The following is a 72,089-nucleotide window of genomic DNA, read 5'->3' as shown; positions in this document are numbered from 1 at the left end:
AGTCCGGTAAAATCACATTTATTTGAATTGAATGAAAAATAGCATTTTCTTCAGTAGATTATCGATCGACCAAGAGAGAGAGTGAAGGCAAGAGAGATGACAGTTGCGTGTGTGTGTGCGTGTGCGTGTGCGTGTGTGTGTGTGTGTGTGTGTGCGTAACTGCATGCTGTGCGTCTCTATACAAACAACAATTCATTCAAAAACAGCAGTTTTACCACCGCGTTGCTGAGGAATATAATGTAGCGATGTAGTATCTAGGATATTTTAATAAGGATCGCAGGATAAAGGTTGACAAGAAGTTTATGTATGTGCGCAGCACAATGCGATCCCCGACCTCTCTCTCTCTCTCCCTCTCTCTCTCTCTCTCTCTGTGTGCTTTTGCGTGCATCAATTAAAGCAGCGCATTAATATAGAACGGTGATTAAACTGACTTGGAACTACCTGTGCATTAAACGGTTTTACTGCACACCTGCCAGCCAATCAGAATCCAGTATACAGACATTCCATGGAATAATATCCTTTACTTATTTTAATCTTAATTCACTGTGTAGTAAATACTCCAGGGTCTCTTGAGCTGTATATTTCCTTGTCATTGTGGAGAATGAACTGTGGGCTGGGCTCAAATTGGCAATATTTATACCCAAGTTTTTGTTTTCATAAACAAATGCTGTGATTGGCTTTTTGTTTTCATAAACAGGTGCTGCAATATGCCTGGAGCTAGGTTACTAGGGAAGAATTATATCCTTTGATCTTACCCTCTGTGTGTGTGTGTGTGTGTGTGTGTGTGTGTGTGTGTGTGTGTGTGTGTGTGTGTGTGTGTGTGTGTGTGTGTGTGTGTGTGTGTGTGTGTGTGTGTGTGTGTGTAGCCCTCTTACATTTTATGTAGGCACTTTTGTCCTGGGGAGTGACTGGCTCTGATGAACACCCTGCAGGAATTCCCTCAGCCACAGGCCTTCCAGTGTTCAGACTCAGGGCCATCTCCTCAGCATTTGTGAGTGGTGGTGGTGCAGGGCCTCGCCCTGTCTGCGAGCCTCTGCCTTCTTTCTGTTGGCTGAAGAGACGTCAAATGAAAAAAATGTATGAAAACAGCATTAGACATTTATTGCCATTTACATAATAAATGTCATTTGTAAAAAAAAAAAAAAAAAAAAAAAAAAAAAACTACATGAATGACATGCTCAAACCTTACTTGATTGAATTATGTTTTTATATTTCATTTTCAGCTGCTGACATGTTCTTTTAATAACTGCAGGATTGCATCTACATGAACATTACAATTAGATTCAATGAGTTTTTACCTTTGATATTACTGCAAAAAAAAAAAATATCTTAAATTAACTGACCTTCAACAGGGACATATACTGTAACTAGATTATCTGGATTATTACTCATCCTAAAAACTATTTTTTTTAGTACTGCTTACATTCTAAATGTCATATCAACCTCCACCACTTGATCAATAAAAAAGCAGACACAAGTGCATTTTTAAATCTTTTAAAAACTAAATTTAAAAAAATTTATCTTAAACTCATCAACGTGGGTAAAAGTCGGAACCTTAAATCAAACATTTCCACTGAACATTAAGTCAAGGTTATATGCATTCTTGTTTTGTCAAATTTGTTTTAGAAACTGTGTAGTAGCCTATTTTATGTATTTTAATGCAATCACATCTGAAAAAAATTCAAAATTCAAAATTACAGCCAATTCCCCACATCACACATTACATTACTTTTGGTATATTTAAATATTTTAAATGTAATCTTACGCACTAACTTGAGCAGCTATGTTTTCCCACGCTTACTGTCCCTGTTTGGCGATACAGTGGTGTTGCTTTTTATATATATATATATATATATATATATATATATATATATTAGGGCTGTCAAAAATAACGCGTTAACGGCGTTAATTATTTTGTTGTTGTTAATTACGTCAAATTTTTTAACGCATTTCATGCAAGCGCAGAGTGACGAATTATTTGTCAGGAAAATGGTTGGGGAGCTAGAGGCGAGATGGAGCAAGGTGAGCCTATGGACGGATTCAAATATAAAAAGAATGATGATGGTACAGTTAACAAGTACAAGCCTGGCCGACAGCCCCTCTGCAACTGGAGTGGTTATAGCCAAGCTTAGGCCCGGTTCTTCTGGGGTAGACGGTGCTATATAACCTCAAACGAAAGCAAACCAATTGAAGATCTGGCAAACAATCCAGTGTTGTTCATCTCCTGACTAAGTGTAGACGCGATGTAAATAAAAGATTCATTGTGTAGTTTAGAAAGCTTTATTGATTATAACGGAACGTTGTGAGATCTCTATGAACTAAGATTTGTGACACTTTTAGTGATAATAAAGGGAGCGCGCTTTGCACTTTCCATGCCATAATCCATTCAGAATTTGTATGAAACTTTCGTTTTTCTTATGTTTTGGGAATTAAATCTGCATAATTATGCTGGGTTCATTCTTGAAAGAGCGGTGACTGACACAGTGACAGAGTGTAGAGTGGAAGATACATAAAGCCGCTTTGCAGGTCATCGAGGCACCAGCTCAATCATTTGCATTTTTTCAGTGGAAGCAATTTAAAATTATCCATCATTTTTGCTCACAAAGGAAAAAGTAATACACCAAAAAACGTTGCAGTGTTTTTATAAAATAAAGAAAACAAAAATGATGCGCTTTCTGTCGTCTCGTTCTTGAACAGGAGTGCTTAACAAAAATAAAGCTAAATGCATGCCTCACAGACATGATAAACATATCTATAGAAAGTTTTAAATTATTACTTAACGAAATAAAACAAATCGAAAACAAAAACTTGTTTAATACGTAATCCTTAACGATAAATTTCTCTCTCAAGGCGCGTCCAAAAATGAGATTGCAGGATCTTTGCGACATTGACTCACATTGACTCACATTGAATACACTTTATTAATAAATAATTCAGATATGTCCTTACTCTTTCCCCGACACATTTATTATTTATTTTTGCCGGTATTTTGTGGCAAGTTTCAGCCTACTGCGTGCGATTGAACGCGGATCTCTTCCAGTTGCGCCATCCGAGCCGTTGTCGAAAGTAAAAGCGAAAGTCTCGTGTTGTTTCCACCAGCGCCACATAATTGATGGATGTCTAAAATATAAAAAATAAGGAGTAGCCTAAAACAGGCCCGATGCGGGCCCTGGCATAATATGAAAATGTAAAAATTATGTATCTGTGTCCTGTTATTTATATTTTGGTATGCATTTCAGGAAAAAAAATGGTTAGGATTCAGGTGTGGTTGCAAATAGTGATTAATCATGATTAATCCACTGAAAAGTCTGATTAATCTGATTAAAAATTTTAATCAGTTGACAGCCCTAATATATATATATATATATATATATATGTGTGTGTGTGTGTATGCTCATATTTGCTAGCCTGGCTAACACCAAACCACGTCATGACAAACAGTAGTAGAATTAACAACAAACTGGCAAAGACAAGAGGGAAGGGGCATGCTTATAAAGGGGACAGGTTACATGAGAACCAGATGAGAGCACCCAGACAAACTAGGTGAGAACGAGCAGGACAGGTGATGACACTCAGCACAACCAGGACTAAACAAGGGGGCGTGGCAACAGTTAACAAGGAGGCAGGACGAGGGGAGCACATGGCAAACACAAAGACAAAGCCATGTGCTTAAACACAACACAGACAGTGAAACACTAAACAAAGACAGGACAGACAAGACTGTCAGGGATGATCCCTTTCATTTGTCAGGTCAATGCACTTTGCGGGGTTCCTTTTTTGTTTGCTTTTATGTGGTGTAGGTGTTAGGACCTGAAAAAAAATGACGTTAGTAACGTAGGAGCACGGATAGTAAACAACAAACTTTTAATTAATGTCTTTACTATTATCTATATACCTTTTCAGGAACAACTTCTGGAGCATCAGTGATATAATAGATGGTCGGTGCTGTTCTATGGCTCTTCGGTGTGGGCATTTCAAATGGTGCTCTGTAAAAGTGTGATTTTCCAGTGCCTTTTTTATGGGTTTTTTTATGCCCGTCTTCCCCACCTCTCCTCAGTGAAAGACACATTACTCAATGGCCTGTGGGGTCTCAAGAGGATATCATCGGGAAGATTGTTCTGCATAAAGTAATCTTTGTACCGACCCTTCAAGGATCTGTACATGACTTGAATGAAGTGCGCTGTCCTGAGGTGTTTTTTCTTGCGTAGAATTGTTCAACATGACAGTTTGTGTCTGTTGTGCAATGCTCTTGAAGAAGTGACTCTGTCATGTCAGGCATATCTTTGGAGGTCTCCAAGAAGAACCCCACACCAGAGTTGATGGATGCCCATATGGACTACTTCTGGACAATAATAGGGATTTTCTTCATGTTGTTGATTTTCATCTTCCACAGTGGCTTTGACATCATCATAAATGTTCAGAAAAAGTCTGGAGTACGGTGAACCGCCAAAAATTGTAGTAGATGCATTCTCCCCCACATCCAACTTTTCAGGCAGCTCTTCTGTGGTATCCTGAAGAATGGCATCTTCTATGGGAATTAGGCCCTCCAAAAAGGCAAGACTGTCTCTCACAGTTTTGCTGAAATTCCTTGCAATTAAAACTGTGCAAAATGGTTTGAAAATTGCAAGGGCATCATTGAGGCTAACTGTGTTTTGCAGTTTCGTAAACACATAAGTGGCAAAAATCTTCAGGCCCTTGTCAGCTGTCTTTTTTTGGAAGGTTGAAGCAACAGCTTTGATGATATGGGCAGAACACAGATGTAAAATATTGTGGATTTAATGTCTGCCCATGATTTTTGCCTCTGACAGATGGCAAATGTCCTCTCAAGGTAAGCTGGCATGCTTTCCTTGTTGAAGGCTAAGAGGACAGCCTGCATCATCGCCCAGCTATAGTCAGTTTCCACCAGGTGAATGTGCTGACAAGTGTATTTAGACAGTTTAAGGAGAAACTGCATCAGCCAAAAAGATATCGGGGGAAATCATTTCGGATACTGGAAGCGGAGGAGCATCTTTTCCTTTGCCTGTCAAGGTAAGAGAGTAGTACAGGATGCTTCTGTTTTGATCTGGAAATCTTGAAATGACACCCCCAGTTGTGTCCAGGTAAAGACTGACAGGGGATTTATCTCTGAGAATACTAACTGAAATGCTTAAACCTCTTTCTGAATACAGGTGAGCTCCAAAAGGATTGACCTGGAAGTGTTGGACATATCCAGGTGCAAAGTATGAGGTGGTATCACACTGTTTGATGATCGACTGGGTGAGCTGAGTTTCAAGCAGGATATCATCATGTGTTTGCAGAGTTTCATGTTCATTTCATGTGAAATGACCTTAAGAATATTTTTACTTAGGCTGTAGCTGATGTTACCTGCCAGAAGTTCTTGGACAGGTGCGTTTTGCAGCCTTTTGTAATATTCATTACAATGAGTTTTGGCTATTGATCCCCTTTTAATATTACTGGCATGTCTGAAACTTTGTTCCTTTTTCAAATGCAAGATTTTACCAGCACGGCTAACAGTTATGGGAATAACTTAGATGTTTGGATGGTTTTGCCTTGATGGAAAAGGAATACCTTGCACAGCAGGTGGAAAATGCACATTTTGCACGTGCATTTAAATAAGCACTCCTCCGCTCTTGGCTCCTGATTGCCCTGATGTGCTGATAAATGAACTGGAGAGGACAGTAAGGATTTTTTTTTTCCTGAACTGGTCATAAGAGTAATAATAAAAAAAATAATATCCTACATCTATTCAATAAAAATGTTGACATAATTTCAAGTTTCTTTTTGGGGTACACGTTGTTACATTGTTTAAAATAACCCCCCTTTTTTACACATACACAAAAAATAAAATATATATATATTAATTTTCAAAAACATTGAACCACCGTAGAAACTTTACACTTTAATCTTCTAAAACTGTAGATTTAAACAACTGGACTTAAACTTAACTTAAAGCCCTGGGAACACCTTCAAGGCCAGTAAGACCCCCTACTCAACTTGATTCTAGTGTCCAATGAACAGTCACTTGTAGAAGCTGTTTTTTTTTTTTTTTGCGTTACAATCCCCATGACAGAGTGAACATTACTACTCTTTATCAACGTGTTACTCGTGTTTTCCCATGGGATGAAAACAGTTCAAGTTTGCAGAACAACTTTTTTTTAGCATTTCTCTCTTTCAAGGCACAAAATGTTGAAATATGTGAAGTCATTGTTTGGCAACATGGAACCATAGAACAGATCCCACCTTGTTTTAAGACAGCAGTTTAGACCTGAGTGACTGGACCCTGTTTGACAGAGTTGAAGCATCCAGCTCCAAGAAAAGTTTCTGTAGTACCTCAAAAGTATACTGGAATCAGTAAGATTTCCAGAATCATTACTCCAGTCTTCAGTGATCCTTCAGAAATCACTCTAATATTCTGATTTATTATCAGTGTTGGAAACAGTTGTGCTGCTTAATACTTTTTTGGAACCTGTGATACTTTTCTCAGGATTCTTTAAACAATAAAAAGTTAAAAAGAACAGCATTTATTTAAAATAGAAAGGTTTTCAAACAATATATACTACTGTTTCAAAGTTTGGGGTCAGTAAATTTGTATTCTTTTAAAAAAAAGAAAAACGTTTATGAAAAAGTAATAGCATAAATTCACATTGTTCGAAAAGATTTACATTTCACACTTCTGATATATTGAAATAGAAACTGCATACTTTGAATTCTTTGATGAGGTCTCCTGCATGTTCCCCAAGGAATTCAATAATGCAGCGGATGACCACCTCTCTTGTCATGTCAACCGAACACTGCTCATCCTAAAAAAAATAAAATAAAAAAAAATTAATTAATGATGCATCCTCCCTAGAGCCTCTTCCAAGGTTCCTCCACAATACTTTGTTCCTTGCTACTTCCACCATTTGGCTTGATCATATGGGCAAAAAAAAAAAAAAAAAAAATAGAATTTTTAGCACATTTTATCAATTAATTTTATCAACACAGGATGTAGAATAACAACTTAAGGACAGTGTATTATTCTCTGTAAAGCTGATTTACATTTAAAACAGAAGTTGTTACTATAATTAAAATTGAACTTGTATATAAATAAATATGACTTACAAAATATTTTCTGTGAAAGTTCAAGAAATTAATTTAAGGAAACAAAACCTGTTTTCACACAATGTATTTGTCAGCTTTTGTGTTTGAGTACCTAATAATCATCACATTTAACATTTAATTTACTGTGTGTGTGTGGGGGGGGGGGTACTACCTGCTGATCATAAAGAAAAATAGAGGAATAAACGTTTCCTCTCACCCTTACACAAAACAACTGTCATAGTCTGGTGGGTTGAGGAGAAGAACCGGAGTAAATGCAAAAGAACAGTTTATTAAATAAAACACTGAATATAATACAAAACAAACAAAAACCAGGAGCAAAACGGAGAACATGTAACATAGTCAACATTAACGACGGACAAAGGGTAGTAAGCAGACACAGACTTAAATACACAAAAGACAAGGCGTGGTCACAAACGAGATAACAGGATGACGAGGGGGAAATACAAATATGGGCAAGAACAAACCAAAAGGACTAAACCAAAAGGGGGAGAACAAGGACTAAACCAAATGAACTAGAAACATAGGGGGAAAAACACTAGGAGAACAGAACAAGACAGGACAAAATACTGACAACAAGTAACCAACTGACTTCTATGAATCATTAAACTGTACCTTCAGTAGTTCCATCTCAGTTTTAAGTCTTTCTCCAAGTGCTCCTCCTTTGCCACGAGACAGTGTCATTAGATTTGGAGTGCACCTATTAAAAAGACACTGATATCTGATGTTTTTTACTTTTTAATTTTAATTTTTTTTTTATTTGCATTTAAGGTTTAAATAATTTAATCATATTTAAGCCAATACTTAAAGGTTGTATCAGCGATTTCAAGCCTGAAATATAAAGTGTCAATTTCAGCTGACCTTTCTTCACGATCCGTTCGCTGCCTGCCCCATAAATTGTCTGTGAAAAAAACGCGTCTCTCTGGTCAGCCTAGGGTCCGAGATATGCCAAAAAAACAATCGGTGCTACCAACGATTCCACAGATAAACAAACAGTGTTCCAACCAATCACCGTCAGGGGGTTGGTTTTGTGGACTTTCGCTCTGCCTCCCTCACATCCCTGCACCAGGATGAAAGTCCACAACACCCACCCCCACCAAAGAATATAGTGCCGATTAAAACTGAGGTATGATTTTTGTCAGGAGTGTTTTTTGTGATGTAAATTAATCAAGCTTTGAAACGCATATATTTTTTTCACGTAAAAACGCACAGTTTTGAGGCCCCGGAAACTAACCGTGACTACTTTCTTGAAAAACTTCCAGCGGCCAGAACTCTGACCAGGGAGGTGAACGCAGTGTGGGTCAGTGTGTATACACTATAGTGCTGATAAGGATTGCATACAACTTCATGTCTTAAATGCTCGAACTATCCCTTTAAAAAAACAAAAACTTGAATTGAACAAACAAAAAGTGTTCCAAATATTAAATTAACTTTATAAACTAAAGAAACGAAAATAAATGTAATCACTTTGTATTTGTATTTGCTATTAAAAACAGCAGCTGTGTGTAATTGGGAAGAGAAAGAGAAAAAAGACGGACTCGGGCCAGTGGTTCTGATGAGCTGTTAGACATTTTTGTAACTAATTTTTGTTCAATAGCCTATTTAACATTCTTATTTAGGCTACTTTCTTATTTAAATATATTATTAATTCGATTTATTTGAGTGTTTTTTAGGCTGCTTGTTCACTGACTAAAGTCCCTTGACAAAAAATCCTATAGGATTCCAATAGGATTTCTCTAGAGGATTCCAGTTAGAATTTCTATCATATTTTGGAACCTTTCCTAAAGGATTCCATTAGGAATTGTCTTATAGGATTTTATTATAGGACAAGACAAACATATCCTGTAGGATAATTTCTACAGGATTTTAATGGAGAGTTATTTTAAAGCATTTTTCAAGAATTTTGAAGAATCCTAACGGTACGCTTTTTTATTGTTTATATTAGTTTAGTGTCTTGCAGTTTACTTTAACTCACCTTAAAATACATTCAAATAGGAATCCTCTAACACTTCTGCTAAAATCTCAGAAAAAGTTGTCTGAGGTTTCGTAAACCTTAAGAAAAGGACATTTGAGTCTTGTGTTTTGAACTTAAATATATTTAACATAAAAATACACATAGCAGTGTCACATTAATTCATTAATTTCCCTATAGAACTCTACTTTTGTCAATTATTTTATTATTATGGAAATTATTAATGTGGTATATTCATTTCATTTGAAAATCTTATATTCATGCGTTCATAGGGGTTATGCCCAACAGGCTTCCGTTTTCTGCTAAACAGGTCTCGTTGCTTCCGGTTCACGCGTTCTGCATATCCCTCTTTAAATATGAACATGATTTACTCACGATTCATTCAAAGTAGACACTAAAAATGATCATAACCAATGTCCATCACATATGTGGATTGATATATAAAAGTTTTAAATTTTTATTCTTTTCACTAACATTTATATATAAATATCGAATGAAACGTCCACAATAAACAGCTGGCTTGTTTAACTGATTACCTTAAAAGTCCGTCGATTATTTATTACGGCTATTAACACGTTCTCCGACAAGCGGAAGCAATGAGACCTGTTTTCCAGGGTTGGGCATGTGACGTTCGGCATAAAGCCTATTTAGCGTTGGTTTTGGGTAGGTTATCAAATCTGGGGTGCGGCCATTTGCGCCCAATGAGAGCGTCATTTTGGGGTTTGTCTCGTCTTCTTCAGTTCGTGTGAAGCGTGGTTGAGGAAAGACGAGCTGTGCAAATGCTCCGGTTAAAGCATATGTTGCTTATCCAATAACATGTTTTTTGTGCAGAAAATGATATTTAAGGTTAAGCTGAACATGAGCAGAGGTAGAGTGAATGTTTTCATCGTGTGTGTACAAGCTTCGTGGCTACTACAATCCGTTTGGTTGTTTTTTGTTTAGTTTTTTGAGGGGGAAGGCCAGATTTTCTCTGCTTATGCTCGTTGGTTCTTTTATTCACGTTTTTTAATGTTGTTTTGAGCCTATGATTTTTTTTTAATACGTCGTTATTTGATTATAAAAGAATATGACATTTTTGAAGTGTTTGAGTTCGTGTCAAGCCTGGCTGTGCTATCACTCCGATTGAAACTTTCGTTCATTGTAAGTTAACAAGCAAAGTTTTGGCTAAAATAATCCCGTTCCACGTTTTTCTTTTATTTCGAGAAACAAGGCCACAGATTAATTTTTGTCATGCATTTATTTTATTGTGCTTAACGTTTTTGTTAATATTGTTTTGAATTTATAACAAATGTTTTATTTGGGAAAAAAGTTAACGGTTTGTTGATAATGTGAAAAATATGAAAATGTGTTTTGAGTTAAAGAGATTTGTATTTAAGAGAAGGCCACATATTTTCTTTGATGCATTTTCTTTTTTTTTTTAATTGTCACAATACAGAGCAGAAGGCAAAGAGGATCATGCGTTCAATAAAATGCATGGTCATTTAAATTTTCATTTAAAGAATTTTCTAGTATTTATAGGGCAGTATTTTACCTAGAGAAAAAGGTTGGGTTATGCAACAGACATAACATAATTTTGTGTATTTATGTAGTTAATAAACCAAACCCCCTTGGGCAATGAAATAAAAAAACAAAGGTAACGACAAGGCCTATATGTATCTAAAGCTTTAATCTGTAAGACCTTTGTTCAAGTTTGGAACACAAATTAAGATATTTTTGATAAAATCCAAAAGATTTCTGAGCCTATACAGATATCAAGGGTACTACCACATTCAAGGTCCGAAAAGGTATCAAGAACAAGGTCAAAATAGTGATATCAGTGGTTCAAAAGAAGTTAATCATAAATTAATATTACATAAAGTAGGCTACATCAAATAAAATCGGCCTACAAGAAACATTTTTATGCAGTTATAAGTCCGTTGACTGATCCTTTTTTCCTGTAATATTTATATTAGGCTTATTGTTTATATTCATTTTCCCTTTGATTTAGATTTCTTAATGTTCTGAATGTAAATGATAATGTAACGTGCCAATAAAGCTGTGTTTACAGTATTAAGACTTTATATAGATATACTGTATCTCTTGTGACTGTGTGCAGAGTGTTGGTTAATTTTAGTGACTCAGTGTGTAACCAAAAAGCTTTTTAGTGTCTTTCGCACTGATCTTTAAAAAAATTTAGCTTGTCGCACCGGTGTGGTGAGAAATTGAGTCAGTCCAGGAATCGGGTCCCCGACTGCAGTGACCACCTGATCTGGATACAGACTAGATCTGGTGGCTATGGTGACCTCTGAATAAAAAAAAAAAAAAGTAGAAGCAAGAGTTCCATGTTGCCACAAAGTCAGATTGGAGAGGACTCATCTGGTTATCGTTGTCTTGCGTCCATGGCCATATAGGTGATGAGGTCTTCACTGTCTCTGGGGCTCATCGTCGTCTGTCGGTATAAGCACAACGTTTCGCGAACACTTCTTTATTGGTAAGCTGCATGTTCTTGCCACAGACTCCTGAGCGCTCACCTGCCTGTGTTTGGAGTAGGCCTGCATTATGTGCTTCATTTCGTTCCCCTTCGTTCAAGTTGCTTTCGCGAACACCCTTGATGACGCTCTTCAGGAAATCATTCATTCCGTGCTCTGGCCTAGAAATGTAGGACAGCATGTACATGATACAGCTGAAAGAGTCCAGAACAAACTGAATGTCCATGTTAGCGTTCCATGCCCTCAGCAGATCCGGGTTGTATCCATTCACCCACGCTTTCTTTGGATCACGCTTCAGAAAAATCACACTCGAAGTGGTCAATGCCTCAACGTAACCATTGTAATCCTTCATGGACAGATTACATTTGGCCAGCAGATCTTCCAAGCTGTCAAAGGAGGCCTGGGGATCATTTAACAAATCCCACACCGGCTTGAGTTTCTTCCTTGCGTCGTTTATCGCTTTTCGGACAGCCTCCTGTATTGCCTTCTTTCCGTCTGGGCGGTTTTGGTCTTCGTCCTCATCTTCCTCAGGACACGGTGGACGTGGACGGGTGATGGTGGTCTTGGAGACGGGGAGTTTAGGGAACCCATACCTAAACAACAGGTTTCCTTTCTTGCAAGATTTGGAGTGCTTTCTGCTGTGAAGTTGAACTTCGGTGACGATTTTATGAAGCTCAGGATCGGTGGTAGGGTCCGGCAACTGGCAGGTAACGTAACGGTCAATGAAGTCACACACTTCTTTATCAGACTGATTTTCGAACTCTGGCGCCCCCTTCACCCAGACCAGCAGATGAATATGAGGGCTTCCTCTGGCTTGAAACTCGACTCGATAAAAGTAATCCTCGACTTCACCGATGGGTTGAGCAGGTGACAAAAGCAGATGAGTCATTAAAGCATCCACTCATTTCTCAAACATCCGCATGACGGTGACGGGGTTACTTCGAAGGATTTCACATTTCGTCGTCCAGTCAAGCTCCGAAAAGTCAACCTCTTCACCTTGCAGAGCCTTGACTGCCGTTAGGACTTCCGGCCATCGCATTTCGGCTGCACTAAAAGTGCAAAAAAAAAGTCCCCAACTGCCGGATCATGGCCTGTAGATCTCTCAACGTTTTCTCCCAGTAAAATGGAGTGCCCCTCAAGGGTTGCATGAACCTTGTGGCGTCACGGCTGTGGACCAGGCTTTCGACCTCACGATCGTCCTGAAGAAGCTTGTTGGAGATCCTATGTTTATCATAACGGGTTTGCCTTTTCGCAACTGGATAGACATGTTGTTTCTAGCCATGTGCGTTTCAGTGACAAACTGTGCAAAGAAGAGATAACTCTGGTCTTTGGTGAAATGAGTATCCACGCAGAACAGTCTAGCATTGAAGTACATGCTCGGTGACAATGCAACTTGTCGCGCCTCATCAATTGTGTTCTGTCCAGTGAAAAACTGGACAGGGAAAGACATGGCTTCCAACTTGGGAATCCGGAAAAAACCGACTGCCTTTTTCCCCTGAGCAGGCGCAATACTGAAAATTCCCTCGCCGTACGACAGCAAGTCCTGTCCAATGGCAAGTGGCTGCATGCATGTGTCCAGAGTGAGACCAGGCCTGAGTTCATCCTTTTCCTCTGTGCTGACGTTCTAGTCATCCTGTTCAGAGGCAACAACTTCCTGTTTCTCCGCTGTGTCATCCAGCTCATCATCAGGGAGAAGTTCAAATGTGGAAGCTTCACTTATCACGATGTCCCTGTAATCTGAATGCGTAGCTTTCAGTTTCCTTAAAGCGGCTAGCACATTGTGCATATTCACCGTATGGAAGTGTTGGTATCCTTTGAACTTGATGTGCCTTTTCAGCTTTACCTGTAGAAGCTGGGACTCACTACTAGGCCGTGGCAGACAGTTGACCGTTTGCTCCACCTCAGAGAGAACACACACAACAGCACCATGCACTGCTCTTTGCTGTCCTTTGGGCAATGCAACTATTTTTGCAAGGGGAACGATTCTGGCAATGAGCTGTCGCTCAAGCACGTTCAGTTCGAGTAGTTCTGCAGGGATGGGAGGGAATTCGAGTTTGTTTCTGCAATATAGGGCATAGATCTTCTCTTCAGATGAGTGTCACAAGTGTGGCAGATCCATTCCTGTCTTCTCTCTTCTGGAACTGCAAAAGGAACTGTGCAGGCACTGTCATAAGCATGAACATATTTTCTGGTTAAGTAAGAGGCTGCAACAAGAACCTTCTTGACGTATCGTGTTCTATTACACACCTTGACTTGGTTCGGAAAAAGAGTCCTGTGACACACTTTGCAGACGTAAGTTGGACCATGAGCAACTTGACACCGAAATGCAGATTTGGCCTTTTGCACCAAGCTGTTGGACACAGGCTGGTTTGTTGAGTCAGAATTGGCTGTATCCTGACTGGGACGAATGTATTGCTTGTATTTTCTTTTGATCTTTAATGCACATTTCAGCTTGTGAAGAATGTGGAATCCAGCATCAGCGAGACACCTCTGTTTCTTATGGAGAGTACAAAGTAGAATGTGATGTGACCTAAAGTCTGCATCACTTGTGTATCTTCTGGCCATGTAGTCCTTTATTTTCTTCCGGAAAGGAGCATCAGATCGACATCCGACTTCTGAGGCAAATCGATCGCAGCATTCATTGTTATTTCTGTCCTGGTGTGCATTTCCCTAAAGCCTAAAATGATCGAAACTCCATTGGTTTTAATGGTTCTTCGATGTACTTAGCCTTATGATGGTCCTTAAACCTAAAGTATTAAGAGTTAAAGTATTAAAGCTAACAGTCTGTTAGCTTTAATACTTTAACTCTTAATACTTTAGGTTTAATTAATTACTCACCTTCTTTCATTTTGCGGAACACAATTTAGGATATTTTGGATGTAATCCGAGAGGTCCTCGACTCCCATAGACAGCAAAGTTCCTACCACGTTTAAGGCCCAAGATGATTGACAAAGTTAGTTTGTGTTTAGTGGTTCAACTATAATTTTACAAAGCTACGAGAATACTTTTTTTGCGCAAAGAAAATAAAAGCTACTTCATTTTACATTTTTGTCTCTACTGCGTCACTTGTGGATGCGCGTTCACGAGATTACACTGTAAGACTGTAAAAGGGATTAATTACACATATAATTTATAATTTAGCTCAAAGGGAAATCGAATATGATTCAATAGGGAATTTCTACAGAATCGCTGTTTTACGGCTGTTCAAGAGTCGACCTGCGATTCATTCACAAGCCGTAACAGAAACTCTGCGATGGATATTACTATCCAGAATATAGTGAAAACACTATATATTAGCACAGTAGCAAAATCAGCAGTTTAAGACATTAACTTGTAAGCACAAAACACAAGATACTTATCTTTTCTAATAAAAATATGATTTTAATGGATAAACCTAACACATACAAACTAAACTAACATAAACACACGCATTCACACAGGTTGCAGAAAGAGAAAGTGAGGAAAGAATGAGTTTAAAGGAATGAAAATATGAAGTCCCAAGTTATAGCAATGTGCATTTGCTTAGACCTGAACAACCATCAATCACTTAATTAACCCTCGTATTGAGTCTCTCAAAGAGGTTATTAAACTTTATATCAAAATGCACCAGTTCAGTAAGATTCTGGAGGTTACTTGCGCGTTGCCTTTGGGAATTCCTTTAGTTGCGTCGCTTCAGAAAGGGGCTTTCCCGAGGTTGCTGATTGGTTGGTTCTGTGGTCCTTTGTGTGCTTGGGCGTTGGCTGGATATGAGAGTTGCGTGCTGTTGAAGTTGAGGTCAGCGAAGACGTTTAGGTCGGTCGCGGCTTGCACAAACTTAACTAGAAACGAAACTCTCAACGGAAAGAAATAAAAAGGATTAAAGAAAAAGATAGAGGTGTGGTGATCTCCTCATGTTTCCTTGAGGAGAGGAGGCTGGCATGCAGGCCAGGCGGCGTCGAGACGCGGCGGCGCGAAGCACGTGAAGAGCGTTGTAAGGAGTGAGAAGAGTTGCAAGAGATAAGAGAGAGATTTGAGGGTGTCCTTGGTATTTAAACTCAGCTTTTGGACACCTCCCAAAATGATGTCTTGACCAATTAGAACATTGGCTGAACTCCGGTGGGCTGCTGGTTCCACCTTCCAAACCATAAATCACCATGTTATCTTATTAGTCCCGTGATCCCAAATTCCCGCTCTTTGCAGAGATAAATTTGGACATGATTTCTATAACAAGACAATAATACATTTCGCAAAGAATTGAATTACAGGAACATTTTGAGAATGCGATTTCCAGACCGTGCATATCAAACATCAATATAAACCATTAAACTATTCAATAGTTATCAAAAGGGACATACACAATGAGTGATTAAAACATAATAGACAAATGTGTGGGTTACATATATGATAGGAAGTTATACATAGAAATGAGGAGTTGCTCCTTAGTTCTTTAGCACATTTTAGGCGCATATGTACATCAATAGACAGTTTTCTGTGCCCTTCTGTGAGGGTCTGTTCTCTAAGCTGGGAGGTCAAAAGTTTAGGGAAGGAATTTCCGTTGTGTCCTGTGTGTGGGGGAAAACCAACCATATCGCTAATGACTTTACTCATGTGATGTTCAAGATCTGCATCTCTTTGACCATTAATCTTGGTTACTTGCTCCAAATTTGACAATCTCCTTATTCGAAGGATTTGATTATGAAGAAGTGTCTTTGTGTTAATTTTGCGAGTTCTTACTTAGTTAGGTTGGCTTCAGGCTGGCGGTCTGGCGCCAGGCTATCAAACGTCAGATTTATGACGGGCCTCTTGTGGAATGTGAGTCTGTAGTGTTTTTACTTTTAATCGACTCTCCCAAATTGTTTGATTCGCGCTGATATCCCTACAACCCTGACGCCGATTTATAGATTTCAATAGCTTTTATACAACGTGCATCTTCTCTGCATGTAAACAAGGCATGGCGCACGTGTTCATCATCATAACAGCGCCGGCGCCGCCTCACGCATGTGTCGGGGTACTCTAGTGAACTCGTGTCCACCAATGACGCAGTAAAGATGAAAATGCGGAATAAAGTCATTATTTTTGTTTTCTTCACACAAAAAAAAGTATTCTCATAGTCTTGTAAAATTACAGTTGAACCCCTGATGTCACATGGATCCAAGGATGCCCCTCCTTGAAATGGATCAGGTGATTCCCCATCCTGTTCTGGATCTAGGGATGCCTGATCCTGTGCTTTCTAATTGGTAGGTGAACTCAGGGATTTTATGCTTAGGACATGCTTTTGAACATGCCGTACTCTCAGTTGCAATGGTAGTTGCTTCACTAAATCATCTGGGTTGCCTGTATAGAAGTGGGCTGGCACAACATAATCATCCAGCCCACTGTCAAGTAGTATAAGGGTGTTGTTTTTTTTGGGACACCCCAATTATTTCCAGGTCTTGGTCCAGTATCTGCCGGTCAATAATCTGGAAATAAAAAAAAATAAAAAAATCACATATAGGGTAAGGGTTAGTGTTATGGTTATATTGGTAACAATGTAATCTTAGGCCTCTAGTATTTTTACCAGCTATTTAATTTAAAGTCAATTATTATTTCTAACTTTTGCTGTAGTGTGTCAGTAGGAAATGTCAGTTTACATTTCTAAATCTGTCTGGAATGACATGACGAAACAGAACAAACTGAGACAGACAAAATCCAGAAAAAATTTGGCCATGTCTCCAAGATGCTTCAAGAAACCTACCTGCAAAACTACAGTACTGTTAAAAATTTTAGGCACTTGTGTGACAATGCTGTAAAATGAGGATATTATCAAAAATAAATGTCATAAATAGTTTTTGGTAACACTTTACAATAAGGTTCATTAGTAAACTTTAGTTAATGTATTAGTTAACATGAACTAATAATGAACTGCATTTATGCAGCATTTATTAATCTTTGTTAATGTTAATTTCAACATTTACTAATACATTATTAAAAGGAGGGCCAGTGTCCTGGGGCCGGTTGCACCAGCTGTGTGTAAGTTACAACTTAGCCTAGTTGCGACGTAAATGGACACCAGGTTACAACTTACGCACTACTAAATATTTTTGCGTTGCACCATTAAACTTAGTTTCAACGTAACTTTACGTATAAACTAAATATTTACGGAAGCGTCTGGTCAGGAATAACGGTTGGAATAAAATAGCAGACTGAGTGAACTGCATCAGTATGCTCTTTTTTTAACCGACAACCTTCAATCATTTAGGCATATATGATGCTGCTGACATTTACACTCACATACATGTTAAGAGAGAGAACAATATGTGAATAAACCTACTTGTTTCTTTTTTAGCGTGTCTTTAACACCCCATCAGCGTGACTCTGTGCGCTTCGTGTTGCGCATGTCAGATGAAATGATAAATAAATGGCATTTCTTTTTTTCTTTTTTTTATTGATCCTTATTTATTTCAATTAGTCTCTGAATGTTATTTACAAATGTGTCTAATGTTATTTTTTTTTGTTTTTAATGGAAACTTGTTTTTACCGTTAGTATATGTGAGGCAAAAGTTAGAATGAAGGATAAATTACAATTCATAGCATTTAAACAAGTTCCGCTCGCGTATTTTGAAGGTTGCTGTTGGATGATTTAGTGTAAGCGTCATATTATGCGACTACGCATTACTTTACGGAGAGCTTACGAACTACAAGCTAAGTCCTGCCTTACGAACAACTGGTGCAACCAAATAATGTATAGATTTAGTTACAAACTAGCTGGTAGTTACTAAGCCTCTAGTGTGGACTTTATGTTCCAATTTAAGTAAGAACTTACGAATGGCTGGTGCAACCCTACCCTGTAGAAGTTAGCTCCAACTTTAATTAGACACACCAGCTAGTCAAGCTCTTACTAGGCATACTAGAAACTTCCCAGCTGGTGTTGAGGCAAGTTTGGGCATCTCTGATCTGTATGGATGTGATGTGCAGCATAAATTGTGTACCTTGACAGTTGTGTAGTTAGATGAGACAATTTTTTTTTTGCCGTCTGGTGTTATGGTGGACTTAAGGTGGGTGAACTCCACCAAGTCCCCAACATAGAGTTCATGTAAGGCCTCTTCTCTCCACAGTGCGATGTCAAACAGCATGGACCCGCATCTCATACGCAAGTCCAGGATGGGTACCTGCGCTCGGGTCATCCTGGCTGCTTCGACCTGAAAAATGACACATGGGTGAGGACAATGCAGGTAAGAAGTATTTTTGACCCTGCGTCCTAATGTTTATCCTCTCTGTCCTAAATAGTATGTAAAATTACAATGAGTGTGTCCCAAAGCATAGTATGATGAAAAGAGTATGCCAAAATCCCAGGATGGTCCACTATTTCAGGCCGATTTTTGGAAGTGTGGATGCGTGCACCCTCTAATGCAGGGATCATCAAATCTGGACCTCGAGATCCATTTTCCTGCAGAGTTTAGCTCTTACCCTAATCAAACACACCTGAGCATGCTAATCAAGGTCTTCAGGATCATTAGAGAATAACAGGTAGGTGAGTATGATCAGGGTTGGAGCTAAACTCTGCAGCGCATTGGACCTCCAGGGTAAGATTTGGGGAACCCTGCTCTAATGGCTAATATTGCCCACAATCCATTGCTCTTTGGCAAAGGATTTGGTCCAGAACTACAAACACAAATAAAACCCATTAAAAAAATTACAAGCATGGCGGTTGTGCGTGACCGGCAGTTAAGTAGAGATGTTTAGAAAAAGGGGTTTAAGTTGCTAATAATCAACATTTAACCTGGAAAAAAATATTTAATATTTTTCTCCAATATGTAGGATGATAAATTAAATTAAATATGGAGGATGTGAACTGTGTCAAGACAATTGATAGGCCAGTTTAAGACACAGTTGTGTGACATGATAGTATGTCCCAAAGCTTGCATGCTCCTCTACTACACACTCAAAAGTGTGTACTTTTTCTTCACCAAATGAGTATGTACTTAAAGGGTGTAGTGTAAGTAGGGACATTGGAACACAGCATCAATCCTGGTCTGGCAATCCCTTAACACTAAATATTTTGTGCATTACTTCTATTGTATTCCATTCAAGATTAATTCATTTAAATTGTGTATGTTAGATAATGTTGTTAGTAGACTTCAATATCATGATTGAGAAACACAAGTACAATAGGGGCTTTTGCACAGGGTAGTTATATAAGAGCTCAGTTGTAGTATGTTATAAGTTTGTTTACATCTTTTAAAACTTTTTAAAATACTGTGTCGGTGTTTCTTATGGCATACAATAGGTTTTGACCTTGTTCTGACCCTAAAATCATCCTCTGTTCTTTCAGGGTGAACATGCTAAAAAGTAAGTATGCCCACCAATAGTTAAGGGAACTATGAACCTGTCTCTCCAGTGGAAAGCCCCTTATAGCTTACAGTTGCCTATAGTAAGTAAATCAGGATAACTGTGTTAGATATTCAGTTATGCTTTTAAAGTCACTCACTTTTTCTATCTGCCCCTGGAGACTTAGGTAGCTCCTGCTTGTGAAGATGTCCTCTTCTTCACCAGTCTTGCGTGGGGAAGGTGGATAGAGGGCCTCTTTAGCTGCTCTTCTGGCCTCGTCAGTAATGGGCAGTGGAGCTGTTTTGAATTTTATCGTTGCTCGATTGACGAACACGCATGGCCGCCCATATTTGTGCGAGAGGGTGAAGTTTTTTACAACGTAAGACTGCCCCTCTTCAAATTCAGGGTCGATGCCATTTCTAACAGAAAGGTATACTGTCTCCCCATCAGTAAGCGCACACGAAGTGGTGACATTATGTAGCTGCCGTCAGAGTTAACTCTCATATATTTCAGTTTATAATATGCACCTTACAATTAAAAAGTCAATAAATAGTTAAAATGTTCAGAGTAGGGGTCACGTGAGTACCCCAAGCGAGATGGCGGCTATCTAGACGAGCTCCTACCCACTCGCAATCCAATTACATAATTTATGATGAAGTAGTTGACATTTTGTTGGACAAAATACATTGAACACGTTTATGATCCGGATGCTGAGAAATTAATTACGTTTTGACTGTATCACGATGACTACAACATCTAAATACTTCAAAGAGGCAAACCGCATGGCGACCAGGCAGACCCCACCTTTAACGGAGGCTAAGGCAGCTTCGAGTCCGCCCGAAAAGCAGACTGACGGTAAAGTGAGCCTGGAGAAAGTTTTTGCTGAAGTTACTAAAATGAGCAAGACCCTCCAGGTAGTGGCAGCGGACGCAATCGTCATTAAAGAGACAATAACGGAGCTAAAAGATTCTGTGAATGGGCTGCAAGTCAGAATGGAGGAGGCCGAGGGCCGTATCTCACAAATGGAGGATGTGACAGAGAGGCTGGCGACAGACAAAGATGCTAAAGAAAAGAAGATAAAAGTTTTGTGGGATCGGGTTCAAATGCTTGAAAACCATAGTAAGAGGAATAATGTAAGGCTCGTGGGGCTGAAAGAGAAGTATGGAACGAACGGCACTTTGGAGAGATGTGTGAAGGAAGTTTTGAGCGAAGGCCTGGGGATCGATATGGAGGGGGAATTCGAAATTGAGAGAGCCCATCGAATACTGGCTCCCATGCCGAGTGAGGATCAACCGCCGAGACCGGTGCTGATCAGGTTTTTGAGGCAGTCAGCGCGGGAAAAAGTACTGCGAGCCGCGCGGGAGCACCGTGGAATCGAGTGGGAGGATGTTAAGCTATCCGTTTTTCCCGACATGACGAAGGAGCTGGCTGAAAAAAGAAAGACTTTTTTGCCTGCCAAGAAATCACTTCAACAGCTAAACGTGAGATACACACTTGCTTTCCCCGCTACTCTGAGATTTACTTGGAAAGGTAGAAACCGTAGTTTCACCAGCACGGAGGAAGCGGAGCGTTTTATCAGCACTTTACGCAATGATGGGTCATAAACAGGTATGCCGTATTGCCCTTATAAGACAGTGATGCTTTCGGACGATGCGGATTATATAAAAGTCAACCATGGGTAAATTAAACACGAGTGGGTTTTGAGCTTTATGGTATGCTGCCCGAGCAGCGTGCAGCTGACAGTGACATTATGAGCTGCATGGGGGGTGCCCCACGGACCAACAGGAGGTATTTTCTGTTGTTGCGTGTTATATTTGCAACACTTTTTTTGTTTTCAGGCTTTGGTTTAGAGACCAGGGACTGGTCAGAGCTCCCGGGTTCTGTTTTAAGGGAGCATTTTAAGTTACTTGATGGTGTTCGTTATGCTTTTTGCAAATTTTTCATGAAAAAAGGTTCGGTCATGACAAAGTTTACTACTAAAAACTTGTTATTGTAATTGCTAGGCAGGAAAGTCTGTATAGGTACAAACACACAACAGTGGGTTCCTTTGTTGTTGGAATTTATTTTATTTTATTTTATTTTTCCCTTTCTCCTGATGTCGATATTTCATGGTGCATTATGGTGGGGAATCATATAATATGTATGTCTTGGAACATAAAAGGCTGTGGGAGTCCTATAAAAAGAGGCAAAGTTATGACTTATCTGAAACATAATAATGTGGATATCGCATTTATTCAGGAAACACACTTTAAAGGGGAAGAGGCTCTAAAATTGAAGTACGGGTGGGTTGGACACGTATTTCATAGCTCCTTTTCCAGTAAACGGAATGGGGTCGCCATACTAGTGAACAAGAACCTAAATTTTGTTCTGACTGGTGAGGTCAAAGATAGTGAGGGGAGAATGGTGTGCATACAGACCATGATAAATGGCACTGCAGTGGTGTTATGTAACATCTACGCTCCAAATATAGGGGATCCTAATTTTTTTTATGAATTAAATAAAAAATTAGGGGAAATGGATGGCCAAATAATACTAGCGGGAGATTTTAATCAAGTGTGGGATGCTTTTATGGATAAAAGTAAATTTAGTAACCAACCATATCCTAAAGACAGAGCAGCAATCCATATGATGAGTGAGGATAATGGATTAGTGGATATTTGGCGTCTTGTGAATCCACGCGAGAGGGAATACACTTTTTATTCACATTGTCATAAATCCCACTCCAGAATTGATATGTTTTTGATCTCAAATACCATGACAAAGCATGTAACACACTGTAAAATAAATGCTATTGCCTTATCAGATCATGCTGCCGTGAAGTTAGGCATTGATATTAACTGTGACAAAGAGCGAAAAGGTAGATGGAGATTAAACACCTCACTGTTGTCCCACGAGGCATTTAGTTCATCGTTAAAAGATGATTTACAGTCTTTCTTCGAAATTAATACGGGCAGTACTGATAGAAGAGCAACTGAATGGGAAGCATCTAAGGCTTATGTCAGAGGGAAGATAATAGGTTATGCTTCTAAAAGGAAAAGGGAGGATCGGGACAGAATACAGGAATTAGACAACAAAATTAAGAATTATGAAAAACAATTAGCCCAATGTTTCTCAAATCAGTTATATCAAGATATTTGTAAACTCAAATTTGAACTCCAGGAAATTTATAATAAAAAGGTGGAATATGCCTTATTCAGATTGGGAACGACTTTCTATGAGGAAGGGGAGAAAACTGGTAAATTGCTTGCTAGACAGCTGAAGCAAAAAAATACATGTAATTTGATATCAGCTATTAAGAAAGGAAACAGTGTAGTAACGTCAACTAAGGAGATAAATAATGTTTTACAGAAGTTTTACAAAGATTTATACACAGCTGATATTAGTCCTAAACAAGAAGAATTGAATAGTTTTTTCTCCAAACTCAAAATGCCTAAATTGTCCCCAGAGGAGATGAATATGTTAGAAGGCCCAATAACAGAACTTGAAGTCAGAAAAGCTATATCTATAATGAGGAATGGAAAGTCAGCAGGGTTAGATGGGCTCCCGGTTGAATATTATAAACAGTATATAGATTTACTTGCACCCACCTTAACACAAGTATATAATGAGGCATATACTAGTGGATCTCTTCCCTCTTCTTTTAACGACGCTCTAATATCAGTAATCCCTAAGAAAGATAGGGATCCAACTGAACCCTCAAATTTTCGGCCAATAAGTTTGATTAATGTAGACTGCAAGATCCTTAGCAAAATTCTTGCGTTACGGTTAGAAAAGGTATTATCCAACATTATAAACCCTGATCAAGTTGGATTTATGATGAATAGGTCATCAACAGATAACATGAGAAGGTTACTCCATCTAATTTGGTTAAACAGAGAAAAAATTGACCCAGTAGTTGCCCTCTCACTCGACGCAGAGAAGGCATTCGATCGGGTTCACTGGGAATTCCTATTTACAACTTTGTCACATTTTGGATTTGGGCCTTGTTTCATAAAGTGGGTTCAAACATTATATAAGGCACCTAAGGCATGCGTGATTACCAATGGTAAAGTTTCTCCATCTTTTGACCTCACCAGGGGGACAAGACAGGGGTGTCCGCTATCGCCATTATTGTTTAATATCACACTGGAACCATTGGCCATTGCTGTTAGGGCTAATGCAAACATTTTAGGCGTACAGGGAGGCGACAAAGAGCACAAATTGTTTCTATATGCCGACGACATTCTGGCCATGGTAAAAGATCCAGATAAGTCCTTACCTCATTTAATGGAAACAGTTCAATCCTATTCCAAAGTGTCTGGATATAAAATTAACTGGACAAAGTCGGAAGCTACACCTATATCCGGAATATGCAATGCAAATATGGTAACTAAATTTGGCTTTAGATGGATCCCAAAAGGAATAAAATATTTGGGTATCAAGATAAGCAGGGAGTTAGAAGAAATTTCTATGCTAAATTTGGCACCACTTCTACAAAACATAAAAAATAACTTGGATAAATGGGGAAAAATTCAGCTAACTTTATGGGGGAAAGTAAATATAATTAAGATGGTGGTCTCGCCTCAAATTAACTATGTGCTGATGATGCTACCCCTTACAGTACCACAGTTGATCTTTAAACAATATGATATAATGGTTAAACATTTCCTATGGAATGGGAAAAGGCCTAGGATAAAGTTTAACAAATTATGTGCATCTCGTGATAAGGGAGGGCTGGGATTACCAGATCCTCGGCTCTATCAGATATCTTTTGAAATGGCCAAATTGGCCAAGCATTGGAATAATAATACTCAATTAGATTGGGTTACTATTGAGAAAACCTTGTCACGGCCATACAGTCCTATTGACCACTTGTCCCAGTGTTTAGACACAACCACAAATCCTATCATGAAGCACTCAAAAGAGGTTTGGGCGAAGATCCACAAGATGCATAAATTATCACAATGTAAACAACCATACTCTTCCATATGGTATAATTCTGCCATTTGTATTGGGAAATCACCCATATATTGGAAGAAATGGCATATGAATGGCTTGTGTACTGTGACAGACTTGTTTGAACAGGGTGTGTTCATGTCTTATAATAATCTTGTACAGAAGTATAATTTAAAGGGAAAAGATAACTTCTGGAAATATCTTCAAATTAGGAATTGTGTTTCCATAAAAATTCAGCACATGGACGGAAATCATGTCTTGGACTTCCTAACACTTCCTCATCCCCAACAAAAAGCCTCCGTATTTTACAGGACGACCAACCAGGTGCTCAGCAATGACTGCATTAATTTAAAGACGATATGGGAAAAGGACATTGGGATTGTAATTGGGGTCGAAGAGTGGAAAAAAATATTGTCAAATACAGGCAAATATGTAAGAGAAGCTAGAGGACAATTTACACAGTACAAAATCATACATAGGTTTTATTTGACACCTCTTAGACTCAATAGAATGGGTCTGACAAATAATGATGTTTGTTGGAAATGTCAAAAGGATAGAGGTACTTTTATTCATTGTATCTGGGATTGTCCAATTATTCAGCCTTTATGGCACCAAACTTTAAATATTTTAAGCAAATGGCTTGGAACAACAATACCGTTATTACCAAGGTTGTGTCTATTAGGAGACAGGGAGCAGATGCCAAATACTACAAAGGGAGAGTTCGCAGTGATTATGGTGGGGGTTTCTGTGACGGCTAGAGTCATTTTGAAACACTGGAAAACTCCCAGAACCCCAGAGTTAAAAGAATGGGTCAACATAATGACTAAGACAGCTTCGTACGAACGTTTGCTTTGCAAACTACATAATAAGAAAAAAGCAGGGGTCCCTGTGGACATTCCGGTTTGGGAAGATTTTTGGTCTTTTGTGACACTGTCTTTTCATGTGACACAATGATTTTGGCTTATCATTACTATTATTACCATTGTAAGTTTTATTTGTCTGTTTATTTATTTTCTCTCTTTATTTATTAATACATCTATTTCTGTTAATTTCAGCCACTGTAATAATCTGGCCTTGCAAGCAGTACTGATACATTTTTGTTTTGTCATGTACCGAATGAAAACAATAAAAACTTGAATTACAAAAAAATGAATAGATAAGCAACCACTTTCAAACAATTTGCCAGTAGCCAACGTTTTTTTTTTTTTTTTTTGAAATTCTTATGTGTTTTAATTTTTCTGATAATCAAATGAAAGCATAAACATTTATTTATTTTTAATCAAATGAAAAATAAACCCTTTAAATTTTTGGCAAACAAACAGAGGTTTACTGTTAAAATCAATACATGGAAGAAAATTATATTCAGTTTAAAACGTTTAAATAATAATTGTAGTATTTTTTTCTACAATTAAGTGGTTAATCTTGTTGTAATATTTATTTTTTATCATATATATATATATATATATATATATATATATATATATATATATTGTTATATATTGTTATATGTTTTATGTAAATTAAAATATATTGTTTTATGTAAATTATTTAAATAGGAATAAATAAACACCTACATTATTCTGTGCAAAAGGAATACAAGACTAATATTGTTGTTACATGTTGAATCGTTCTTTTATTTTGACAGGTTGCCGTGAAGTTTTTATGTGTACACTATGATATGATGCTAGTTTTCTTAAATGAAACGGTAGAAGTGACACTCACAGCAGTTTTGGAGATTGAGTTTATCTGTTCATGTGAGGTGCAAATGCAAAAAATTACCTTGAGCGTCGAGCGTAGTAAAAAAAATAACGCGTCTCCACCATTCATATTAAAACGGTCTTTTTGCATTTAAGCTTTCACAGACACTAGTCCATATCGCGATTTGAATTAAGTGACAGACCAACTTTTGATTTATTAATCCAAAAATCGACAAATTCCGTGGTATTCCGTGCTATAGTAAATTCCGTTTTTATGAATGGAGCGCACGATCCCGTCCGTGTTTTCGCGGAGGAGACATTGTAAACGCGCGACTATGTAGAGACAGAAATGACATGCCTTTGTGTAAATAAGATAAATAACATAAGGCAATTTATTTTGCTCGTGCCCTTGCTGTCCTGGGCCCTTTAGATGTCGTGGGCCCCTGGGCAATTGCCCAGTTGCCCGTATGGTTAATCCGGCCTTCAAATGAATTTTTCATATATAAATTCAGGAATCACGAATATGACAAAATTTTATATATTTATAACGAATATGACAAAATTTTATATATTTATATATAATATATAAATATATAAAATTTTGTCATATTCGTGATTCCTGAATTTATATATGAAAACTTCATTTTGAAATGCCTTCTTATGTTTGTATAAGTAAAGTCGTTAACCTAGTCTATTAAGTTGATTTGATATTCTTGATCATTTTTAGAAGAATAACAGTTAAGAAAAAAAGAAATTAGCTTATAGTCTCTAATATTTAGGACTATAGGCTAATCTTATTTCTTAACTTTTATTAGATCGAAATAAAATAACTCTTGATCATATTTAACATCGGAGAATCACTGACATAATTTAGAGTAGCCTACTTCGAAAGTGAAACTATTTAAATCTGTATAAAGGCAAGACAAACTAAATCACAACATGAACAATCTGTATTTTTCTTTTAATCAAGAACATTTCATTTGACAAAATTACCTAATTAATGCCGAATGATGTTTGACAATGAACGCATCTCCACCGCATAATCGCACTAATATTAAACATGCGGGTCAGGAAGCGGATCTTCTTTTTTTATTTTGCGGTTCGAGTTGCGGGCGGGTTAGTTGAAAACAGCGGTCGGGTTCGGGTTGTTTATCCACTGATCCGCGCATCACTGCTGACCGTGTCTGCGATTTAAAAATACGTTTGTGCACATTTATAGCAGAACATGATTTGTCATTCAGGATATACAACCCAGAAAAAAAGGAAAAATAAGTGATAATGGCCTTGATTTTACTTCTAATCTTCAGTTTAGCAGTTCAGTTTTTTAAGCACTTAAAGCTTTTGTTACTTAATTTTTTTATTATCGTCAATATTTGAAGTAACCCCCCCCCCCCCAAAAAAAAGTTCAGGCTCAGGATTTTTTTTTACTTTAACCCCTGCGATTATTATACACAATTTCCTGTGAGTTAAACTACTTTCCCTGACTGAAATGTATGTTTTAAATAACTCATTTCATCCTATTCATTGGTCAAAAGACCTGGTGGAGATTTGCAGAACACATGTGAAGTAAGAAACACTTGTACACACATGTTGATCAATTTGAAATTCTTTGAGCTAATAAAATTCTCTACAACTTCCTCACAAATAGTTGTTGTGAATTAGCTTAAGAGGGAAATGTATGTAAATAATTAATTTATGACTAATTTTGATTTCAATTATTTATATCAGCTGCCAGTAGTTACTGTAGCAGAATTAAATATCGCCATCAACTAATGTATTCGTCCAGCAATCATTCAGGTTAATTTCACAACAACTCTAAGCAATGATATTTTCTTGGCCGCAAAAAAAAAAAGTTCTTACAGTATTAATGCATTAGAATATGTAGCTTGATCAGATTCGTAAAGGGACATTAATTTACAAGACAGAATCAGAACCTCATGTAATTTGTGCACAAGAATTTTATTAATTAAGGACTAACACATGACTAATCAACAAACAAACATAAAATCACTCATACATGGAGAAAGGGCAAGTCAGGTTGGATAAATGGAGCCATTAGATAAACAAGAAAAATGACGCTATGAGAATAGTCACTTAACCACCTGAATGAAACCATCAGTGCCATTTTACAACAGGGTTTATAAATTAAACTATTAAATTAAATTATTTATTTTTTTAGTTAAATGTATGAAACTTGCATTGCCTTGGTCGTTGAAGAGTGTTTGGATTTAGTCTCGGATGAAAGTCTTGATGGTTTCAAGTTTTTGGACTTGGGATCACGTTTTTCTTGGTTTGAAAATCGATGAGTTCCAAAGGTGTCCTCACTCTGTGGTGATTGGGAGTTTCTTCCAAGGTGGGAAGTAAAGAAGAATGATGAGCTGAGAGACAGAGCTGAAATCCTGTGATCTTTGGGGAATGTAAAGACAAGTTTTCCTCATCTTCCTAGGAGTTTAAGGCCTGCCAGCCGCAGAAGCATCGGCTCTAGGACTTATCAACCAGAAGATGGCAAGGTGATGAGATACGGGACTAAAAGAACTGAGAAAAGCCAGGAGAACTGAACCGAGTCACTGTGTGAAGCCTTTATGTCCTATGGGGTTTACAGTTAGGAGAAAAAGGTAATTGGGAGGCCAGGGCAATTGATCATTGGGAGGCTAGAGAGACTTTTTAGCTTTTGGAGGAAATGTTTGTGACTTTTTGTCTGTAAGCATGGTATTTGCATATGTACTGGGATTGGTTGTACATGCAAAAACTACTATAGATTCATAAAACACTAATATGTTGCATAGATATCAAAAGATAACATAAGCGTACTCTGTCACTAACGTAACCTCGGCTCTCTCTAGAGAGGGAAAGAGTACTGCATAAGTATCTTACGCTCGGGGAAAATTCTTTTCTGCGAGATATTTAAGCCAAAAATTATCCTTAATTTTTAAATAATGTAAAGCGCGTTGCAGCAGCATACAGACAAAGGCGAAACAGCTTGCGCGCCTATTGGCTGCTCTGCAGCAACTGCAGCGGCCTATAGAGCGAGGCCTTTGCGTCGCTTCCTGCCTAAAAGGGCGTGGTCTAGGCCTATAAAAACCGCTCGCAGGCAGCTATTATCTGGTTTTTCTGCCGTGCATGCTGAGATCTGACACCAAATACCCAAGGGCAAAGTCCCAGGGTTCATACAGTTCATAATCACCTATAGAACTCACAGGGAGTCCGGGGAAGACGGAGGGGCAACGCCGCACTTTTCCACACAGTGCAGCGTCACTCAGACGCTAAGTTAACGTACATACAGGGTGGGGTTACGGCTTGAGCTGACGTAAAAATAAGGGTCTTCACACAGTTTGCCCAGGCACATCTTGTGCTACTACTTTCACTGTCGATCCTAGAGCTGTGCTCAGTAGACGCAGCATTCCAAGCTGATAACATCAGGTCAGACAACACTGAACATCTAGACTGACAGCAGCCTGGCGTGTAAGGCGGGAACCTCCAGGTTGTAAAACCTTATAAATGTAGACGGAGAGGCCCAGCCCGCCGCCGTACAAATATCTTGCAAGGCAATCCCACTCGACCAAGCCCATGATGAGGCCACGCCCCTCGTGGAATGTGATCTGACACTTAGCAGGCACTGCATGCCCTTGGAAGCATATGCCAGCACAATAGCATCAACTATCCATCTGGATAAGCTCTGTTTTGACACGGCCAGTCCCTTGGGACGCCTATAAAACTAAACAAAAAGCTGTTCTGTCTGTCTAAAAGCAGACGAGCGAGACATGTAAGCTCGTAATGCCCTGACTGGGCATAGGAGGCTCGCGTCCATTTCCTCATCAGTGACCGGTAGGGCTGACAGCGCGATGACCTGTGCCCTTAATGGTGTGTTGAGGGATTTTGGAACGTAACAATGTTTGGGTTTGAGAATGACTTTAGAGTCATTAGGTCCAAACTCCATGCACGTCGTGCTCACAGAGAGCCAGCAGAAACACAGTCTTAAGAGATAGGTATTTCAAATCAATCGTCTGCAGAGGCTCGAATGGTCCACCTTTCGTGGCCTCTAGTACCACAGAAAGGTCCCATACTGAGACTGAGGGAGGTCTGGGGGGATTCAGTCTTCTAGCTCCCTTCAGGAAGCGAATAACTAAATCGTTCCGTCCTATTGACTGACCTAACGTTATCCTCAAAAACGCTGTTATGGCCGCCACATAGACTTTGAGCGTGGATGGGGTTCTGCCCTTGTCCAGCAGCTCTTGTAGAAAGGAAAGCGAAAACACAGACCATTTTGAGGAATAGAGCCATCTCGTAGAAGGGGCTCTAGCCTGCGTGATCGTGTTTCATACTCCTTTAGGGAGTTCATCATATATTCGCTGGTGGCCCAGACATGAAGGGACCACAGCTCTGGGTGATGATGCCAAATCGAGCCGCTGGCCTGAGAGAGAAGGTCTCTCCTCACTGGTATCGGCCACGGGGCAGTGCTCGTCAGCTGCATTAGCGCTGGGAACCAGGGCTGGTTTTCCCAAAATGGCGCTACCAGCAGTATTGAACATCCTTTTTCCCTGACCCTCTCTATCACCTGAGGAAGGAGAGAAATGGGGGGAAACGCATAGAGATGACGGCGGGGCCATTCGTGGGCCAGAGCGTATCTGCTTTTTCAGAAAAATTCCAGACAGTGAGCGTTGTTCAGAGATGCAAACAGGTCTACTTCCGCTCTGCCAAATTTTTTCCACAGTAGTTGTACTGTCTGTGGGTGTAGAGACCATTCGCCTGCTGGAATGTTGTTCCTGGACAGTCTGTCTGGCCCTATGTTTAGAAGCCCCAACACATGCGCTGCTTTCAGCGAGCACAGGTTGCGCTGCGCCCATACCAGGATGCATTCTGCAAGTCTGTATAGGTTTTTGGACCTGAGACCGCCCTGGCGATTTATGTAGGAAACCACTGACATGTTGTCCAAGCAGACTAGTACATGGTTTCCTTTTATTTGGGGACAGAAGCGCGTCAGCGCGTTCTGTACTGCCAGCATTTCGAGGCAGTTGATATGCAGGAGCTTTTCCCGTTCTGACCCCTGGCCAAAAGACGGTCTTCCCTCGAGCAGAGCCCCCCATCCCGAGGTGGACACGCTCGTAGACACCACTTTTATTCTCGAGGAAGTCCCCAGGCTTACACCTGACTGGAACCAGTCGACTACTTTCCACGGTTTCAGGGCTGTGACACATTTCTGATTGACCGTGAGACGAAGCCGACCGGACCACGCTTTCAGCCAGAACTGCAGTGGGTGCATGCAGAGCAGACCCAGCTGGAGAACTGATGATGCTGAGGCCATGAGACCCAGCATTTTCTGAAATTTTTTGAGCTATCTGTATTTGAAAATATGCGTCTTTCACATCCACTGACACGAACCTTGGCGTCTCCTTGGCGAACTTGCGAGAGGATTTTTCTGGTCATGAGCATCCTGAACCGATGGTTTGTTGGCTGCATATAACACTGGAACAGTCACATTTTTTTGGAACTGAACTAGCAAATACCTTTGGTGGGGGTCCGGCGACAGTGGGACTTGTGCACCGTCTTTTTACTTGCTTTGCTAGGACAGCTTCGGAGGCTCAGGCTTTAGCACAATTCTGGGCACCGGGCCACGCCCAACGGGACGGCGGCCAGAAGAGCGGGAACGCGGTCTCGCGTCTTGCGCTCAGTGACGTTTGGAAGCTGCGGCAGCGGGCTGTGGCTGAGGGCGTGAGCTCTGCACAGGTGGTTTATCATGGCCGGCTGCAGAACTGGAACGCTTTGGCAGGAAGTGCCTCATTGCCTGAGACGCTTTCCGCACCTCTGCGAATCTCTCTGCGAAATCTTTGACAGAGGATCCAAACAGGCCAGCGGGTGAAAGTGGAGAGGATGGGCGCACTCTCGCCGAGTGGGGGGCGCTCCAGGACTTAGCCAGTTCTTCATGTAGCTCAGGAAGAAAAGGCTTGAAGCGCGCTCCCCTTTCGGCAGAAAACGGCCATCCAGCCGGTTGAGAGCGGGCTGTTCTGGTGAAGACCACTCGAGGCCCAGGCTCGCCTTGGCCTGTGTGAGGATCCTCATTAACTCTGCTTCAATCGAAGCTCTCGTACCTGACGGAGCGTGGGTGGGGGAAGCGAGGTCCGCAAAGCTCTCCCAATCGCAGCGGCGACACACACTTCAGGTAAGAAAGGATATAGGCGCCGGAAAGCGCAGCAGGAAGGCACGGAAGGCGGCGTGGCCAGCAGCTTCAGTGGCTCGTCCCGCTGAGATGCTTGCAGTCGACGGCGGCTTCTTATCCAGCTCCAGCGATGCGTGTGCTTCGCTTGAAGGATGAAAAATCAGATAATAGCTGCCTGCGAGCGGTTTTTATAGGCCTAGACCATGCCCTTTTTGGCGGGAAGTGACGCAAAGGGCGAGAAATGCCCCCATTGGATTTGCCGTCGCGCCAGGCCTCACTCTATAGGCTGCAGCAGTTGCCGCAGAGCAGCCAATAGGCACGCAAGCTGTTTCGCCTATGTCTGTATGCTGCTGCAACGCGCTTTACATTATTTCAAAATTAAGGATAATTTTTGGCTTCAATATCTCGCAGAAAAGGATTTTCCCCGAGCGTAAGATACTTACTCAGTACGAGAGACCTCTCGTAAGAGAACCATCTTTTCTCCACATACTTTTGAGTCATAAAGTTTATCTGGTCTGGCAGAGGAGTCCTGGTTGCCATAGTAAGACAATTTGTAGACATCATGGCAGCAAGTGTTGTGGATTGGGTGAAGGGGGACTGTGATCATTTGTTAATCTAATGAAAAATTTATTATTTGGTAAATCTAATGAACAACTGTGTCTGATTGGTCCGGACCCTAGATTGTTTTTTTCTGAGCAACACATTGGCAATAAAGAATGTCTGTTTGTAGAGCAATTTACGACAGCTTCATATGTGGCTCAACCAATCAGAATCAAGGTTTTATACATTTTGGTTGAAACTCTTTCCACACTGAGGGGATCTGTCAGCCTTCTCTATTGTGGATTTTAATGTGCCTGTTAAGATTTTCTTTTAGAGTGAAACTCTTTCCACACTGTTCGCAGATAAAAAGGCTTTCTCTAATGTTGATATTCATGTGCTTGTCAAGGTTTCCTCATTTACTGAAACTCTTTCCACATTGATTGCATGTGTAAGGCTTCTCTCCAGGGTGAACTCTCAGGTGGACTCTAAGGTTTCCAGGATTACTGAAACTTCTTCCACACTGATGGCACGTGAAAGAGTTATCTCCTGTGTGAATTCTCTTGTGACTTTCAGGGTTTACTTATCGAGTGAAACTCTTTCTATACTATTGGCAGATGAAACGCTTCTCTCTTGTGTGAATTTTCATGTGGACTTTAAGGTTTGTATTTTGACTGAAACTCTTTCCACACTGTTGGCAGATGAAAGATTTCTCTCCTGTGTGAATCTTCATGTGGACTTTAAGGTTTGTATTCTGACTGAAACTCTTTCCACACTGTTGGCAGATGAAAGATTTCTCTCCTGTGTGAATTTTAATGTGGTCTTCAAGGGTTGTTTTTCGAGTGAAACTCTTTCCACACTGTTGGCAGATGAAAGATTTCTCTCCTGTGTGAATTTTCATGTGGACTTTAAGGTTTGTATTTTGACTGAAACTCTTTCCACACTGTTGGCAGATGAAAGACTTCTCTCCTGTGTGAATTTTCATGTGGACTTTAAGGTTTGTTTTTTGACTGAAACTCTTTCCACACTGTTGGCAGGTAAAAGTCTTATCTCCTGTGTGAATTTTCATGTGAACTTTAAGGGTTTCTTTTTGAATGAAACTCTTTCCACACTGCTGGCAGATGAAAGATTTCTCTCCAGTGTGAATTTTCATGTGGACTTTAAGGTTTGTATTCTGACTGAAACTCTTTCCACACTGTTGGCAGATGAAAGATTTCTCTCCTGTGTGAATTTTAATGTGGTCTTCAAGGGTTGTTTTTCGAGTGAAACTCTTTCCACACTGTTGGCAGATGAAACGCTTCTCTCCAGTGTGAATTTTCATGTGGACTTTAAGGTTTGTATTTTGACTGAAACTCTTTCCACACCGTTGGCAGATGAAAGACTTCTCTCCTGTGTGAATTTTCATGTGGACTTTAAGGTTTGTTTTTTGACTGAAACTCTTTCCACACTGTTGGCAGATGAAAGGCTTCTCCCCAGTGTGAATTTTCATGTGGATTTTAAGGGTTCCTTTGTGACTGAAACTTTTTCCACACGGTTGACAGATAAAACGCCGTTCTCCAGTGTGAATTTTCTTGTGAACTTTAAATTCTCCTCGTTCATTGAAACTCTTTCCCTGCTTTTGGCAGATGAAAGATTTCTCTCCTGTGTGAATTTTCATGTGGACTTTAAGGTTTGTATTTCGAGTGAAACTCTTTCCACATTGTTGACAGATGAAATGCCTCTCTCCAGTGTGAATTTTCTTGTGGACTTTAAATTCTCCGTGTTCATTGAAACTCTTTCCATGATGAAAGCAAGTGAAGAAACTCCTAGTTCTTGTCTTTTGAGCTCTTTTTTGTGTAAGTGTATTTTCTGATTGTAAGGAACAAAATGATTTTTTTCCAGTTATGAAGACATTCTCTTCAGTTTCATTCAGTATTTCTCTCTCCTCTTTCAGTGCTGTTGGGCCTAAGGTGGGAAAACAAAGAAATAAAAGTTAACCCCAGTTTAATGCCACAAAGCAGGTAACACCAAAACATGTAGATAATGTATGTAATGTATGTATGATAGATCTCATATCATGGTGTCCAAACCTGATCATAGTTGGCTGGTGTCCGATAGAGTTTAAGCTGGCTGCTATACAATTTATTTAATCTAACAATAGTTTAGGAAACCTAGATATAGACGTATCTCAATTTTGACGTACCATTTTTTTCTTCTAGGTGATCAAATGCAACAAATATGAGAAAGGCAAGGAAATGGACAAACTCCCAACTCAACCATCACATGAACAACTCATCACACAATAATTCTTTCTGAAGTTTTAATAAGGGGGCCATAATGTAAGCCAATCATAAAAATGGGCTGTTACAGCGAGTCCCAACCACGTTCATGGAGCCCCCAATACTGCATGTTTCTCAGATTAAGGGATAAATTACCTGGTTCAAGTGTGTTTGATCAGGGTCAGAGCTAAACTTTGAAGGATGGTAAATCTTTAAGAATAGGGTTGTGCACACCTGCACTAAAATGGGGGTGTGAGACAAAAGAGAGATGCAAAATGTGCAGTCTTTGGGGGCCTCCAGGAACGTGGTTGGGAACCACTGGTCTGTAACACTGACCTTTTAAATGGAAAATACCCTATAACTTACATTAAAAAAACAAAACATCACATCAGAAGATAACCTTTAAATGAAAACACCTCTAGGTTATGTATGTAACCCTAGTTCCCAGAAGGGAAGGGAATGAGACGCTGCGTCGAAATGCTATGAAAACGCTCTCAGCGTGACCACGCTTTGAATCACGTGTGTAATCAGTCCGATGGAATCGCGTGATGACGTGCATACGTAACCTAGACGTGTTCCCTTCCAGGAATGTCGAGCTGCGTCGAAACGCTATGGGAACGAGATGCCCACGCCACCATACTGAAGAAGTGTCCCTGTCAAAGGGCGAGAGAACAAAGTAGACAGGAGAGGTTCGGAAATCTAGGCCGAAGAACCTATCGAAGGTGACCTACATGGTGATCTCTTAGGTCTTGGAGAACATGTCTCAGAGCCTGAAAAATGGCCAGCATATTCAGGCAAAACAGGGCCACATGAGATGATGACCCCTCCGTAGATCAAAGGCTAACCGGCCACTCATGACTGCTCATCAGCCAGTTTCAACGCACCGTGGAGGAAACGTAGCTAATGGGTGTCTGCCCACTGAAGTGCCACCAAGAGAGAGGCATGGTAAGCTGCTATGGCCGCCATGTAAACCTTCATGGTGGAGTGGGTTAACCCGGAGGAGAGACGGGCCTGTAAGAACTCCAGCACTGTACCAACTGGACAGTTAACTGGGCCAAACTGGCAGTCTCCGCACCAGGAATTGAAGAGCATTCACTTAAAGGAAAAGTGAGTTCAGTCCTCAGACGAGAAAGAACGACGGCGCGTAAGTGTCTACTTTAATACTATTTCGCTAGGCGGACGCTACTTAGAGTTGCTGCTAAAAGCACTTTGTCGTTTCTGTTTAATTACTTATTCCTAAGTATTAATTTTAAGCCGCTGTTCTCTTAAGCACTCTGTAGTTCTATTCACTTATTTGTTAATATTAAATTTGAGCTGCTTCTAAAACGCACTCTGTAGTTTCTATTTACTTATTGGTTAATATTAAATTTGAGCTGCTTCTAAAACGCACTCTGTAGTTTCTATTTACTTATTGGTTAATATTAAATTTGAACTGCTTCTAAAACGCACTTTGAGCTGCTTCTAAAACGCACTCTGTAGTTTCTATTTACTTATTGGTTAATATTAAATTTGAGCTGCTTCTAAAACGCACTCTGTAGTTTCTATTCACTTATTCGTTAATATTAATTTTGAGCTGCTTCTTAAAGTACTCTGTTGTTCTATTTAATTATTCGTTTGTTTTATTTACATCTATTCACTGTTAGAAAAGGAGTGTTCTTCTGTTATTTGTCCTGCGATTGTTTTTGCTTTAAATTCTAGTTTTTATTGCAATCATTAAAATTGATAACTGAGCGTACGGCCAAGGGAAGCTTTTGTTTTTGTCATATCGTTCCCTTCTGGAGCTATTACAAGTGCGAAGCTGTTGCTTTTTGAGTTTCGATTGAGCCATTTTGCGTGCGGGCGAGACATTTGCGGCTCACTGAGCCTAGGAGGCGTGGCTAGCGAGAATACTGCTTAAGTAGTTTGCTTACTTTCCATACTGCGGGAAAGTGAGTTCAGTCCTCAGACGAGAAAGAACGACAGCGCGTAAGTGTCTACTTTAATACTATTTCGCTAGGCGGTCGTTACTTAGAGTTGCTGCTAAAAGCACTTTGTCGTTTCTGTTTAATTACTTATTCCTAAGTATTAATTTTAAGCCGCTGTTCTCTTAAGCATTCTGTAGTTTCTATTCACTTATTTGTTAATATTAAATTTGAGCTGCTTCTAAAACGCACTCTGTAGTTTCTATTTACTTATTGGTTAATATTAAATTTGAGCTGCTTCTAAAACGCACTCTGTAGTTTCTATTTACTTATTGGTTAATATTAAATTTGAACTGCTTCTAAAACGCACTTTGAGCTGCTTCTAAAACACACTCTGTAGTTTCTATTTACTTATTGGTTAATATTAAATTTGAGCTGCTTCTAAAACGCACTCTGTAGTTTCTATTCACTTATTCGTTAATATTAATTTTGAGCTGCTTCTTAAAGTACTCTGTTGTTCTATTTAATTATTCGTTTGTTTTATTTACATCTATTCACTGTTAGAAAAGGAGTGTTCTTCTGTTATTTGTCCTGCGATTGTTTTTGCTTTAAATTCTAGTTTTTATTGCTATCATTAAAATTGATAACTGAGCGTACGGCCAAGGGAAGCTTTTGTTTTTGTTATATCGTTCCCTTCTGGAGCTATTACAAGTGCGAAGCTGTTGCTTTTTGAGTTTCGATTGAGCCATTTTGCGTGCGGGCGAGACATTTGCGGCTCACTGAGCCTAGGAGGCGTCCCTAGCTTTTATCATTGAAGCACTGTTTGGTTGTCTATTTAACTGCGTCAGAACAGCTGACGCTGAAGCTTCAGCGGAAGCGTTCAGCCTCCTCGCGTGAAGACCGACGAGAGTAAAGACTTGCGACTTTTCCTGCGCGACTTTAACCGAGCAACGACACCGACAACGCACTTAAGTACTCCTCTCCTTTATTTCACTCTTCTTTCTGTCCTCCTCTATCATGTGTTTCCAACTCATTCCGGTGGTCTCTTCACACCGCACTAATATCACACGCACACGTCGACGCAATATATCTAACCTGCGTCCTATCGACACTTCTTCCACTGAACCTTTCTCTTTCACGGTTGGACTCTGGAACTGTCAATCAGCTGTCAACAAAACTGACTTCATTTCAGCATTTTCTGTGCAATCTGGTTTGAGCATTCTAGGTTTGACTGAGACCTGGATTCGTCCAGAAGACTCTGCAACCCCAGCTGCTCTTTCTAATAACTTTTCCTTCTCTCACACCCCTCGTCACACTGGAAGGGGCGGGGGGACGGGACTTCTTATTTCTAACAACTGGAAATACTCAACCCATTCTCCTCTATGCAATTATAACTCATTTGAATCTCATACAATCACTGTAATCACTCTGTCCATTGCTGCTGTAGAGCTTGCTCTCCTCCTGTCCTGTGGGTGTCGCTGTTTCGCTGTTTCCCTGCTTCCTGTTTGCCTTGCTGCAGTGTGGTCTGTTTGTTTGTAACGTTAGCTCTCTGCAGCTTCGTTTTTCTACTGGATTTTCTACTGGATTCTCTATCTTATTGTTAATTCTGCCGTTTTAAATTGATAGATATAGCTTAATTTAATTTCTGGTCTTATCCATCAAACTAATCTGACTAATTTGATTGTTCGCCTTATTCTATAATCACGAGTGCAGCACGTTAGCATTCCATAGCCGGTTAATTTGCCGCTCGCACTCCATTCACGCTTTTAACTCTTGTTTACTATTTTTAGCATTGCGCTGGCCGGTTAACTTGCCATCTGCGTTCCATTCACGTTTTTATTTATTTTTTCTCGTGTTTAATATCGTTAGTACTCTTTTAGCCGGTTCCGTTCCGTTTTTTCTCCCCCTGATCTGTTCTTCAGGAACTCTAACAACATTGGTAAGTTGAAATCATTCTACAATCACGGTGAGTAATGGCTTCTTCTCCTACAATTGTAGTCTGCACTGCTTGCCACATGTATAGCTTATCTATCTCTGTCAGCAGTGAGCCTTATACATGTGATAAATGCAGGAATATAGTCAGGCTGACAGAGAAGATTTCAGAACTAGAGTCACGCATCCAAACTTTAATGGAGGATAGTAAGAATGTGAGGGCCTTAGATACGGTTTTGGATGTGACTAGCTCAGAAAGCCCTGTACATTGTTCGGTTCCGGTAACAACGCCCATGCAGCAGGGCAATTGGGTGACTGTGAGGCGGCATAGTCGCGGGTCAAAACACCGCTCTTCCGTTCCGATCAGAACATCAAACAGGTTCTCCCCACTCAGTGAAGCACCCACTGAGAAACCTGATGAAAGTGCTCTAGTAATTGGCGATTCTATTGTACGGAACGTGAAAATAGAGACACCAGCCAACATAGTCCAATGTTTACCGGGAGCCAGAGCGCCTGACATCTTGGCAAATTTAAAAGTGCTGGCTAATGCTAAACGTAAATTCAGTAAGATTGTTATTCACGTCGGCGCTAATGATGTTCGACTTCGCCAGTCGGAGATCACTAAAAATAATGTTAAAGAGGTGTGTGAACTTGCAAGTACGATGTCAGACACTGTAATATGCTCTGGTCCCCTCCCGGCTTATCGTGGTGACGAGATTCACAGTAGACTGTGGTCACTCCATGGCTGGATGTCAAAGTGGTGCCCGCAAAATAACATAGGTTTCATAGACAATTGGACAAGCTTTTGGGGCAGACCTGACCTGTTGAAAAGAGATGGTCTTCATCCCTCCGGATGTGGAGCATCTCTTCTATCTAGAAATATGGCACATAGTCTTAGAGTTTGCACTTGACTCACTGGGGCCCAGGTCAGGAAGCAGACAGACTGGCTAAACCGACCATCTGCTAGCCGCCTCACGTCACAGAAATCAGTTAATTCTCAGCACATAGAGACCCTTTCACCTAGATATCACTCTATAGAGACTGTGTCTGTTCCCCGAGCTAGAAAACACAAAAAAACGCCTGAATCAAATCAAGACTAACAATTTAATTGATGTTCAACAAATAAAAAATATATATAATACAGAGAAACAATTGATAAAGCTTGGCTTATTGAATATCAGGTCCCTTTCTACGAAAGCACTTTTTGTAAATGATATGATCACTGATCATAACCTAGATGTGCTCTGTTTGACAGAAACCTGGCTAAAACCAGACGATTACATTATTTTAAACGAGTCCACCCCCCAAGATTACTGTTATAAACATGAACCGCGTCTAAAAGGTAAAGGAGGAGGTGTTTCTACTATTTATAGCAGTATTCTCAATGTCTCTCAGAGAACGGGCTTCAATTATAACTCGTTTGAAGTTATGGTGCTTCATATAGCATTATCCAGAGAAACAAGTACTAATGATAAATCCCCTGTGACGTTTGTGTTAGCTACTGTATACAGGCCACCAGGGCACCATACAGACTTTATTAAAGAATTTGCTGATTTTCTATCCGAATTAGTGCTGGCCGCAGATAAAGTCTTGATAGTGGGTGATTTTAACATCCATGTTGATAATGAAAAAGATGCATTAGGAACAGCATTTATAGATATTTTGAACTCGATTGGGGTTAGACAACACGTGTCAGGTCCTACTCATTGCCGAAATCATACTCTAGATTTAATACTGTCACATGGAATTGATGTTAATGGCGTTGAAATTCTGCAGCAAAGCGATGATATCTCAGATCATTATCTAGTCTCTTGTATAATCCAGATAGCTAAAACTGTTAATTCAATTCCTTGCTACAAATACGGTAGAACCATCACTTCTACTACAAAAGACTGCTTTGTAAGTAATCTTCCTGACTTATCTGAATTCCTCAGCATATCCAATAGCTCAGAAAAACTTGATGATGTAATAGAAACTATGGACTCTCTCTTTTCTAGCACTTTAGATACAGTTGCTCCAGTGCACCTAAAAAAGATTAAGAAAAACAGTGTAACACCGTGGTATAACGATCATACCCGCGCCCTAAAGAGAAAAGCACGAAAAATGGAACGCAGCTGGAGGAAAACAAAACTAGAGGTTTTTCGTACTGCTTGGCGTGAATGTAATTTATCTTATAGGAAAGCATTAAAAACTGCCAGATCGGATTACTTTTCATCTCTCTTAGAAGAAAACAAACATAACCCTAGGTATTTGTTCAATACTGTGGTTAAATTAACTAAAAATATTGCAGCAACAGGTTTAGACATTTCCCAAAAGCACAGCAGTAATGACTTTATGACGTACTTTACCTCCAAGATAGACACTATTAGAGATAAAATTGTAACCATACAGCCGCCCGCTACAGTATCGCATCAGATAGTGCGTTGTAGATCTCCTGAGGAACAATTCCATTCATTCTCTATTATAGGAGAGGAGGAATTGTATAAACTTGTTAAATCATCTAAACCCACAACATGTATGTTAGACCCTATTCCATCTAAGCTACTAAAGGAGGTACTTCCAGAAGTCATAGATCCTCTTCTGAATATTATTAATTCGTCACTATCATTAGGATATGTCCCCAAAACCTTCAAAATAGCTGTTATTAAGCCACTCATTAAAAAACCACAACTTGACCCCTATGAATTAATTAACTACAGACCAATTTCGAATCTCCCTTTTCTGTCAAAGATACTAGAAAAGGTAGTATCCTCACAATTATGCTCCTTCTTAGAGAAAAATGGTATCGGCGAGGATTTCCAGTCAGGTTTTAGACCATATCATAGTACTGAGACTGCTCTAATTAGAGTAACAAATGACCTGCTATTGTCAAGCGATCGTGGTTGCATCTCTCTATTAGTGCTACTGGATCTTAGTGCCGCATTTGATACTATTGACCACAACATTCTTTTAAATAGACTTGAAAATTATGTAGGCATTAGTGGTAGTGCACTGGCATGGTTCAAATCGTACTTGTCTGACCGTCATCAGTTTGTGGCAATAAATGAAGAGGTATCATTTAGATCGCAAGTGCAGTATGGAGTACCTCAAGGCTCAGTGCTAGGGCCATTACTTTTTACGCTTTACATGTTACCCTTGGGAGATATCATCAGGAAACATGGTGTTAGCTTTCATTGTTACGCTGATGATACTCAGCTCTATATTTCTTCGCAGCCCGGCAAAACATATCCATTCGAAAAACTAACAGAATGCATAGCTGATATTAAAAACTGGATGGCGAATAACTTCTTACTGTTAAATTCTGAAAAAACAGAGGTATTAATTATTGGACCTAAAACCTCCACAAGTAATGACCTAAAACACAGTCTAATACTAGATGGCTGCTCTGTAAATTCGTCATCATCAGTTAGGAACCTAGGCGTCCTATTCGATAGCAATCTCTCCTTTGAGAGCCACATTTCTAGCATCTGCAAAACCGCATTTTTCCATCTTAAAAATATATCGAAATTACGACCTATGCTATCAATGTCAAATGCTGAAACATTAATTCATGCGTTCATGACCTCAAGGATAGATTATTGTAATGCTTTATTGGGTGGTTGTTCTGCACGCTTAATAAACAAACTCCAGCTGGTCCAAAATGCAGCAGCTAGAGTTCTTACTAGAACCAGAAAGTATGACCATATTAGCCCGGTTCTGTCAGCACTGCATTGGCTCCCTATTAAACATCGTATAGATTTTAAAATCTTGCTAATTACTTATAAAGCCCTCAATGGTTTAGCTCCTCAGTACTTGAACGAGCTCCTATCGTATTATAGTCCTTCACGTCCGCTGCGTTCTCAAAATTCTGGCAATTTGATAATACCTAGAATATCAAAATCAACTGCCGGCGGCAGATCATTTTCTTATCTAGCGCCTAAACTCTGGAACAATCTACCTAACACTGTTCGGGAGGCAGACACACTCTGTCAGTTTAAATCTAGATTAAAGACACATCTCTTTAACCTGGCTTACACATAAAATCATTAACACATTTCTATAATTCAAATCCGTTAAAGGATTGTTAGGCTGCATTAATTAGGTCAACCGGAACCGAAAACACCTCCCATAACACCTGATGCACTCGTTGCATCGTAAAAAGAATGGCATCTACGCTAATATTAGTCTGTTTCATTCTTATTCCGAGGTCACCGTAGCCACCAGATCCAGCCTGTATCTGGATCAGATGGTCACTCCAGTCCCCCGGATCCAGTCCGTACCCAGCTTAGATCGTGGATCACCACCTAGAGATGACTTCAATAGCCGTGGATGTCAACCAGATGAGCTCCAAGGCGGATCATCAATAAAGACCTCGTCAACCTTGACGGCCATCGGCACTACACCACAGGATCCTGATGAGTTCTCTACAATCAGACATTGGTACAAACTGTTGTTTGGTCTGGCCAGAGGAGAACTGGTCCCCCGACTGAGCCTGGTTTCTCCCAAGGTTTTTTTCTCCATTTCTGTCACCTGTGGAGTTTTGGTTCCTTGCCGCTGTCGCCTCTGGCTTGCTTAGTTGGGGACATTTTCCAGCGATATCGTATACTATTTGAACTGAACTGACGATGATATCACTGAATTCATTGATGAACTGCCTTTAACTGAAAATTGATTGTTACAATAATGCGTTACTTACACACTATTGTGCTGTTTAAATACTGTGCAGTTGCTTTGACACAATCTGTATTGTAAAAGGCGCTATATAAATAAAGGTGACTTGACTTGACTTGACTGTAACATCTCCTATCGAACTCCACATTGTGGTAATCTACCGCCCTCCTACTCAACTTGGCATCTTCTTAGAAGAGCTGGATGGGCTGCTGTCCTCGTTTCCAGAGGATGGCAGCCCACTTCTAGTCTTTGGGGACCTCAACATTCACCTTGACAAACCCTATGCTGCTGACTTCAATTCACTTCTAGCTTCATTTGATCTACAACGTGTTATCACTACATGCACTCATAAATCTGGCAACCAACTTGATCTCATTTACATGCGAAATTGTATTTCAGACAACATTGTGGTCAAACCCCTACACATCTCTGACCACTTCTTCATTACATTTGACCTACATCTTGCTACTTGTGCACTCCCAACCCCTCTACCTGTTACTTTTAGAAGAAACCTACGCTCTCTCTCACACTCCCATCTTTCTTCTTTAGTATCCTCCTCCCTTCCCTCTCCTACTCACTTCTCATCCCTGGACACTAATGCAGCAACTGACACCTTATGCTCCACTCTTACCTCCTGTCTAGATGCTATATGCCCTCTCTCCTCCAGGCCAGCACGATCTGCTCCGACAACCCCTTGGTTATCCGATGTTCTTCGTGAGCATCGTTCCAAACTTAGGGCAGCCGAGAGAAAATGGCACAAATCTAAGGATCCATCCGACCTCAGTATGTATCGGTCTATGCTCTCATCTTTCGCTACCCAAGTACATACAGCCAAATCTTCATACTTCCACAACAGGATCAACAATTCCCCGGACGCACGCAACCTTTTCAAAACATTTAATACACTGCTTTGTCCCCCTCCACCACCTCCCACAACTTCTATAACAGCTGATGATTTCGCCACATTTTTTACAGACAAAACTACATCGATCAATAATAAGTTCTCAGCTCCACACATACAGGAACTAAAATTGACCACAATCACGGCTGGAACCCCCCACTTCTCCTTCTGTCCTTGCTCGGAGGCAGAAGTAACCAAACTTTTCCTCTCCAGCCATCCGACGACATGTCCTTTAGATCCTATCCCCTCACACCTTCTCCAAGCAATCTCCCCTACAATCCTACCGGCGCTCACACACATCATCAACACATCTCTTCTCACAGGCACTTTTCCCACTACATTTAAGCAGGCCCGGGTAACCCCACTGCTCAAAAAACCTACACTTAACTCTTCACTCATAGACAACTACAGACCTGTCTCCCTCCTTCCATTCATAGCAAAAACACTGGAACGGGCTGTTTTCAACCAGCTATCCTTATTCCTCTCACAGAACGATCTACTGGACTCTAACCAATCAGGGTTCAGAAGCGGCCATTCAACTGAGACTGCGCTACTGTCTGTCACTGAAGCCTTGCGGACGGCAAAAGCTGAGTCCAAATCATCGGTACTCATCTTGCTGGACCTATCTGCAGCTTTTGACACTGTGAATCACCAGATCCTCCTGTCCACCCTCTCAATGCTGGGTATTACAGGGACTTCACTTCACTGGTTCAAATCCTACCTCTCTGGTAGGTCTTTCAGAGTGGCCTGGGGAGGCGAGGTATCCAAAACTCATCAACTGGTCACTGGGGTTCCTCAGGGTTCAGTTCTTGGACCTCTCCTCTTCTCCATATACACTACATCTCTGGGCCCCATCATACAGGCACATGGCTTCTCCTACCATTGCTATGCTGATGACACACAGCTCTATCTTTCTTTCAAACCAGACGATCCATCGGTAGCTGCACGGATCTCAGGTTGCCTGGCGGATATCTCTGCATGGATGAAGGAACACCATCTACAGCTCAATCTAGCAAAGACGGAACTCCTTATCTTTCCTGCCACTCCATCTCTACAGCATGACTTCTCCATCCAGTTAGGTTCATCAACAATTACCCCATCAACTTCAGCCAGAAATCTGGGTGTTATCTTTGACAACCAACTGACTTTTAAAGACCACATAGCTAAGACCGCTCGATCTTGCAGGTTTGCATTGTACAACATCAGAAAGATCAGGCCCTTCCTAACAGAGCATGCTACACAACTCCTCGTCCAGGCCCTGGTCATTTCCAGGCTGGACTACTGCAATGCTCTTTTAGCTGGTCTTCCAGCATGTACAACCAAGCCTCTACAAATGATTCAGAATGCAGCAGCACGACTGGTCTTCAATGAGCCCAAAAAGGCCCATGTTACACCTCTCTTCATATCCCTGCACTGGCTACCGGTTACAGCACGCATCAAATTCAAGACACTGATGCTGGCATATAGGACAGCCACCGGATCATCACCTGCCTACCTCCATTCACTACTACACATCTACACTCCTTCCAGAAGACTGAGATCCTCTAGTGAAAGACGCCTCATTGTACCACCACAGAGAGGTATTAAATCACTGTCCAGAACATTCTCGTTCAATGTCCCTGCCTGGTGGAATGATCTTCCCACCCCTATCCGGAATGCAGACTCCTTAACAGCTTTCAAACGACTGCTGAAAACTGTAGAAAATACTTTTTGTTAATGCTTTTAAATTTGTGTTTTGGTTGTTCTGTGCTTATGAGAAGACAGAATGTTCTGTGCATATGAAAAGACAAAGTGTACACTATGTAACAGAATCTGTTAGTAAAATGTGTGCGTGTAGTTGCGAACTCTCTACATTTATGTCATTTCTGAGAAACCTTTGTTTACAGGCACGTAGGAGAAAAGAAGCCCTGCAAAAGTAGTAGCAATTTGAAGGTCACTTTAGACTAGACTTTTGGTCACTCTAAGAAGAAGAATGGGATGGGGCTGTATTTTCTTTTCTGTCCAGGAACGGTTGGCGATAACAGGCCCTGATTGGAGGAGAATGGTTGAACGATATCAGGAGGAGAGGCCTGCAGAATCAAGAATATAAATGCATATTTTAGCTTTGTGAGACATTCCTGGACTGCCCAGAATGTCAGATTTGATATTGGCTGTTCTGGAATCCTGAGCTCAGCACTCTTTGACTGTACTATTAAATTGGCTTTAAACGTTGACGCGGACTCGAGCTGTGTGATTTAAAGGGCGAATAAATGAGCTGGGGGGAAGTAGGTATTTTTACAATACCGGCAAATTCCAACAATTGGAGGGGGCACCCGGATTCTCCCGAGACGAGGAATCCGAAACTGAAGGACATCTCCATTTCAACTCCTCTGCACAGAGAAATAAATAACAGGTAAGCAGTTACCTTTTTCATAAAAAACTGCAGTTTGGCTACTACTAAATTGAAGAGTTGAATAGGAAGTGAATATCAGTTTTGCGTTTTGTACAAAATTGGGTAAAGTCAAAGAGTAAGAAAGTAAAATAAGGTAAAGGATATCCAGTGATCTCAAATAAAGGAATTAAATTAGTAAATGAAAGAGAACTCCTAAAACATAAGGTTTTCCTGACGAGGTTGAGTTTTCCAAAGGATTTCCAACAAATTAGAAAGGACATAACAGAAAATTCGTAAAAACGTTTCCCGGCAAGGTTGAATTTTCTTTTGACTTTGAAGGTGTCCAATAAAATAAATTAGGGTGTGACAGAAAACTTGTAAAGGTATGCCCATCGAGGTTAAGTTTTCCTAAGGATTCCCTGACATATTGGTAGAAAGGTGAAAGAAACATCGTAAAACCCGGCGGGGTCGAAGCCTAATAAGGTTGATTTTCTTAAGAACCTCCTAAATTTGAGATCAAGTGTATGTGGCATATGCGTTGTGTGAAGTGAAACAAGTGTGTATGTGTGTAGTTTATATCAGGTGATTGTAGATACAGTTAACATATGATAGAGAATACATAAAGAGAACTGTAGCATATGAATTAACTGGTACCGATTCACCACGATGCTGACGGGCGTTGGGGAACGGTCCAGTCTCCATCCTCTCTGCAGAGCATCTAAAACAAGGTAAGCAGTCACCTTTTTCATAAAAGTACTGCGAAATTGGAAATATTCAAAATTTTAAGGTTGAGAGTGGATTGAACACCAATGTAAAGGTAATTTTATACAAAAAGAATCAGATCAGTTTAAAAGGATAGTGTAAAAGGTTAAAAGGTCATTGTCAAATCCTGGCAAGGTTAGGATTGACTTGACAAGGCTTGGTTAAAGTAATTTTATAAAAACTCATAAGAAATCCTGTAAAATCCCGGCGTGATTAACGTGTAAAAGTGTCTGTCTACTGAACAATCTCTGAAAGTGTGTGTGAGTGTGAACTACTCCGTATCTGGGAGGTTGGAGTGCTGCGCACCTTCTCTGGACCGTCACTTAAGTGTGACCTGGTAGGAACGGACGCAGCATTCTTACGGCTCAGAGAGGAGGGGGAAATTGATGAGCCCTGTGATAAAGGGACTGTATGAAAGAAAATAAAATTTGAAAGTGAATGTATGAATGGAGAGATCCCAATTAGCAGATGGTGTTAGAACTGATATTTCCTACTAGTAGAAAAAGAGTTAAGAACGTTCCTAGGTGGTGGGTGTGTAGACTATTAGGGCATAGAGAGGACTGTGAGAAGTGTGATCCATTGAAAGAAACAAAACCTTTAATAAAATGAGTACGTATAAGGGAGTGTGGGATGCCATCTGTAGCCAGATGATGCATCAAGCTGAACCAAAAGAATAGAAAGAACTAAAAATATTGCAAAAATTGGTTGTGTAGGTTGTTTGGACATCTTCCAGATTGTAAATTGATTAATAAGAAGTAAGAAATGGCAACTTACAAAGAAAATTGGCAGAAGATAGCTGAGATGGTGTTGGCGCAGACAGAGCCAAAAGATATTAAGGAAAGACAGAAAGAATTATTGGGGTGTTGGTCCCACCTAGTAAATATTCAACAATGGACCAATGATAGTAAGGATACAGGCAAACTAGTTCAGTATATTAAAATGGAAGAAAAAAGTGCCCATGGAGAATTGAAGGAAAAAAGACAGGAAAGGGCAGAATTAGATAAGATTATAAAGGACAAACAAGCCTTATTGAGAAAGTGGACCAGAGTTGCAACCACTGCCACAGTTGTAAGTAAAAGGCATCCCACATATGCTCCTAGCGCCCCTATGGCAACACAGCTGCCTGTATTCGCTGTGGGCAAAGGAGAAATTGAGATACAGAGAGAGTGGGAGGAGCAGACTGGAGAAAACCCTGATTCTAGTAAACTATGTCAAGAATTTTACAGACAGGCTGTAATAAAAGGGGTCCCACAAGCTGATGCTTCTAGCATAGAAAACAGTCCGGAAATGGCAGGGGGAGACAGTGACACGTGGGTGAGACATTTTGTACATCATGTTGATAGAGCTGTAGAGAAAGCAGGAAAGGAAGAGACAGAAATAGACAAACTGAAAACTCAATTGTTAAAGATGCAGATAGAAACCGAGAAAGACAAATCTAAAAAGAAAGGGAAGGAAGTGCAGCAAATGTCAGTGCAAAACCAAACCAGCCAGAGTGCTTCCCCACCACAGTTTCTACAGCCTGCCACACCACAGCCCTATTGGCAGAGTGTCAGTCAACAATATGATCCCTATGATACATACACAGATTGGCCTCCCACCAACAGGGGCAGGGGATTAAAAAGGGGTATGAATATGAAAAATGATAAGGGAAGGAGTCTGTCTGCTCCACCATCGGGGGGTTGTTTCATTTGCGGGGACTCGAGTCATTGGAGGAGGGAATGTCCACAGAGACAGAAAGACAACCTCCTGCAAGGGGACGGGCTCCTTTTAGAGGAGGGGCTCCAGGAAGGGGGGGAGCTGTCCCAAATACACTCTCATGGCCTGCCAACCAACAGGTGCCCGGTCAATGCCCAGTCTGGGACCAGGCGGGTGATGCGGAGTGTTACTGACGAGGCCCACAGAGAACCAGCAGGGGGGCTAAGGCTGAGCCCTACCTACAGGTGCTGGTAGATAACAAGCCTATAAGGGCCCTGGTGGACACTGGGGCCACTTTCTCTACCATTACAGGGGGCATGGTGGAGAAAGGGGCCCTCTCATCTAAAAACAGTGAGAGTGCGAGGGTTCTCTGGGGGGTCAGAAAAATGGCCACTAACAAAGCCGCTGTCAATAAAGGTGGCAGGACAGACGCAACTTCATGAATTCTTATGCTCCGCAAATGCGCCATCACCCTTGTTGGGGAGAGACATTTTAGTGAAATTGGGGATATGCATTTTTTGTAGCCCAGATGGTATCTATATAAGATTTCCTGATGGCACAATTCATAATTGCTCCACTGGAGGGGGGCTGGTACAAGGAGACACAGGAAAATTGTTTTTAGAAAAGGTGGTGGAAAAAGGGGCAGATATTTATTGGTTATTGCTAACTACACCAGACATGCCAGACTTACCAAAATTGTACAGAAATGGACATCATGGATGTCCTCAAAATTTTCACTGACAGCCCCGGTTGATCCGTTGCATTGCACTCTATAATATGACAGGGAGGGAGATGAGGTATATATATGGAAGAATTTCAGAAAGAGGCAGGGATGAAAAATGCTAGGAATGTATTGAAATGGACTTTTGAGGCAGAACAGGAATCTATAACACTAAAAACTGATTTGGCCAAAGCTGCAGAACTGCAGACCCCAGATTATTCTGTACCATTCCATTTGGATGTCAGTGAGCAAGGGGCTAGTGTAAGGGGGGTATAAAAGATGGGGAGGGAATTTGGAGGGGTTAAAAAAATGGTAAACTGGTTCTACCAGCTTCGACAGCTGTGTCAGTACTGTCAGAAGCTGAGTCTGAGCCAAAGTGGGAAAAAGACATGACAAAGCTTATGAATTTGACTTTGGAACAAAAATTGGCTAAAATATGTTCTCATACAGGGATTAATTGGCTTACTGCTATTGCAATTGGTTTGATATAAGTACAACTGGTTTAACACATTTTGAACTGTTGACAGGGCAACAGTTTCCTGGGCCATGGGCCCTATTCAATATGGAGGCTGGCCAGTTGCCACCTGGGGACTACTATGACAAAGTAAGGGCGGTTATTAACATATTATCTCCCCAGAACCCCACCTTTTCACAGGACTGGCAGCAGGTGACTGAGGCCCCCAGGATAAGTAGGTAAGACTGAAATTGATGAAACGAAAATGGCTGCCTGCTAAATGGTCTGAGCCCATGAAGGTCACTGCAAGGACCTCACATTGCGTTCGACTGGCGGGTAAGGGAAAAACTTGGTATCATTTGTCATCTTGTGTGAATTGTGATTCTCCTTCCAGTTCGCTGCAGGAGACCAGAGTTGACCTGCGAGCAGGTCAAAGAGAGGGTGAGCAGGAAGAACAGGAAGCAGAAAAGGACACAGCAGAAGAATCAGCTCAACCCTCAGAAGCCAACACAGGGACACAAAATTACTGTTCTAGAGAGGGTGGGAGACCTGCTAGAAATTAGCGAAGACATTCCAATTGCACACTGCATTAGCGCTGACTATGCACTAGGGGCGGGTGTAGCAAAGCAAATAAGACACAAATACGGGGTAGAAAAGTTGCAGAAACATATTAGCGCCCTGGGTCAGTGTGTGTGCTGACCACACACGGCAAGAAACAGATATTTCACCTGGTAACTAAAGCGGTGGTGCAGGGACCTGCCCACATATGAAGACTTAGAGAAGAGTTTAGAAGATCTAAAACTGCAGTGCCTAAAAGACAAAGTGAAAACATTAGCAGTCCCCAAACTAGGGTGTGGCCTTGATAAATTACAGTTTGAAACTGTACAGAATATCCTAGAGAGGGTGTTCAAAAACGGGGAGATTCAAATAGTGGTGGTGGTAAAATGAACAACACAAAGATGAATAGAATAGTGGGATGTTGGGTATTGAGCTTGACAATAATCATAGGGGTAATAATATGGGGATTGATGGGGCAAAACACACAGAAAGGGAAAAGGAGTGTGTTGACAGGAGGTGGGGCTGGGGTGAAATTGACACTGGTAAGGGAGAAAGGGAAGGATGGCCTGTGGGAATTTGATCTGTGTCAAGTGATAGATTGTGGGGGTGATGCACTGGGATGGAGAGGGTATGATGTCTATGGCTGCCTGTGGCCAACAACAGGAACAAAACCAACTGGGCCATGGTGTCACACATGGCACGATGTTAATTGGATGACCAAGCCAGGGTACACTAAAAAGATGTTAACCAATAGCCCACTAACTAGCCAGAATAATATTCAGAACAGACTTAAACTATTTAAAGGATACCAACATAGCTGGGGGAGCTGGAAAAACACGCTGATAATGTCACTGAAAGATGGTCCTGACAGCTCTGAAACTTTCATTACACTAGGGGTAGATGTGTCAGGGACAGATCCATTGGGTTTAATTAAAATTTTAGTACAAGAGCCAGAAGTAACACCAGCCCCCATAGTTGTTGATTTAAGAAAAAAAAAGAAAAAAGAAACAGTATTGAAAAGCACGGATTATAGCAACTTGACCCCTTTAGATGTAATGACCCTAGAAACTGGTTATCATGAGTCCAACCTCTGGTTAGAATGGGTTCACGAAGCATCCACAAATTTAGATTTTGAAGGATGTTTAGCATGTGCAGCTGGGAGACCTGAATTGAATACTGAGCCTGCCCCATTGTATGCAAACGATCAATGGGGATACGATTGCATCCTGCGATTAACAAAACAACAAAATCCAGCCAATTGCTCATCTTTAAGTAAATTGTACCCTGTTACAGGTAGTGGGTCATCACTAGGGGTTCCCTTGATTAGAAGAAAAGGGAACTACACATGTTTTAATTTCACTTCCACTAGCAAATCTAAAACATTGGTGGGCTCTTTTCAGAGAAATTGGTGCGAAATTACATTAGCTGATGGACATAAGAAAATAGGGCATATAAGGTAAGAGAAGGAAACTATACCTGTTTCAATTTCACATCCCCTAAAAACAATAAGCTGATAGTAGGAAACGTTAGAGTGTCATGGTGCAAGGTAATCCACCAGAGGGGGCAGGAAATGGTGGGGTCATGGGCTAGAGCAGGTCTGTATTATGCATGTGGTACAGGAGTGATGGTAGCTAGGCCCACAGAAATAACAGAAGGATTGTGCGCTATGGTGAGGATGGCTTTCCCTTTAACTTTGAATGGAAACAGGTGGAAGCAGGTTGAGAGCAATCTGGTTAGGAGAAAAGAGAACCTCCCCCGTACAAGATGCATTTGCTGACAGATTAGGGTGCATATGATGATGAGGATGAAGAAGTTTGATCTCTTTCAGAGATCAAGAGAGGGAATTGTAGAAAATACTTTTTGTTAATGCTTTTAAATTTGTGTTTTGGTTGTTCTGTGCTTATGAGAAGACAGAATGTTCTGTGCATATGAAAAGACAAAGTGTACACTATGTAACAGAATCTGTTAGTAAAATGTGTGCGTGTAGTTGCGAACTCTCTACATTTATGTCATTTCTGAGAAACCTTTGTTTACAGGCACGTAGGAGAAAAGAAGCCCTGCAAAAGTAGTAGCAATTTGAAGGTCACTTTAGACTAGACTTTTGGTCACTCTAAGAAGAAGAATGGGATGGGGCTGTATTTTCTTTTCTGTCCAGGAACGGTTGGCGATAACAGGCCCTGATTAGAGGAGAATGGTTGAACGATATCAGGAGGAGAGGCCTGCAGAATCAAGAATATAAATGCATATTTTAGCTTTGTGAGACATTCCTGGACTGCCCAGAATGTCAGATTTGATATTGGCTGTTCTGGAATCCTGAGCTCAGCACTCTTTGACTGTACTATTAAATTGGCTTTAAACGTTGACGCGGACTCGAGCTGTGTGATTTAAAGGGCGAATAAACGAGCTGGGGGGAAGTAGGTATTTTTACAATACCGGCAAATTCCAACAAAACCCATCTTTTTCGACACTATCTGACTCAATTAAAAAAAAAAAAAAAAAAATCCTCCCTTCTAGCCTGTTTTTCCTCTCTTTCTTGATCTTCTCCTTCTAGCCTGCACTCTTCTAACAACGCCTGATATATGGTATTTTTGAACACTTCCTATGTTGATCTGCCTCCTTAGGATGAATCACTTGTTGTACTCCCAATTGTAAGTCGCTTTGGATAAAAGCGTCGGCTAAATGAATAAATGTAAATGTAAATGTTAAAGGCAAACAGTTTCCTCGTGGAGGGAGCTCTGGACTGGAGAAGTTGTGGGGGCCACACCCACTACTTTCACAACTTCGAGTGGGGTGGAGAATAAGACCTTCCACCTGTGAGAGGAGATCCCTCCTGACTGGAATTGTCTAGGAGGGAAATCAGGTCTGAGAACCGGGCAGCCGTGGCCTAATGGTTAGAGAGTTGGACTTGTAATCCAAAGGTTGCAGGTTTGAGTCTCAGGTCCGGCATTGTAGGTGGGGGGAGTGAATGTACAGCACTCTCTCCACCCTCAATACCATAGCTGAGGTGAGTCCCTTGAGCAAGGCACTGTTCCCCCAACTGCTGCCTGGGCGCCACAGCAATGGCTGCTCCGGGTGTGTGTTCACGGTGTGTGTGTGTTCACTACTGTGTGTGTGCACTTGGATGGGTTAAATGCAGAGCACAAATTCCTAGTATGGGTCACCATACTTGGCCTCACTTCACCTCCTTTCCTTTCCTTACTCGACCCGGCCAGTACGGGGCGTCTACACCGCGTTCCAAATTGTATGTAAGTGTCATAAACACACAGTTTTTTGTTTTTCAATTAAACTCATGGAGCGAGACCACACAGACAACTTTGGGTTCAGACAGTTTCATTTCGCTCCCCACGAGTTTAAAACACAAATAAATGTACATCCTTTTGCACTATGCATCGAAAACCTATATATGAACACACAGTTGAACCACTAATAACTGTTAAGGCTTATTTTGGCGCGTTTATATAAGCCTTTTGATGGGTTGCGTCAAAGAAAAACCGCTTACACTTACTTTGTGAATGAATCGCGTGTGCCAGACTCTTTCACTCATGAACGTTCCTCTCAGTTAATGTAAGCGATCTCAGAGCCATTGCGAAACAAACGGCTCTGGGCGATCTCATAGACTGAGACTGAAGCGCCTGCCACAGCAAATCAGCACGTGCTGTCGTGAATAATTAAGCGAAATGGACTTCTCATAGGATAAGAACATGCAGCAGCATGAATATTTATGAGACACCGACGCGTCATCGATGTACTATAGTCCATCGCCGCGTCACAAAAGGTGACGTCAGGACAATGTAGATTTTAAACCCGGAAGATGAAAATAGCGCAAAAATGCTCAAAATTAACCAGTTATCTCTAACAATTAATATTAACAGATGCCAACGTTGCTTTCTATGATGTGCAACACAAACACTTCTGCTAAAATCTCAGGAAAAGTTGCCTGGGGTTTCATAAACCTTTAAGAAGGATGTTCCACATTATTAAGCAGGCCACAGGTTTCAAGCAATTATGGGAAAGAAAAAGGTCTCTCTGCTGCCGAAAAGCGTCAAATAGTGCAATGCTTTGGACAAGGTATGAAAACATTAGATATTTCAAGAAAACGTAAGCGTGATCATTGTACTGTGAAGAGATTTGAGGCTGATTCAGAGCACAGACAGGTTCGTGCAGTTAAAGGCAGAATGAGGAAGGTTTCTGCCAAACAAATTCATCAGATTAAGAGAGCAGCTACTAAAATGCCATTACAAAGTAGCAAACAGGTTTTTGAAGCTGCTGGTGCCTCTTGAGTCCCGCGAACATCACGGTGTAGGATCCTCCAGTGGCTTGCAGCTGTGTATAAACCTACTATTCGGCCACTCCTAACTAATGCTCACAATCAGAAACGGTTGCAGTGGGCCCAGACATACATGAAGACTCATTTTCAAACAGTCTTGTTTACTGATGAGTGTTGTGCATGTTTGGATGGTCCAGATAGATGGAGTAGTGGATGGAACATATCCCAACAAGGCTGCGACCACAACAAGGAGGTGGCGTTTTTGGCCGGAATCATAGGGAGAGAGCTGGTTGGCCCCTTAAGGATCCCTAAAGATATTAAAATGACCTCGGCAAAGTATGTCGAGTTTTTGACTTACCACTTTCTTTCATGGTACAAAAAGAAGAACTGTGCCTTCCGTAGCAAAATCATCTTCATGCATGACAATGCACCATCTCATGCTGCAAATAATACCTCAGTGTCATTGGCTGCTATCTGCATAAAAGATGAGAAACTCATGGTGTGGCCACCATCCTCCCCTGACCTCAACCAGATTGAGAACCTTTGGAGCATCCTCAAGCAAAAGATCTATGAAGGTGGGAGGCAGTTCACATCAAAACAGCAGCTCTGGGAGGCTATTCTGGCATCCTGCAAACAAATTCAATCAGAAAATATCCAAAAACTCACAAAATTCAATGGATGCAAGAATTGTGATAGCGATATCAAAGAAGGGTTCCTATGGTAAGATGTAACTTGCCCAGTTAGGACGTTTTTGATTGAAATAGATTTAGATTTCAGTAAATTTGACCACCTAATGCTGCAAATTCAGCAAATACCCATTTTCAGTTCTTTACAACCTATACAATGTTTTAACTCTGTTGTGCATAATAATGTGGAACAGTGCATTTTCAGTTTTTTTATTTTTATAAATAAATACTGTTATCATTAGGAGGTTTGTTCAATAAAATTCGAATTATACCCTAATGGTTGATGACTTAAAAATTATACTGACTGTCATTTGCATGGACTAATTTTGAAAACCAGAGAAAGATATAATTTGCATAATAATTTGGAACGCGGTGTAGAAGTCGTCGGACCCCCTTCCCGGCGCACTCTCGCCAGAACTCCCGGGAGCAGAGTCTCAAAGCCTGAGACACTGCCAACATCTCCAGGCAATAATGTGCCACATGAGATGATGAACTCTCCACAGACCGCTGGCAGAGCGGCCACTCATGACCACTCCCCAAACGTTGAGGGATGCATCCATCGCAAGTGTGACACGGCGTCAGGGAGCACCCAGCACCGGGCCCTGATTCAGAAACCAAGGTTTCCTTCACATGTCTAAGGCACGAAAGCTTCACCGCGTGACCTTGATCATGCAAATCGGGTTTCCCCTTGGGAAGAACCCCTTGGTTTAGAGACACCACTGTAGGGGTCTCATGTACAGCAGGCCAAAAGAAATTATGTTGGACGCAGCTGCCATCAGACCCAGCAGTTTTTGGAACCGCTTTTCAGTGAGTGACCGGCCTTCTCTTACTCTTGTGACCCCTATGAGGATTGAAACTACACGAGCAGGAGACAGCTGGCCCACAACGTGGATGAATCCCACACTACACCCGGATAAGTGGTTCTCTGTGATGGAGAAGGCACACTTTTCTTGATGTTTAGTTTTAACCCCAGCTCTTTCATGTACGACGATGTTGAACCGCCAACTCCAGCCAGTTGACGATAAAGTTGAGTATATATCGTGAAAGTGTGGGGTGAGAGTGCAAGGCCAAAAAAGAACCCGATAATGGTATGCTTTCCCCCTGAAAAAAAAAAACCTCAGGAAATTCCTGTCATGGGGAAGGATGGAGACAATAAAAAAAAAGGCGTCCTTCAGGTCTAACGTCACAAACCAGTCCTCGGACCTGATCTGTGACACGACCTGCTAGACCGTAAGCATATGGAATTAATGCGCATGACTGTACAGTTCAACAAGCGTAGATCTAAGATGGGCCTAAGGCCCCCATCCTTCTGGGGAACAATGAAGCACCGGCTGTAGGACCCGGACTCTTGCTCATGTGGAGTTACTTTTTTTTTTTCAATTGCCTCCTTCCCCAGAAGAGTGTTTACTTCTTGTTCCACAACCAGAGCCTGCTCTAGTGGGAAAAACTCAGCTGAAACAGGGAGGAGGAACACCGAACTAAATGCGGTAACCTCTTTCTACAGTGTGCAGGACCTATTGAGAGACATTCAGCAGAAGTTTCCACGCTGCCAGACAGTCTACTAAAGGAATCAGCCTCTCGAGCCTGACCTCGGGTGTTAGAGAAACAGCTGACATGGGGTCTTGAAGTGGCAAACCGACAGGAATGCACCCAGCCAACTGTCGAGGGGAACTTCGTAGAGGTCATAAGCTTTCAGATACCTCTACGATCTCGGGCGGTAGTTGACAAATATGCTCGCAGGGGTCGCTGCTCCCTGAAGCATCCTAGGTGGCAGGGTTGGCAGAATGATCCCCTGGTGACACTGAGGAGAGATGGGCACCGTGTAATGAGGTGTTAATCGCTCTTGCCCAGAGGGGACTGTCCCTATCGGCTCTCCATAATAGTTAGGGCCTTTTTGCCGGGCCCTTCTTAGCCTACAAGACCACTCTCAGGACCGTCCTCATCGACGCCCTCTACATCTACCTCCTCGGAGGAAGACAAGAGAAGCACCGCGCCCTTTCCCTGGGGGGAGAAACCGCAGAGCGGGCTTCCGATTCCAGTGAGCAGGCGGTGGATCTGACAGGGGAGGTAGAAGATAGGGACTCGACCGTCTCCGTACCCTCTGCCAGATCCAATTGCGATCCCCACGGGTGCAATCGCCGCTCTGCCTCGGCGGAAGCGGGACCAGACCCGCGAGGAACGCTGTTGAAAACTCCCTCCTCAAAGATAGCCTTCCCGGGAGCGGAGGCAGATGCATGCGTTCGCAGTGCGGACAACCAGCCTTGAGGGCTGATGTGCACGGAGAAACACACGGTTCTTGTGGTGTTTCTGCATTTCACCCTTATAATTATTGTTTGGCACACACACAGACAAACAATCACTCTCTAAGGGTGTACTGACACTAGGCACGGTTGCCGTGAACCGGGCTCGAGTACGATTGCCCCACCTCCCCACTTCCTTTCTGGCCGACATTATGTATTGATGGTTAAAAAATAAATAGGAAGAGCAACATGCTTTTAAGCTTCCTGGTCGGTGACGTCATCACGCTGGTGACGTCATGCGATTCCATTGGACAGATTACACACGTGATTCACAGCATGGTCATGCTGAGGCCGTTCCCATAGCGTTTCGACACAGCTCGATGTTCCTGGAAGGGAACAGTCAATATTTTTACACCAGTTGAATGTGAAGTGAGATATGCTGAAGTATGGTGAATTTGTGCTCTACATCTAATCCATCCAACTGTGCGTGCACACACAAACACACACATAAACACACACAAGTTGTGTTTACATGTTTTATGAGGACATTCTATAGGCGTAATGGTTTTATACTGTACAAACCGTATTTTCTATCGACCTACACTTAAACCTAGCCCTCACAGGAGATTGTGCACACTTTTACTTCCTCAAAAAAACTCATTGTGCATGATTTATGAGCCTGTATTCTCATGGGGACCTAATAAATTTCCCCACAAGGTCTAATAGCCTCCACGAAGTGCATTTTAAATCCTTTAATGTACGGCACACGGTTAAAACAGACGGTTATTTTCATCAGTTATGACACAGCTCTAGCATTCTGCCTGCTTCAAATCAGCCACAGAGATGAAATAGTGCGCTAAGATCACATTCATTCGAATTAAATATAGCATTCGTTTCAGTGAATTATCGATCAGTCGACCTAGAGAAGGCCATAAAGTGATGACAGTTTTGTGTGTATGTTTGTTCATACCTGCCTGCTGTGCGGCTCTCTCTACAAACAACGAATTCATTCAAAAACAGCAGCTTTACCACCTCGTTGCAGAGGAATATAATGTAGCGATCTAGTATCTAGGCTATTTTAATAAGAATCACGGGCAAGCGCTGACAAGAAGTTTATGTATGTGCGGAGCACAATGCGATCTCCGACCTGTTGCTCTCTCTCTCTCTCTCTCTCTCTCTCTCTGTGCATTTGCGTGCATCAATTAAAGCAGCGCATTAATATAGAACGGTGATTAAACTGACTTTGAACTACCTGTGCATTCAACAGTTTTACTGCATACCTCCCAGCCAATCAGAATCCAGTATCCAGACATTCCATGTGATAATTAACTTTATTATCACTTTAAACATAAAAGTAAATAGGAAATAGAACGCAAAAAAAGAATAAAAACCATAGACTACGTACAACTTTATTTAATGTTATGTGCCCAAGATTTAATGATGTTGTTTAAATATATATATAAAAAAAATTACAGTCTTAAATGAACTAAATTAAAAATGAAATAATAGAAAAAAGCCTACATTTTAACTGGGAAGAGAAACAGACATTTACTCGTTTGAGCTAGAAATTAAGACTGTATTAGTCAGCTTACAATTTATTTTCATTTACTGCTATTATAAAAATACACTTACATATAGGATAATAATTGTACGTGTGACACATTTAATGTCCAACAACAAATATTTTAGCAAAATGTCTACTTTTCCCAGAATCATTGAGCTACTACTATATTGTGCTCAGTCTTTTTAGCGTGCAGCAGTTTACTTGTGTACTACTCATTTACTTGTGTAAACCTCGTCCACTCCTGACAGTAAACTTGATATGTTTGCATGTCTTTCTAACATATACAAATGAAGAATATGCCCTGAGAAAACACAACATCTCAAATGTATTAAACTGTTCAAATAGATCCACAATCGGATTAAGGACTGCTTAAAAACAAGCGTGCACATCAAATTGCCTTCACTGACTGAACCAGGATCACATTAGAGAGATTGTGTGACTTTAAATGGTCATTTATGGAACCACTTTAACCCAGATTGGTTTATTATTTCATCTCAAATCAGGTTTTGGACTTTAATCCCAGTTTTTCTAAGAGTCTTTTGGAAACAGCCCTCAGAGCTTGACATAAACATGACATAAACTGAGTTAAGGTTAGGAGACACTGCCAACTTAAACCATAAGAGCAGTCACATGATGGGAGCTCCTGTGAGAAGCATGCACACAGACCAGAGGAGTGTTCCATAAAACAAGTTTACCAAATAAGCCAGGCTTATTTTAGTTAGTCTGACTTATTGTCACCGATTTGGCTAAAAATAAGTCAGACTAACTGAAATAAGCCTGACTTATTTGATAAACTTGTTTTATGGAACACCCCCCTTGTATGGTTGACTCACGAAGCTCCATGGAGCACAGGACTTAATTCTCAGAGATGAGAGGGAGACCGAGATGCAGTCAGATTTCAAAATTGAGGTAAATTAATATAATTTGACATTTATTAAATCACATTTAACTGTGTTTATACTGAAACTGGCATTTTGCTTGTCAGAAATACTTAATTTGATGTTACTTTAAGTTGGGGTAGAAATAAAAAAATGCCAAAGCTCAGCATTTTGTTCACATACTCCTCCATCAGTTTGAGAACCACTGGTTTATATCGTTCTCATGGTAAAATACAGGTCCTTTTTAAAAAATGTGCATATTGTGATAAAGTTCATTATTTTCTGTAATGTACTGATAAACATTAGACTTTCATACATTTTAGATTCATTACACATTAACTGAAGTAGTTCAAGCCTTTTATTGTTTTAATATTGATGATTACGGTTTTGAAAATTCATTCAGCCGTTCTCCTGTTCTGGCGATATCACTTTTAGCATAGCTTAGCATAAATCATTGAATCCTATTAGACCAGTAACATCGCATTCAAAATTGACCAACGAGCTTTGATATTTATCCTATTTAAAACTTGACTCTTCTGTAGTTATATCGCCTACTAAGACCAGCGGAAATGTAAAGCTGCGGTTTTCTATGCTGATAGGATTAGGAACTACATTCCCATTCCAGCGTAATAATCAAAGAAGTTTGCTGCCGAAATATGACCGAAGCAGGCGCAGTAATATCACACAGCACATGTGCAAATGTTTACTTCCGTCAACTTATCCAACGTGACCAACTGCATGCACAGGCAGCGTTCCTCGCCAGACATTTGTGAGAGACGATTTAGAAGATATTTACTTTGGTGCAGATCCTGAACCATATCAATCAAAATGCTCGGAACAAACACGCCATTTCTTGATCGTTTCTCACAGTGTTTTGAGATCCATGTTCAGAGCAGCCAGCCATTGATTCATTAGTCGAAATTACTATTTTTTTCGTGGGAATTCTATGAAACATGGTAGTAGAGTACGTCTTCGACTTACTATCACAACCCCTTACAATGCACATAACCATAGCTAATCACACACAGTTAAATCCAGCCACTTACAATTTACCAGCTGCAACTCTGACAGCTGCAACAACCGGAATTACACAAACTTAGCACCGGTCACACTGGAAGTTACATAGCTGGGATCTAATTTCAGGCGCTGTGTGATATTACTGCGCCTGCTTCGGTCATATTACGGCAGCAAACTTCCTTGACTATTGTACCGGAATGGGAGTGTAGTTCCTAATCCTATCGGCCCAGTAACTCACAGCTTTGCATTTCCACTGGTCTTAGTACACAATATAACTACAGAAGAGTCAAGTTTTAAAAAGGACAAATACGGAAAATAGTTAGTCATTTTTGAACGCGATGCTACTGGTCTAATAGGATTCAATGATTTATGCTAAGCTATGCTAAAAGTGATATCGCCAGAACAGGAGAACGGCTGAATGAATTTTCAAAACGGTAAAAATCTACTTATTAACTCGGTGGGAGTTGGAGAATGAGCCAACTTTCCAAAAAAAAGTGGAGTGTTCCTTTAACAAAACCATTTGAAAGTTGTTTTGAACGGGATTTTGAAAAGCGCGTCCCCCGAACCTGTCACTGTATCAGTAGTCAGGCTAGTGAAAGTTGTGTAAAGGATTGAAACCAAGTTGTACCACGACAATTTCTCGCACTCGCACAAATGCTCTATATATTCAAATATAATTTTTAGGTTGCGCAGATTAAACCAAAAGGGTCGCAATTTCAAGCCCTGCTGTCGCAAAACGAGTTATGCTCGTCTACTGTCCTGGAAAATATAATTGGCTGAATCTTATAAATGCTGGATTAAGATCGTGTGGGGGGTCGAATCGAGATCGCAATCTTTTAGAGATTAATTGTACAGCTCTAGGTCCCTGCTTCTGCTATTTTCTTGGACTGAGGAGGACATTTTGAGGAACTTCTAAAACTTTTAGCTATTTTACACTATAAACAAGTAGTGAACAGGCGCTCTAAATCCCAGACTGCTGTGTAAATCGGTTTTTGCAAACAACCGTCTGCTATGTAAATTACTATGAATGTAAACACAAACCACAATCATCTCATCTGCAGCGAGTCATTTCCTCTCGCGGCTCTGATAATGATGCAATTGGCATTTATTTTGACAACATGCTTCAGACATATTTTATTTGTTATTTATACTAGTAGCCTGTTGTGATGATTTTTCACGACCCAAATTTTTGGTGCCCCCCAGACACTTGTGGAACGCCGGCACTTCTCATGATATATAATATTTGTGTCACCACAAATAAATCAATGCATGGGGAACACATCAACCTGAGCCCAATGTATGCCTACTCATCAACTTAACCTAAAGTTGGGGTAGAATTAAATTAATGCCAAAGCTCAGCCTTTTTTTTGTACCCCTCTATCACCTCACATACCCCAGTTTGAGAACCACTGGTTTATACCGTTCTCATCTTAAAATTACAGTACCTTGGTGTAAGTTTGATCTATGATTCCTGACCAGTGGTCATCTATTTATTTACTTGATTATATTGATATTTGTTACGGTCATCAGTTGGAGTGTCTCTGAACTTCAGTAGAGTTCACTCCAGTACAAACTCTGTCTTTGTTCACTCAACCTACCATGTTTCACCCTTGTCTGTGTCATTTTCTGATTGGTTCCTCTGTTCTCTGTGTCCGTTTCCCATTGGTTGGTTTTGTAATGTGTTCACGTTTGTTTGGTATACAAGTCTGTCCCTCACACCTTTGTTTGCTGATTGTTGTTTAGCTGTAGCATTTATCTAGTTTCCTTGTTTTTGTTTCCCTGCCTTGCCTTCGTGTTTTCGATCTCGGACTGTTTTCTAGTTTTCTTGATTCCTTGCAACCCCCCCATCAGAATTTAACTTAAATGTTAATGCTTTTGTTTTGCCTTACTTTTGTTTATTTGTTTATTTTGTGTTTATTATTATCAGACTTGCTTTATATTTACAACTCTGTTTTCTCCTATTTTGTACTGTTTTTCTGTATGTCCTACATTGTGTTGGTCTACAAAAAAAAAAAAAAAGGTAAATGAAATAATCTCATGAAATCACATCGTATGAAAGAGTATCATCTGTTGCATTTGTATAGTCTTAGTGATCTTTTATGAGGTTTAGGCTAATTCCTAGCCTGGAAAAATCCATACCCTAATCTATTAAGATTAAGGGTCTGGCATTGAGCAATGAAAAGTTCAAACTATTCATTAACTATCAACTAATATGTGAATGGTCACTAGCGTTTCATTCAGCAGCGAGACATATCATCCTGTTCAAATTAGGTTTATGTATAACTATTGAATAGTTCAGTTTTTCGTTACAGTAAGCTTACCAAGTGACTCTTACCAGTATCAATAAATGAGATGGACCTCATCCACCACAATCAGAGACCTTGTTCGATAACATTTATCGCCACTTCTTTTTAACAGCCAGGACTCGAGACTGCCGAATGCTATCTGGCATTGCCCGCTTCGGATCTTTTCCTCTTAGTGGTCGCCCCATACGCTTAACTACCAGCGGAGCTAACTGAGAAATTAAACTCTTGCCGTATCCAGTCGGCAAAACAGCAAAAACGTCCTTCTTGCAAAGGAACGATTCGAACGTGGCTTTCCGTTCCTCTTTTAAATGAAAAGCCAAGTCTAACTCGGTGATTGTAGCAGCCAAAGCCGTTTCAAACAACTGATTTTCATCTGTAAAACAGAGTGTCTTGCAGTAGTGATGTATGTCTCGAGACCGGTCTCGAGACTACTTTTACGTGTCTCAGACCGTCAAGACTGATTTAGCAGTACTACACGCAAATAAATAAATAAATAAATAAATAAATATACGCTCTAGAATCTTTGGTATCCACGAAAACACAACGTTTGATAATGTAACATTAATATTTTGCGCCCTTCAAATCAAATGCAACCAATCACATGCATGTTTTTTTTGTTTTTGTTTTTTGCGACAGCTGTTGGCGCTCATCCATCCATGTAACGTTATGCCCTCTATATTAACAGTTTTTGAAATTTTTCTTGAAAATCTGAAACAAAATAATAATTATCTAAAATAAATAATCATTTTTGTAATCATTGCGTTCAAAAGCCATGGCGGAAAAATAAAGACTGCGACCTGAACAGCACCTGAATTAAATCTAGGCTACTGCATCAATTTCTATTGATGTATTTTATATAACACAAGAGATCAAGCCAATATACTGGAGCTGCTTAATCATTAAAGGATAGACATTCAAACACGCAAGCGATCTCATTTGTAAATGACAACGATTTTCCATATCTATTAAACCTTTGAAAAAGCCTTACATTCAAATCTGTATTTGCACTGCCGCTAACAGAGAGAGCATTCATCATGTTCATGTAAAAAACAGCTTCACAGTCTTTTCAAATACCCAGTCATTCATATTAGCACAGCAATATTATGATTAAAGGTCATAGTTTGGATATAAACACTGATGTGATGTCAATGGAAGAAATGAAAACAGAGCACTTCATCTTTTGAAAGTAATTGACGCTTCAAATAAAGTTTGTGTCGATTGCATTGTTTCGCCACTAGATGGAAACAACTGTTAAAAAATGGATTTTCCAATGAATAGATTGATTAAAAAACGCAGATTCATCCAGTGATGTTTTTGTGAGCAAGTCATTTGTTCATTCAAACTACTTTTTCATAAATTTAATATAAAAAATTGGTGTGTTAAATATATTGTATTTTAAATATAAATATTACGTATTAAATTATTAATATTTCATTCAAATGCATTAAACACTTTTATTTTACAATATTTTGCTTAGTTTAGAATTGCGAGGAAATCGTGATCACTATTTAATCTCAAAAAACTAAAACTAAAACTGAAACTAAACTATATAAAAACTAAATAGAAATGTGTTCACAAAATAGAAACTAAACTAAAACTAACAAAATTGCTAATGAAACTAATAAAAACTAAACTAAATTTTATAGAAAATTTGAAAACTATACTAAAGTAAAACGAGTTTAAAAAAGCTAAACTACATTAACCTTGGCTTCAACACTAGTCTGTTTTTTTTCTCCGGTCTCGACTTGGTATCGTTCTTGGTCTCTACTTGGTCTTGGTCTTGACATGGTCTGTCTTGGTCTTGGTGTTGGTCTTGTCTTGGTCTCTATACCTTCTGGGCTTGACTACAAGTCTATCTTGCAGAGACAATTCAAATTGTGCTCTGGCCAGACCTCTGGATTTCCAGGGTAGCTAATTCCATATTAATGCTACAAATTAAATGCCCGATGTCATAATAACAAATGGCCAGATTAAAAGCAGGATCTTCTCAGCTGCGCTTAAAGACAGCGTTAGTATGTGACCTAAACTTCTGTCAAATGTCAAAACATTTCTACACTCGTGAGACATTATTAATAAATATTCTGTATATTTATTTCTGTGATGAGTTCAGCTTTAAGAATAAAAACCAACCTGTTTGTTCCTCAGTTTCTTCATGTTTGACTCTGAATGTTTCTTCAATCTTCATGACCTCACTCTCCTCTTTAATAAACACCATCTGTGTTTGTTCCTCAGTATCTTCATGTTTCAATGTTTCTTCAATCTTCATGTCTTCACTCTCCTCTTTAATAAAAGCCATCTTTAGAATAGTGTATCTTGTGGATCTCTGTTGATTCTCCAGTTTTTCTGTGTGTTTGAAAACTTTGTCCTGTTTAAGATGAGAATAATTAATAGAAAGAAAAATCAATGCAAACTAAATCTCTGGGTGCGTCTCAATCAGCTCCTAGTTCAGTATTCAGTGCACTAGTAAGACAAAGTTAATATACAATTTATAAAATACACAAATTACCCAGAAGGTTTATATTTAGGCAGGCAATTTTTTTATTTAAATTTCGTATTGAAATATTTGTTCATATCTAATATATTACACTTTCATGAAATCATTCTCGGTTGTGATTCACTCGTTTGTGTTTGTTGTTGTCGTCTGTAGTCCGCGTGCCGCTGAATCGAATCACTGAATCATTTCACAAATGATTTGATTCAAATGATTCGGATTCTCAGTTTCTCTCATCACTTCAACATACATCAACATCAACACACGATTGATTCATGATATAGAGACAGAAATGAGACGCACATTCTGTTTCTAAAGGATAGCGTCTTCAGTAACACTAAAGCATCAACGTTTTATTTAATAAGGATGATTTACTTTACATAGCTTGTAAAAACGCTTTATTGATGCAACAATATACATTGGTTTAAAAACTTTAAAACCACAAACCTTTCTTCATGTGAATCACAACAGATGAGGAGCGCGGCGAAGCTTTATGACGTCACACCAGAGCAAAATAAAAGTCCCATTGGTGCACTGCTCTCTAGAATCACAAATGCATCATAGAAATGTTGTATATAGAATAAAATTTCGTACTCATATGATGGTGCTTGTCTAAAGTTATTAACATCGTGAATCTAGGAATATTTTCTATATTTTTTTATGTATATTTAAAAAAAACTACCGCTTTCTGTTTTTATACCTTACCATTAAACTCACATTAAACTAGTTAATGCTGCTGTGTAACTGTTACAAAGAGGGTTTGCTGGCAAATTTGATTTATAACTCTTTTGACTATTGTAATCAGTGTCTTGATATATTGTTTGTGTATTTATTCCTCTTGAAAAATCATTGAAACGCTGTCAGGGATCTTATTTTTCTTTTGCTGTTTGGGTAAATGAGGACACGACAATATATTTGTCACAGTTTCTATTTACCTCTACAGAAGTTTACAAAACGCTGACTACAATTTCTGAGAACCCCATAAATGTGAAAAGGATCTATACACAGTCAAAGTCACATAATAAAAAGGTTCATGTCAATCTTTGCATGAATTTTGTCACTTACTTGCAGAGTTAAGAATTTGAGATGTCTTAAATAATTTTTATTTGCCAGGATACTCCTCAATTTCTTCCTCATACTATAAACGTTAACTACACTGTAAAAAATGAATCATGAGGCTTGTAATTTTCATTAAAAAATTTGATGTAATCATTAAAAATAATGTGCATATTTCATTAAAAAAAACAGTTTTCTGTATTTCTTTTAAAATATTGAGAACATTTCACTAATAAAATTAAGAGATAAATTTCACATCTATTTTTAAGCAAACTTGGGTAATTTTTCCAGGCTAAATTTGAGGAACATGTAGGCAAAAATATTGAGGAACAAAGGTTTCTTTTTTTTTTTTCTTTTTTTTTTAAGAAAATTGGACCAATAATCCAATTTTGATTGAGTCACCTTCATTTGAATCTCAACAACAGCAGTGATCGCATGACATTTTGAATGAGCAGACGAAATTAACGTTAAGAGGTGACTTCCGGTTATGGCGTGCAGCTGATAAGTCGTGTGAATCGGGCTCGCTACTAAATGTTCGTTTAAATTCTCAAAAAGGCTAGAACTGATATAATAAGCGTTTGGAAAACCACTTTAAAGTTCGTCGGGACAAAATGCCACCCAAAACCATCAAACCTGCACAACATTCGAAGCCATCTGGACAGATGGAAGAGGAAGGCAAGGTGTTAGCTAGCAAGAAGCTAGCCGAGCTGCAAAGTGAAGATAAAGCGGCCACAAACGACGATATCCTACGTGCGGTTCAGTCCTTGAGAGACGATTGCTCAAAACAATTCACTGACACGATGGACGCCATAAACGGCATAAAATCGGACTTACTGTCACAAGCGCAACGAATTGGAGCGGCTGAGGAGAGGATCTCGCAAGCTGAAGAGGACGTAACAGACCTTCAACACAAAGTTAATAAACTCGAAGAAACAACTGAATTTCTACGAAACAAGGTGCAGGATTTGGAGGACAGAGGAAGGCGTTCTAATCTGAGACTAATTGGCCTGCCAGAAAAAACAGAAGGATCCAATATGTGCGCCTTCATTGAGAATTTTTTTCCTAAGATTCTGAGGGATGAGTTCGGATCGCCACCTGTCATTGAACGAGCGCACCGCGTAGGACAAGTTAACCCGAACCGCCCGTCAGCTCCAAGAGCGATCGTGATGAAGTTCCTGAATTACCAGGACAAGGAGAAGGCTTTGAGAGCGGCTAGGAAAATGAAGGAGTTAAGATACGAAGGGCAACGGATCAGCTTGTTTCCAGATTTATCAGCTGAGACCCGTCAGCGGCAGCGTCAGTTCGACGGAGTAAAGTCACAACTTCGAGGCATGGAAATTCGTTATGGGATGCTTTACCCTGCGCATCTGATAGTCACGCACGCCGGCCAGCGTCATGTCTTTAAAACTGTTGCGGAGGCAGAGGATTTTGTTCGGTCAGTACGTACCAATAGTTAAACGTTGCAACACAAGTGTTGACTCATCAGGACTTGAACTCTGTGTCTAGTTATTAAGGATACACTCTTATTTCATTTTCTTTCAAGTGGTTAAGATGTTTACATTTACGTGGAATTGAAAGTGATTATATTCCAGCAGAACTAATATAACTCGGCAAAGTACATTGCCAGCTTAAATTAATTTTTTCTTTCTCTACTATGTTCATCAGTATGAGTAAACAAGTTCATGTATAGAGGTATACGAGTCAGTCTAAACTGGCCCGATGTTCTATAGGGTGGGACTTATATAATTCAGAGCCCAGCTATGTTCTTCTTTAGCGAGCCCAGGGCTGATAGTAATGAGAGTAGGCTTGCCAAATGTTGCTCCATATTATATGGATCTAACATGTTTCATAACCAAGGTTCATTGTAAGGGGTATTGTTATGCTTTCCAGTTGGGGGATTGCAGGTGGGGTGGGATGGCAGGGGTTGTTTATGTAAGCGTTTGTGTTATTTTGTTTATTTTTTATCGTTCTCACTCTTTTGGTTTCACTTTCTATATGGACGCCCATGCACAGTTGTATTTACATGGTTATATAAGTAGGTAAGTGATTAATAATTCGGAGATAAACATTTGTAGCTGGAATGTAAGAGGACTAAATAATTTGGTAAAACTTAAACAAGTACTAGGTCGATTAAAACAAATGAAAGCAAGCATAATCTTTTTACAAGAAACTCATTTAATAAAAGATGATGTTAGTAGAGTCACTAAGAGATGGCCAGGGCAAGTTTTCAATGCATCTTTCACCTCTCGAGCCAGAGGAGTCATGATTCTTATACATAAGTCCATACCATTTCAGTTAAAACAGCAATATATAGATCCGTTAGGGAGATACATAATTCTTAATGGTACAATTTTGACATCACATATTAATTTAATAAGCATATACGCTCCTAATGTAGATGACCCTTCCTTTTTTCAGAATTTCTTTTTCACAATCTCAGCCTATGCCGGAAATTATGTAATTGGAGGAGATTTTAATTGTGTACTAAACCCCGAGAATGATCGCTCTTCAGGAGTAGATACCCATCAACAGTCTAAGAAAATGATCTTGAAGTATATGACTGACTTAAATTTAGTTGAGATTTGGAGGTATCTCAATCCAAGCAAGAAAGAATATTCATGCTTTTCGAATACATATAAAACATTTTCAAGAATAGATTATTTTTTAATTTCCAATGGTTTAGTTGCGAAGGTTGGTAAAACTTGGTATGATAGTATCTTACTGTCCGACCATGCCCCTGTTTTGTTTACAATCCAATTAGACAATCTTGTTCTCCCACCTCCCAGATTTCGATTTCAAGCAAGTTGGCTTCTTGATCATGATTTTGTGAAATTCTTAGATAATAAAATTGATATATATTTTGTAGTTAATACAAATCAGACAAGCGCCTCAGTTAAATGGGAGGCATTCAAGGCATATATTAGAGGGGAGATATTAAGTTATACAAGATACAGATCCAAAATTTATCAGGCAGAATTAGAAGACCTGGGAAAAGAAATTAAACTACTAGAACAGCATCTCTTTAGTAATAATGACCCTTCAAAGCAGAAAGAACTTCTTGTACTGAAAGCCAAATATAATGAAATAACTAGTAGTAAAATATCTAAGAACTTAATGTGGCTAAAGCAGTCTTATTATGATCAGGGGGAAAAATCAGGAAAACTTCTAGCATGGAGAATCAAGAAAATACAAACAGATAGAGCCATCAATTCAGTTTTTTTAGAGAATGGGGAAAAGACGGTAGACCCATTGGAAATAAATAATATTTTTAAACTGTACTATGAAAATTTGTATAACTCGGAAATTGCCAGTAATTCAGAGGGGCAAAATAATTTTCTTGATAAAATTAAATTTCCAAAATTATCAGAAGAGACAAGAAGTAATTTAGAAAAGAATCTAAGTATAGAAGAGCTCTCAGAGGCTCTACAGGACATGAGTAACGGCAAGGCTCCTGGACCGGATGGCCTCCCTATGGAAATTTACAAAACATTTGCAGGGAAAATTTTACCACACTTACTTGAAATGTTTAATGAATCTTTAGGAAAAGGAATATTACCCCCCTCTCTGAGATCAGCTCTAATTACTCTTATATTAAAACCAGGTAAACCTCCCAATGAAAAATCATCCTATAGGCCCATATCGTTAATGTCCTGTGATACTAAGATTCTCTGTAAGGCCCTATCTAAAAGAATTGAAACGTTCATACCGAACCTTATCATGAACGATCAAAATGGGTTTGTGCTTGGAAGGCAAGCCTTTCATAACATACGAAGGGTCTTAAATATAGTATATAAAAAACAAAAGGCCAAGGACCATGCAATTCTGTCGTTGGACGCGGAAAAAGCCTTCGACAGGATTGAATGGAGGTATCTTTTCGAGGTGCTTGAGAGATTTGGGTTGGGTGATGGGTATATTAGATGGATCAAATTACTTTACAATGGTCCTCGAGCAGAAATAATAACAAATAACCAAATATCAAAGCCCTTTAATTTAAGTAGAGGAACCCGTCAAGGGTGCCCACTGTCCCCTTTGTTGTTTTTATTTGCAGTAGAACCCCTTGCAATAGCAATTCGGAGTAGTCCTGAAATTAAAGGCATAATAATAGGTGAGAGAGAACACCGTTTATCTCTGTTTGCAGATGATATTGTTGTTTTTCTTAGTAATCTAGAACTTTCAATTCAAGCTCTTAACACTTTATTAAAAGTATTCGGAGAGTTTTCAGGGTATAAAGTTA

The 72,089-nt window shown here is 40.1% G+C and overlaps 1 protein-coding gene across 1 annotated transcript; it reads right to left on the bottom strand.

Annotated features, from left to right (window-relative positions):
- Window positions 1-28,412: 28,412 nt before the first annotated feature.
- On the bottom strand, window positions 28,413-66,665 carry LOC141340999 (uncharacterized). The gene is made up of 2 exons (XM_073846129.1): window positions 66,439-66,665; window positions 28,413-35,091 (listed from the first exon to the last, which is right to left on the bottom strand). Exons 1-2 carry the CDS (start codon window positions 66,602-66,604, stop codon window positions 33,755-33,757), a joined length of 1,503 nt encoding a protein of 500 aa, XP_073702230.1. The 5' UTR covers window positions 66,605-66,665; the 3' UTR covers window positions 28,413-33,754.
- Window positions 66,666-72,089: the final 5,424 nt, after the last annotated feature.

This window comes from Garra rufa, chromosome 1 (genome assembly GCF_049309525.1).
Source record: "Garra rufa chromosome 1, GarRuf1.0, whole genome shotgun sequence".
NCBI classification, from domain to species: domain Eukaryota; kingdom Metazoa; phylum Chordata; class Actinopteri; order Cypriniformes; family Cyprinidae; genus Garra; species Garra rufa.
This window is presented reverse-complemented; position numbering and strand designations above follow the sequence as displayed.

Bases quoted from the DNA above. Each gene is read 5' to 3' on its own strand.
- LOC141340999 (XM_073846129.1), bottom strand. From the start codon at position 66,604: ATGGCTTTTATTAAAGAGGAGAGTGAAGACATGAAGATTGAAGAAACA. The intron at 35,092-66,438 runs GTTGGTTTTTAT...TTCCCACCTTAG, and splicing joins AGAAACTGAGGAACAAACAG to GCCCAACAGCACTGAAAGAG.